Consider the following 72089-nt stretch of genomic DNA (forward strand, 5'->3'; position numbering starts at 1 on the left):
ATTTTTACGTGATTATTTGTGTATCTTTCTTATATTGCTCTTTCTGCTTATCATTTGCACAGGTAAAAATAAAAAATGAGTATCTTTTAACTTAAAACCTCATCACTACTTCACCGATATTAGTTAAGATACTTACTGAGTACATATGATTGGTTGTACTCATGCTACACTTCTGTACTTTGTGTGCAGATTTTGGAGTTGCGTAGCTGTGGAAGATGAAGCCTTGCACTGAAGATGTTCCATCGTTCTAGATTTAAGCTACCCCTTGTTCATGGTAGTTTAGGACTTAAACTCTATTTATGTAAATTTCAAACAAATATTGTACCTATTCTTCATTTCAGTTTGTAATCTAAATCATAGTGGCTCGTGACTTGCACTACCAGTCCTTGGGCGGTTGTATAGAATTCAGTCATTTTATTTCTTGTTATTAATAATATATCATTTGAGTTACCTTATTCTATGTTTGGCTTACCTACCAATAGGGTTAGGTGTCATCACGACTAAGAGATTTTTGGGTCGTGACAATGACTAATAAAATAAGGCCAAACCATTGATTATCTTTTGTCCACGTGGCATATATCAAGCACTCTATTGAAACTTAATGGAAAAAATAGTGGTGGAGGGGATCCAATCCCTTGAGTTTCACCCCTTTCTTTCTTCCTTGTTTTTCTTTCTGTAAATAAACAAATATAAATCTTTATCTTTCTTTTATGAAGAAAAGAAATAACAGAATGGCGTAATTAATGAGAAGAAACTGTTAGGGTTTGCCCTAATTTTCTTACCGTATTTAATTTCGTATTTTCTTGAAGGAAGAAAAAAGAGTTTCCCATAATTGATATTTACTTTTCCTTAAAAGAAAATATAGTTCTTTTCCATATTTAACAGATCACTTTCTTGGAGTAAAGGTTGTTGTAACGAATCGACCGGTCGTTTTGCGTATTTGAGTTCCGTTTTCCCATTTGATGCTTCTCACATATGTATTAGAGGTTTTATGACTTGCGGGGTTAATTAGTTTCGTTCCGGGAGGGTTTTAGGTTGATTTGGACCTTTTGGTTCTTGGCTTAGAAGCCTAAGTTAGAAGTGTTGATCAAAGTTTTACTATTGTGAAAATGACCCCGAAACGGTATTTTGATGGCTCCGATAGCTTCGTATCGTAATTTTGGATTTGGACGTATGCCTGAAATTGAATTCGGAGGTCTGTAGGTTGATTTGTGTTGTTTTATCGAAAGTTAGCAATTTATGATTTAGAAAATTTTTCAAGATTGACTATAGGTTGAATATTAGCTATCAGGTTCGGAATTTGGTTTTGCCACTTGGAATAGGCCAGTTATGCTATTTACAACTTGTCTGCAAAATGTGGTGTCAATCGGAGTTGGTTTGATAAGATTCAAACGCTTGGTTGTAATTCTAGAAGTTCTTGAACTTTTCTTTGAAATTCTTGCATTTTGATGTCCGATTCGTAGTTTCAGATGTTATTTTTGTATTTTAATCAAGCAAGCGAGCGAGTTCATATGATATTTTTAGACTTGTATTGATGTTTGGTTTAGAGCCCCGAGGGCTCGGGTGAGTTTCAGACGTGTTTTAGAATGGTTTTCAATTTAAACATGACTGTTGGTGTGCTGATACCATAGGTGTCGCAATTGTGAACACTAGCATTGCAATTGCGATCCTAGTAGGGGGTCTCAGGTGTCGCAATTACGATACTTGGATCGCAATTGCGAAGAATGTCAGGAATAAGGTAGGCTCGCATTTGCGACAAAAGTGTTGCATTTGCGATGAGGGCAGGCTTCGCAAATGCGAAGCCAATGTCGCATTTGTGACTTCCTCTTAGGTTGTCAGTGGCCTCGTTTGCACGATTCCCTTTGCGATTGTGAGGGTTCGGCATTGTCGCAATTGCTACATCTGTAACTGAACAAAAGAGGCAGAGAGTCAGGATATTTTTATCACTTTCTCTCATTTTAGAACCCTAGACTCGGTAGAAAGCGATTTGGAGAGGGAATTTTTATCTACAAACATTGGGTAAATAATTATAATCAATTTTCAACTATATTTCATGATTATATCTTAGATTTAACATCAAATTTATGAGAATCAAAGAGTAAAATTGGGAATTTTTCTCAAAGTTTTGAAAAATGAAGATTTGAGTTTTCAGAGTCGATTTGGACTTGGATTTGAAAACAAAACACATATATGGACTCGTGGGGTTATGGGTAGTCGAAAACTATCTTTGGACCTGAGTTTTGACCGGCCAGGCCCGGGGTTGATGTTTGTTAGCTTTATGGGAATTGTGTAAAGATCAAAGTTCTATCTATTGTATTTGGTTTCTCTTGTATTGTTTGATAATATTAAGTCGCTTTTGGTTAGATTTGAGCCGTGTGGTAGCGAATTTTAGGGGAAAATCTATATTAGAGGGTTGATTCGGCCGAGCTGAGGCATGTATCTTGCCTAATTTTGTGTAGGAGAACTACTCCTTAGGATTTAGGTTATTTGTGTTAATTGTACTTTGTGGAAGACGTGTGCACAATGTGACGAGTGTGTACACGGGCTATATGTGATATTTTGACTAGTTTAGACTTTTAGACTTCTTCCATGCCTTTACTTGAATTTGTTATAACATGCTACATCTTTTATTGTTAAATTTACTCTCACGTGTTCTAATTGATGTTGTTAGTATTTGTTATACCTTTTATTGTTGTAATTTCTCTCATATGCTTTAGTTGAAGTTACTACCTCTCTTATTGTCTTGTTAATCCTTATTTGTTAAATTACTCCTACTTGATGTTGTTATTTCGTGGAATATCTTTTTGATTGAGTTATTGATGTTGAAGTTATGGAAGTCATTATCACATTGAGGTTGAAGTTGTTAATTGATGAGCATTCCTCATTCATTTTGTTGTTATTGAGATTCTTGTACATATTGTAATTGAGCCATGGGCTATATATTGTGATGACATCGGTATTATTGATTTTGGCAAGTGTTGTGGAATATGGGCACATGTGGTGCGAGTTGAATATTGTGTTGTGATATTAATGCGCATGCGGTGATATAAGGACAGGGGTTGATACGCATGCGGTGAGATAATGTGGGAATTGATACGCGTGTTGCTGGTAAGGAAATTACTTAAAACCACACGGTGAGATAAGGGGGCTAAAATGCGTGTAGCTTTTTTGAGAAAATATTTTCAAAAATCGATGCAAGGCTCACACAGTGATATAAGGAAGGATTGTGATTGAAATTGTAATATATGATTATGAGGCGGTACCTTAGTTGTGATTCTTGTTGTACATTCCATGCTAAAGAGTCTTGTTGGTTGAACAGTTCTTGTTATTTTCTTCAATGTCTTAATTGTAATTGTCTGTGTTGACTACTTGTTGTTTCTTCATGTGTTCACTACTTGTTGCCTTTATCGCTTCAATTTCCGTTGTTAGTTTACATCATTGAACTGCTTGTCTGTCAATTATTTCCTCGTTTTTCATTATTAGACTATGCTATATTCTATCCAGTTTTCTTGTCCTAGTAGGTATCTTGACCTGGCCCCGTCACTACCCTACCGAGGTTAGGCTTGATACTTACTGGGTACCGTTGTGGTGTACTCATACTACGCTTCTGCATATTTTTGTGCAGATCCATGTACATCTGCCCGCGCCGGGCGCTAGTGATCATTTAGCTTTATCCGGGGACTTCAAGGTAAACATGCACGACGCTTGCAGGCCTCGAAGTCACCTTCTGCTTTAGTTGTATTACTGATTATTTCTTGTTACAAAACAATACTGTATTTCGAGAGTATTAGCGTACTCTTGTAGAGCTTATGACTCGATTCCACCAGGTTTTGGGGAGTTTTTGACAATTGTACCGTTTAGATTCTGTTTTGATAGTTTAACAGTTTTAATTTGATGTTTAAATTATTATTTCAATGTATGTTTGGTTTACCTAGTCTTAGAGATTAGGTGCCATCACGACATCCTAAGGTGAGAAATTGAGATCGTGACAGTTGTGAAACTCTATAAATTGATGATCCCTCCTTCATACACAAGAACACAATAGAGTCCACAATGTAGTCATTACGAGAGTTTTGTTAAAGGGGAGATTATTCTCTCAAAATTTTAATTTTATTCTATATTAGTTTTATCATATGTAGGTCAACTAACCAAACTCATATCAATATAATAAAGTCTTTTTTATAGTTTTTTTGTCGTCTGATTTATTGTCATTGAAGATTTATAATTGTTTGATTCTGCATGACGCCCTGGTTATTTCGATCCCAACAGATAATTGCGGGAAATAGAGATTAATGTGCTTAGTTTGCTGTCGCCCAGATATGGTTTGACGAAATGTAATATTCTTCAACTGTAAAAGGAATTATGAAAATTTGATGGAAGGCATGTGTGGCTGCTGAAATATGTGTTTGCTCATCATATTTGAAAAGAAGCAGATGATATTATTTTATTTTTAGGGAAAAAAGCTAATATTATCCCTGTACTTTCGTCTATTGTTCATGTTTTTTCTCCGTTTCGAATACGGTCCAAGACTAACCCCACCGTTAACAAAGTAAACACATTCACCCTTTACTCTAACAGACTTCCATGTGGCACCGATCCCAGCATTAAAAACCCCCACAAATACATATCCATCTTAGAATTATCCGCCCGGACAGTATTCATACCCGTTTAACCGAAACCCAAATTTAGTGCTCTTCTTTTTTAAAAGAACCCCATAGATGGAAAGGGAAAAATTAGGATTCATAAAAGAGGAACCCAACCAAATTCAACCCCTATACATGCTTTCTTCTTTCCTTCTCACTGCAACATAAATGCCTCAGGCTGGTAGTTCATCACAGATAAGGTGTCGATGTGGTCTCAAAGCCCACCATTTTACTTCAAGTACTCCAGCTAACCCCGGTAGAAAATTCTATAAATGCCCGAGGCCCAAGGTTTGCGAATTTTGTTGATTGTTAATTTCCCCCCCTATGTTTCTTATAATTTCGATCTCAAAGTTTAATTGGTTCAACTAACTAATGTCGTTTGGAATGGGGTTGACAGATAATTTCTTGTGATTTTTGGGAATGGGAAGATAAAATATTATGCGATAGTGCTATGACTGAAATAACAGGATTAACGTCGTCGTTGGATGTTGTTAATATTGAAAGGTACAAATTGAGAGAAGAAGTAATTTCCATGAAAGATATGAACCAATCTGAAGCTAATAATGTCGGAAAATTAGAAGAAAGAGTTTCACTTTTGAAGATGTTGATTATTGCTTCATGGGCACTATTTCTGGGATTCTTTGTCGCGTCTGTGATGAAGTAAAGTAGCAGTTATTGATTTAGTTTAGTAGGCTTTTGTTTGGTTTAGCTTAGTAGGCTTATGTTTGGTTAAGAATCTGCAGATATAAAATTGCAAGTAATGCATTTGAAGCTTTTTTGTGATGAAGTTATGCATGTAAGCTTAGTAATGTATGTAATGTATGCAAGATTTTCAGTGATGTATGTAAGCTTAGTAGGCTTTTGTTTGCTTACTTGCACTCTAGCAATAATGTTTACTGAAAGCTAGTTCCTAATTTCTCAAAATGTCATTCTATGAGATGCGTTTTTCTTACAAATCAGGAGGTGATGCTACTATTTTTCTCGTTCGTGTTTGGCCATATGAAACATCAAATTAGAGTTCTAATTACTCATAATTTCCTATTTCTTTTTCAATTCTCTACTAAACCTCCAAATTTTTAACAACATAATCAACAAGAATAATTGGATATGAGTTAATAACAAGCATAATGTCATAAATTTGACAACAACCATCTATCATAATACATTAAAGAAGACAAATTGGATGTCGTGTTATAAATGCCAAAAATTGTCACTGCCAAGTGATAACTTGACATCCACCGGTCACCAACCAAACAAGTAGTTACCAAAATAATTGTACTGTCATATCAGTAATCAAAACACTTCCAAAACAACTACAATAACTTTCACTATTCAACTAACTGTCCAAACAAGAGCCCAATTCACATTAGCGTTGTGTCTTGCCATCAAACTTTCTTGCCTTCAACTTTGCCATTCTTTCCACTTGATTGATTTCCAGTTATAGCCCTTTTACCATTCCATTTGAGCTTCTTTGGTGAGTATGGTAGAGATTATGGATGACTCAACCCACTTGAATCACCAACAAAGTTGATTAGCCTTGTTGCTCTTGGTACGGTTTGTTCTTGCCTCATAAGCAGTCTTGTTTTTGCCTCTGAAAAACTCTTTGGCCTTACAGCTGGGGCATCATCATCTGAATCAAAGTCAGGGAATTAAAAATCAGGGTTGGCAGTGGTAGTGGGAAGTTGCCTTTGCACGGAAGAAGTTGGCATAAATTGATAGTGACAGGCTTGACTTGGCTTGCTTGAATGGCCTGTGGTGCTGATTGTTGTACTTCATTTTCAGCTTGTATATCTACAACATGTGGAGATCTAGGCACTTCATCATTACTGTCTTCATCTATTAAACCTCTTTGCATCTTTGCCTTCTAGCCCTTCTTCCTTGCACCCATTGACTGCTTTCCCTTTGAATGCTATTTTATATGAGATTGTTAGAACAGAACAGAAAAATCAGAAATTAAATTAAAAGTAAAAATTGAAATCATGATCGTTTACCTTCGCACAACCCCTAGCATTGTGTCCAGGTAGACCACATGTGGTACATTTCATTACTCTTCCCTTCCTAGACTGACTCCATTCTCCTTGCCTATTGAGTGTTTCATCTTTTTCTCTTGTTCTTTAAACTTTGAGCCTGCCAACCATCTTCACCAACTTTGGGGGATCCATTGCATGACTTGATTCAACTTTCCAAAATTTCTCTCCCCTTACAGGTTGTATCTTGTGTGAATATGCTAGAAGATATGTTTTTTGGTGTACGACCAGTGTACTTCAGTCAAGGGATCAGTCTTCTTGTACTGTAATGCCTTGATTGCATGGTGACATGTGATTCCAGTTAGGTCCCATGTTCTGCAGGTGCATCTTTTGACAACTATATGAATACAGAATTTGTCACTTCCTTCACTCACTTCATAACCATTGTCACCATTGCCATGCACAGCACACTTGCTTGCAATCCTCAAGTACTAGTGATATAGTTGCATGGCTTTTGGACCGATTTCAGTAGTCCATGTCATAACTTCCTCTTCTCTTTCCCTCAGCAGGTTCATAACTTTTATTCTGATCTTCTCAAGTATCTTGATGATTGGTTTGTATCTGGCAACCAAGACCCATACATTGAAAGACTAAGTTAGGATATTATCCACTGAATAATTCTTGCATACTGTGTCAAAGAATGCCCTACACTATCTTACGTGCGGGTACTTCAACAAATCTTCAACAACCTCTTTTCCATCTTCATCAACCTCCTCCATATTCTTTAACTGATCCTTGAAGTCTTCTTCATATGTGCTCCATGCATCTCACCAAAGATATTTCTTGTTTTCTCCATGTCCCCATCTTTTGCACCAAATTGCTTCTATGTTCCTTATCCAGAATCTGTAGTTGGCTTCAGGAAGGACCATCTTGCCTGCATCAATCAAACCCTATAAATGAAAAGAAAAAGAAATGTAAGACATAATATAGAAATGCATTTTTAAAAGAACATAAAATGTCAAATAATGGATTCATTACATTCTGATATAAAAGTTATTCCTTCTCCCATTTTGAGGTCCAATGAATTCTGCAGCAAACTTAAGAACCAGTTCCATGTAACCTTGGTTTCCTTGTCAACAACATCCCAAGCTAGAGGATAAAAATGTTGCATAGAGTCTTGATGTCACGACCCTGAATTCCATCATCGGGGCCGTAATGGCGCCTAACATTTCACGTGTTAGGCAAGCCAATGTTAACTAATTACTTAACCAGTTTTAACAATTTAAATCAAAATATTAATAATAACAAACTGTGATAGTCTGAAAGAAATATGATAAATACCATGTAGTGTAAACTAAACATATCCCAAAAATCTTGAGTCACAAATACATGAGCATCTAGAGTACTACAAATAAAGTATGAACAAAAATATACAGTTGTTTGAGATAAGGTAAACATTAAAGACAAAATGGAAGGGGACTTTAGGGACAACGAACGCCATCAGCTCTACCTCAAGTGTCCTACTTATAGCCGGTTCAGCATGATCTCCTCTACACGCCGCTAGAACCAACTTCGGTAACTGCACAAGAAGTCCAGAAGTGTAGCATGAGTACAACCGACCCCTTGTACTCGAGCCTAACCTTGACGATGTAGTGACGAGGGTATGACAAGACACTCACAATAAACATGTATGAAACAATAATAACAGAAACATGAATAAAAATAAAATAGTAAAGTCAAATAAGCGGACCTGTAGGTCAACTAAATTGCTCACATGTGTATTACACACCTTGATTGAATTGTATTTGTTGTTGATGATGATAATGATATTTGAAATTGATAAGGTGAGCATGAAATACTGAATATGGCTAACGTGCCAAGAGTGATCTTATAATTATGGCCATTAGTGCCAATGAAATGAAAAGATGTGAAAGTAATACGAAATGCGATAATTGATATAAAAAGGCTGATGTCTCAAATAAGACAGCCTAGCTGGTCGGGTCGTGATCGGACACCATGCCGCACACATGGTGGTGATTGTGCTGGAAATTGTAATTGAAATGGTAATTGTGGTTGATGTCCCTAATGGATAGCCTAGCCGATCGGGTCGTGATCGGACTCCGTGTTAAAGACGATGGTATTGATATTGAGTGAAATTGTGGTTGATGTCTCTAATGAGATGGCCTAGCCGATCGGGTCGTGATCGGACTCCGTGCTAAGAGTATCCCATAGGCATGATTTCATAAACTATTTCTTATGCGAGTGACAATATCCTATAGGCATTATTTCTAGTAGTTGACAATTGGACTTGATTTTATAACACTTTATCCCTATAGGCATGTCATCTAAGCGGGGCAGTATAATGAAAATAACAGAAGCAGCTGATTAATTAATTAACCTTATAGTCATGGTATCTAGATGAGTATTATCAAAAGCGTGTATTATTGCATCTTATAGGCATGCTGCCTAATAGTTAAACAAGGTGTTTGATCCCTATAAACAAGTGTAGTAATTACTTCAGTAGTAGACATGGAAACAAGTGTAGTAATTACTTGAGCTAACATACTTTAAATAATGTACCAGTATTAGACAAGCTAAGTGAAGTGCGTGCGATTCCTATAGACATGATTTCTATTAGTGTGTAGAATCAAAGCACGTCAAAACAAATATCAAACAAGGCAATTAAACCCTATAGGTATATTTTCTACCCGTTCATGTGAGCATTAGAATACCCCAGCCCCCTTTTTCATTAATTTCCCCATCATTTAGTTTTACAAGTTATTACAGATCATATTGAATGATTACATGCCCAAATACAAATATAGAATAACCTAGTAACACATCTAGGCCTTTAAATAGACTTAGAACTTCATGTGGACTGCATGCCCAAACTCCAGGTGTAGTCAGTGTGCTTCAGACCCCAAATACCAAAGGCAGGCCCAACATACTAGGCCCAAACAATTTCAGTAATTAAGCTAATGGATATTTAGATTAGCCATACGGGTAATAGAACTATGCATGGAGTAATTTAAACACTTAGTTTTCACAACTGAAAGAACTACAGTTTCAACCAATAGATAGGGTCATGCGAAGTTGACAGGCATCAAAGACACATATGGGCAAGCAACAAGATTAACAGGGACAAGATAAGGTATCATAAACCACCAAACCACTGCAAATATTGTTTCCAAATAGGACCAACTCAAAGAACTGCATATGATAGCCAAGCAAAATCATGCACAAAAAGGGGGTGGAGTAAAATATTCCTATGAAGATTTTAATAGGAAAGCCTTGCCTAACAATCATACTGGTAACATAATTTGGGCAAACATACATAGTTGATCATGAGACTTAACAAGATGGACACTAACTGCATCACAAGGATTCTAAGAGCTCATAGTAGGCAAAGAATATGTCAACCTTAGGCTAACAAGACAAGCAGATATTAAGATTCATGGTAGACGAAAGTATCAACCCTAGGTCAACAGGATATGTAATTATCAATCCTAGTGTTAATTAATCATATACAGGAAAGGCTGAACCTTGAAGTTTATACTAGAAAAGACCTGGGCAACACTTAGAAACATAGAGTCGAGTAGATCACACAATGGAATTACAGAAAAATATGGCATACTGTTTTAGGGATTCAAGCAGTGATGACATTCAAAAATTACATGATTATAACAAGCTACACATGAATGACCTAAGGGAGATAGTGCATATGAACACATTCAGGGCAATGAATTAGTTCCTCGCAAGGGTCTGGAGTGGGAGATAGGATCACAGTAGATAGTAGACATAAGTAACAACAAATACGCAGAACAGTAAAACATGCTTAAGAAATCCAGAATCCAGGTTATTAGACTAGGTAAGTCACAGTGTTGAGGAAAGTTCAGAATCACAAACTAATCTTGAGGTAAATAGGGTTGTAAGCAGAGATAGCAGGGTAACACATTGGTTCACAAACAAAGATGAAATTACAAAGGCCATGGGACTAACCAGTTACTAATTAACAAACAAGTAGACAAGAAGAACAATTTCAGCAATATCTCAAACGTCCGTAGCAAGACGAGCAGCAAAACCCAAGAATCTCAGTGCGTCAAAGTTCTCAAGGGTTTCAAATGAACCCCGAGCAGTGCTCACACTGATAAAGGCCCGATAATCAAATTCCGATGGCCTTGGCTTTTAGCCGACCAAGATATTAAGCCTCAGAGTAGTATAAGACAAGTGAGAGTGAGAGAATAGTAGTTATTTCAGTGATTGTTCAAACTTCCAAGGGAACGGGGAAGAGGGGGGTTTATATAATAGCCAAAATCAAACATCCAAACAAAGAAACGCAATAAATCAAACACAAATAAGGAAAGAGGAGCATGCAGAATCGATTAAGAACCGAATTAGGAGAAAAATCAGGCAAAGCCTAATTTTGCCTGGAATCACAAATTGGCTGAAGAATCTTGTCAAATCGGAACCGTATGATCTTGCTATGGACGTACATAGACGAGGAACCGTCTGAATATTGACGAGTATGTTTGATTTCCCTTTATTCGGAAGATTGTTACTTACTAAAAATTGGGGAAGGCGGTTGCTAGGGGGTTTGAGGAGAGGGGAAGGTTTGAGAGATTCTGGGGGCGGCGGAATGGGGAAATGGTCTCTAAGGTTAGGGGTTTGGTGGATTTAAAAGGGGAGATCAACGGCCAAGATTAAAGAGGGGGGGGGGGGAGAGGGGGTCATAAAAATGGGTCTCGACCAGGTATAGAGAAGGGGTCGTTTGGTCTTGCTCTGTTGAAGGCTAAATAGAATGGGCCTGTTTTTGGTCCGAAAATCACTTAATACCGGGCCATAGTTTAAATACACGAAATTTGTCAAACAAGTAATTTATAAAACGTAATTAATAAATAATAAAATATTATTTATGTAGTAAAGTATTTTGAAGCTTAACATTATAAAAATATAAAAAGGCTAAAATAGAGTAATAAAATGTAATTATGTATAGAATATGGGCTATTATTTTAAAATTGCGTAAATAGCTAAAAATAAAAATATAATTATATGAAATGAAGTAAAAAATATTATAAACATATATGTGGATGATTAGGTCATCGCAAACTAATTTAAAAGGATAATTAAATAAATATTTGAATAATTAGAATGCAAGAAAATCAATTTTGAAGTTTAAACATTATAGAAAAATACTTATATAACCCCCATAAATTGGATAATAGTGCAAAATGATATTTTTTAAGTATATAGAATACTTTATAAAATATGAGGGCAAAATTAGGTATCAACACGAGGCTATGACAAGACACTCACTATAAACCTGTACGGATATAAGTAAAAAAGCAATAACGCTGTAAAGGAACAACTAACTAACATGTAAAATCCGAGATAAGGATGAAAACAGAGGCCCCAAAAATATCATCACTACTCCGTTTCCCAACACAATACAGTAATGGAAACCAACAACCAAGAATAACCACAATACATCTTCTTTGTTGAGGTGCGCAACCCGATCTTCATATATAATGCTAATATCATTTCAAACCGATTTCAATATAAGTATTGATGCGGCGTGCAACACGATCCAATGTCAACATATATACCGTTGCAACATGTAATTCGATCCGCATATATGGAATAATACTGTTGCGGCGTGCAACCCGATCCACATATGTTCAATGATACTACAATCAACTATGACATATCTCACAACGTAACATAAAAAATAAACTAAACGTATAATTCCTCTAAACAATCCAATATAACAAAGTAAAGTGAAGTAGAAACAAGTAAGGCGAATAAACAAGTAACGACATAAGACAAGTAAAATATTTATCTAATAACATGTAAAAGAATAGCGCAAGTAAAGGCGGACCATAAAGAAAGGCATGGATACATGGAACATGTAGCATATAGAGGCTGTGACAAGTAAAGATATGTGTTGAACAAGTAAAGATGTGTAGAAAGTAAAGCATTAAACAAGTAATAATTTGGAATAAAAAAAGGCATAATATAATTGAAAACGTGCAATTAAATACTCTACCCCGCATGCTTAAACCCAAGACAATGCATATACACTCGTTACCTTGCATATACGTCATCCCCACACATAATTCAAGTAGCAAATAGACCAAATATGTCCTAATTCCTTCAAGTCAAAGTTCTAAAGAAATATTTCCCGACAACCTATAGCTGAGCATTTGGTGCTCTTCGCGTTCGTGGAGCACCTGCCGCGTTTGCGAAGTACAAAGGCCAACTGGCCTTCACATTCGTGAAGTCCGCACCACGTTCGGTAAGGCATCACCCCAGTCAAGACTCCGCGTTCTCGTTCACGGGGTCACGTTCGCGATGAAGACCTCATCTGCCTTCCCCAAAGATCCCAAGTCTACGTGTTCGTGTGGGAGCTGCCGCGTTCGCAAAGGACATGCCCTCTAGCCTTTAAGTTCACGAGCTTTCCCCCGCGTTCGTGTAGAGTAATCTACCCCTGTCCCAAATTGCCCCTTCGCGATCGCGATATAGGCTTTGCGATCGCAAAGCACTGGGATACACCAAAAAACCAACTAACTCAACACCGCATATACCTTATTTGATGCTTTATATATGTGTATTAGTTGTTAGGTGACTTGCGAGAGCGGTTCTCTTAGTTTCAGGGAAATTCTGGATTGAATTAGGGCATTTAGTCTCTTGGTTGGAGGTTTAAGTTGTAAGAGTTGACCGGAATGACATTTTGATGGTCCTAATAAGTTTGTATAATGCTTTTGGACTCAGGCGTATGTTAGGATTTGGATTTGGAGGTTCCTAGATCGTTTTTGCTTAAATTGGCGAAAGCGGGAAAGTTGAAGATTTGGAAGGTTCATAGGTTTGATCGAGAGTTTACTTTGACAATATTGGATTCAGATTATCGTTCTGGGAGTTGGAATATGTCTGTGTTATTATTTGGTACGTTTGTGCCAAATTGAGGTCATTTAAAGATGACTTGATGTGGTTCGGCATGAGTTTTGGAAATTAGAAGTTCTGTAGTTCCTTAGGCTTGAATTGAGGTGTGATTCACGATTTTGATGTTGTTTTGTGTGATTTGAGGCCTCGAGTAGGTCCTTGTTATATTTTCAGATTGGTTGGTGTGGTTGGACACGGTCCCGGGGGCCACGGGTGTGTTTCAATTTGATTTTAGATCATTTTGGATTGAATTGCATTACTGCAGTTTTTTTGAGTTCTAGTGTTTCCGCATCTGCGGTTACATGGTCGCAGATGTAGAGCCGCATAAGCGGCCTTGGCTGCGCAGGTGTGAGTTTAGCTTGTCAATGGGGAGGTTCGCAGATACGGCGTTTGTCCACAGAAGTGGAAACGCATATGCGCTTGGAGTCTGCGCTTGGAGGACCGCAGATGCGGCTGATCGTCTTTTTAAGTGAACTCGCAGATGCGAGATTTTGACCGCAAATGTGGTACCGCAGATGCAGTATATTTGACCACAAATGCGGAATCACTGGGAAGACTATATGATTTCGAGGTTTTGGTCATTTTTCATCATTTGGAATTGTGGAGATCAGTTAGAGGCGAGTTTTGGAGAGGATTTCACTATAATTGAAGGGGTAAGTAAAGTTTATTTGATTTGTTTGATAGATATTGATTAATCATGGATTATTACACCTAGTTTATGTGAATTAAAGGTGGAATTTGGGAATTTTTTACTATGATTTTGGAGAGTGAAAATTGATGATTTGAGAGTTGATTTTAGGTTAGTTTTTGATGAAACACACATATTTGGACTCTTATTAGAATGAATGTTTGTAATTTTTTAGTTTTGTCAGGTTTTACGGTGCGGGCCCAGGGTTAACGTTTTGGGCTGACTTTGCATATTTGAATCAAGATCTTAGCTGTTGATACCCAATTTTGCCCTCATATTTTTTCAAAATAATATATACTTTCAAACTATCATTTTGCATCATTATTTAATTTACAAGAGTTATACAAGTACTTTCTGTAATTTTTAAGGTTTTGAAATTGATTTTCTTGTATTTAAATTATTTAAATATTTATTAATTACCCCTCTAAATTATTTTGTGATGACTTAATCATTCAAATTTATTATTTGTATCCACATATATGCTTCATAATATTTTACATTATTTTTATATAATTATATTTGTATTTTAGAGCTATTTTACACAATTTTGTAATAATAACCTATATTCTGTACATAATTGTATTATTTATTCTAAAATAACATTTCTTACATTTTTATAATGTCAATCTATCACTTTCAATCATTTTACTACATAAATAATATTTATTTATTTATTAATTATTTTTTATAAATTATTTTATATAATTTTCACATATTTAATTTCATAGCCCAATTCCAAGCCTATTTTCGGATCCAAATACCAGCTCAGACCTAAAAACAACCATGGCCCAATCCCCTGACCCAAAACCAAACGACCTCTTCATTTGACCCGGTCGCAACCTACTTCAAACGACCCGCCCCACCATTCTTTAGTCCAGATCGCTAATCTCTCAAGATCAACGGTCCACAATAACCCCACCATTTTAATTATATCCGCCCCAAACCCTAGCCCCATTCTTCAGAGATAGCCGCCCCTAAATACTCTCTACTCTCTTCTTCTCCTCTCAAACCCTAATAACCGCCTCCTCAATCTTCCCCGATTCCAGTCCTAATATGGAATCTTCTCATGATTTTCCTTCCATATATGCTCGATCTCTCCGTTATTTACATGGTATTGGTATCACATAATACTTGCCTATATTTGGCAAGTATATGGACCTAAATCAAGCACAATCATCTCCAGACCTTCGAGATTTAGACGATATTTCGTCTATATACACTCACTACCAGGCTATATGGGTCCGATTTACCAAGATCTGCAGCCGATTTTTGGTTCCAGTCAAATTAAGGTTTGCCTGATTTTTTTTCTTCTAATTTTTGTTTCTTAAACGATTCTGCATGCTCCCCTTTCCTTATTTATTCTTGATTTACTGTGTTTCCTTGTTTAGAGGTTTGATTTCGACTACTATATAAACCCCTCCCTAATTTCCCCTTTGGACGGACTCTAATCACTAAAAACTACTACTGTCCTCCTATTCTTTCTTGTCTTATACTATTTTATGGCTCAATCTTTTGGCCGGCTGAAAGCCATGGCCACCGGAATTTAATTCTCGAACCTTTATCAGTGTGAGCACTGCCCGGGTTTCATTTGAAACCCTTGGGAACTCTGACACATTGAGATTCTTGGGTTCTACTGTTCGTTTTTCTATTAACATTGAAGTGTTGCTGAAATTACTTCTCTTGTCTACTTGTTCTTCTATAACTGGTAATGTATCTATGACTCTGGCAATTTCATTTCTTTCTGTTTGTATTCCTTCTCTGCATATCTATGTCTCTAAGAATTTGTATGAATCAACATGCCATCATATGTTTGAAACTCTTCTTAAGGCTCTATGCCTTCTAGTAGTTCAACTTGCCTATTTGTTACCTTGATTCTTCCTTCTTAAGCATGCCTGCTAATGTATGTGCTCGAATGCTTATTACTGTTGCTTATTCTGAGTTTGGTTTCTTGCCTTGTCCTGTACTATTATGGATAACCAGCTCGTACCTAGAATGTGTTCTAATCCCTGTTGAGACATTCATGCTGAATCTGTTGTCTTTCTAGAGTTCTACTGTTAAGTTATGACTTGTTCCCATGCTATTTGTAACTCTATTGTATTTTTGACTTGCTCAATCTCGTGTTCCTCAGTATTAGTTGAGACCTTTTGAGTAAATATCATAACCAACATATTCTCCTATATGTGGCCAACTAGTATAAGGTTTGATGCTTGTCTGTCCTATTGATGTGAAGTTGACATGTTTTTTTGTTTACTATAAATTTTCTGGTATTGTAACTGATACTCAACATGTTAAAGTTTCTCACTCTCAACTAAGTGATTGCTCGATCATGAACCTTTTCTGTTATGTTTTCTTCATTAAGCTTTCATGTTAAAACTTTCATGTGAAGGCTATGCTCTACTTGTTCTTGTCTATGACTCTATTAGATTCTCATTTTTAAGTCTTGTGTCTAAAGTTTTTTTAGGCTAATTCTGAATCAATTTACTTTTGAAACTCTTTTTTCTGGAATAGTTCACTATCCTATGATGGTCAATCTTGTTACTTTAGCTTTGTTTATGAAAATACAAGCATGAATCTATAGTTAAGTGTGAAAAGTTGTTAGTCATTTCCATGAGTGGTTTCTCACCTGTATGGTTAAGTTTGGCATCCATTCGGCCAAGTAAGTTATTCGTTGGGCCTGATGTTGGGTTATATGTGTTGTTGGACCTGGGAAGATTCTACTGCCCTTGTGAGCCTGAGATTTGGATCTATTGGTTGACGAGGTTGCCGAAGGCCTAGAAATTCACCAAGTTATTTTGTAGCGTGCCTATGTTGTTTGATAGGGCTTGTATTTGTTTCAGTCTGTATTTCTGTCACCTTTGAGTTCGTATTATTCCATTTTGGTCCTGTAACTTGTAATAATGAATAATTGGGGTGCTAGTGAAATCGAGGGAAACAGGTATATTCTAATGCTTGCATAAAAGGGTAAAAGACATGCTTATAGGGTCTATTTGCTATTTCGTTCAGCATGCCTTATGTTATTTAGTTTAATGTGTTGTACACTAATAGAAAGCATGCCTATAGGAATCACGCACACACTTCACTTCACTTGCAGAAATATGCTGCACTTGCTTCTATGTTTACTATTCAGCGCTCTTAGATAATATGCCTATAGGATACAACAATGCAATACCTTTTCTTATCTAGATACTATGACTATAAGGTCTTAACCAATTAATCAACTGCTTCATGCTGCTTTTGTATTGCCTCACTTAGATAGCATGCCTATAGTGATAAAGTGTTATAAATTAAAGTCTAATTATCAATTGTTAGAAATCCTGCCTATAGGGTGTTTATTGACGCTACTAATCCTGTGTTTTCGAACGACCTCACTGCCTAATTATGCGACTATTAGAGATCATGTCTATAGGGTACTGTCACCTGCCTAAGACGCATACCTATAAAATCAGTGCTGCCAATTCAGAGTTCTGGGATTGTTTTGCATTACCTTATTACGCAAACCATTAGAAATCATGTTTATAGGACTTGTAACGCTCTAATTTTCCTATACATTAGTCCAAAAATTACAGCACTGCCTGTGTAATACTGGAATTATATAGAAATCATGCCTACAGGATTTAATGAATCTAATACGTCTTAATTCTATCTATTGCCTAACCAGAAATCTGTTTGCGTGCTTTCGTGCTTATGTGTGGAGATTAACTTGAGCCTTTTATTGCTATTGTATGCAATCCTATCTGTTTTGAATGTCACCCAGTTTTATCATTTTTTGAGCAACCTAAGTAAAGTCTAGAACCACCTGATAGTAGGTCCAAAGCCTCCTGGACCATAGGCATGGGATGGGTAGTGCACACATAGGGTACGACTTAGAATTGAATTAGAATGCCTTTAAGTAAACAACTTCAACATAGTAATTGGGTAGCTGGAGATGATAGTCTGTGCCCGCTGAATAATACGAGCAACCTCTACCTCCAGAGAGTTGCAGAGTATTATTTATGTTGCACGGGGTGATCCTTTAGGCTAAAAATCTTAGGACCCCCTCCTCTTTTATGTGCGTGTTATTCACACTTAGTCATTTAACATAGATCAATATAGTTTGTTCCTTTGCAGTTATTAAGACCTGTACCGATTCTCATATGTTTTAATAAGACTCTACAACTTCTGAATTTTCCTTCTATTTATTTGATCACCTAGCTTAATAATCCACATAGTCTAAAGTTTGGTCGGGACCCACAATTGTGGACCTCGAAGAGTTCCTAACACCTTCTCTTTGAGGTAATTTAAGCCCTTACCCGATCTTTGGTGGCGTTGAATAGTCAAATAGAGTTATTTGCAAATAGGTGCCCTAATGCACCTTAAAATCGTTAGGTGGCGACTCTTCTCTTTTATACCCATTTAAAAGAGTTGTCACATGTCGAAACCCACTTTCGCGAGAAAACGGGGCGTGACAGCATGGCGACTACTGGGGAAACATATGCTTTTACCATAATGAACTTGACTTATGTGGATTACTTTCTTTTATTAGTTTTAAACTGTTATTACATCAACATCCCTTTCCTTATTCACCAAGTGAGATGCATCAAGGACGAAGATGGTAGAGTATTAATGGAAGATGCCCAGATTAAGAGGAGACGGCAGACTTACTTTCATAAACTTCTGAATGAAGAAGGGGATCAGGATATTGTGCTAGGCGAATTGGAGCATTCCGAGAGTCATCGTGACTTTGGGTACTGCAGGCGTATCGAGGTTGATGAGGTCGTGGGAGCTATGAGTAAGATGCGTAGGAGAAGAGCGACCGGGCCAGACGAGATTTCGGTGGAATTTTGGAAGTATGTGGGGAGAGCAGGTTTGGAGTGGTTGACTAGGTTGTTTAATGTTATTTTTAAGGCAAAGAGGATGCCGTATGAGTGGAGGTGGAGTACGGTGGTCCCATTGTATAAGAACAAAGGTGATATCCAGAGTTGTAATAATTATAGGGGTATCAAATTACTGAGTCATACCATGAAAGTGTGGGAGAGGGTGGTTGAAGTAAGGGTGAGGATAACAGTGTCTGTATCCGACAACCAGTTCAGGTTCATGCCGGGTCGTTCGACTACAGAAGCTATACACCTTATTAGGAGGTTGGTGGAACTGTACATAGAGAGGAAGAAGGATCTGCACATGGTCTTTATTGACCTAGAGAAAGAGTATGACAAGGTTCCTAGAGAAGTTCTCTAGAGATGCCTGAAGGCAAAAGGTGTGTTGGTTCCCTACATTATGGCGATTAAGGACATGTATGATGAGGCTAAGACTCGGGTTAGGACAGTAGGAGGCGACTCTGAGCATTTTTCGATTGTAATGGGGTTACACCAAGGTTCTGCGCTCAGTCCATTCTTATTCGCCCTGGTGATCGATGCGTTAACACACCATATTCAAGGGGAGGTGCCATGGTGCATGCTATTCACCGATGACATAGTTTTGATAGATGAGTCACGAGCCGGTGTTAACGAGAGGATAGAGGTTTGGAGACATGATCTTGAGTCTAAGGGTTTCAAGCTGAGCAGGACGAAGGCGGAATACCTGGAGTGTAAATTCAGCGCTGAGCCAGGGGAAGTGGGCATGGATGTGAGGCTTGAATCACAGGTCATCCCGAGTAGAGGCAACTTCAAGTACCTTGGTTCGGTTATCCAGGGGGAAGGGGAGATCGGCGAGGATGTCACACACCGTATTAGGGTAGGATAGATGAAGTGGAGGTTTGCATCTGGAGTCCTGTGTGATAAGAGAGTGCCACCAATACTCAAAGGTAAGTTCTATAAAGCGGTGGTTAGACCGGCCATGTTGTATGGGGCTGAGTGTTGGCCCGTTAAGAACTCAAATATCCAGAATATGAAATTAGCAGAAATGAGGATGTTGAGGTGGATGTGCGGGCACACTAGGATAGATAAGATTAGGAATGATGTTATTCGGGAGAAGGTGCATGTGGCTCCCATTGATGACAAGAGGCGGGAAGCGAGGCTTAGATGGTTCAGACATGTTCAAAGGAGAAGCCCAGATGCTCTGGTACAGAGGTGTGAGCGGCTGGTTGTGGAGGGCATGAGAAGAGGTAGAGGGCAGCCTAAGAAGTATTGGGGAGAGGTGATCAGACAGGATATGGAGAGGCTCCAGATTTTCGAGGACATGACACTTGATAAGAAGATGTGGAGGTCGAGTATTAGAGTTGTCGGTTAGGATGTAATTGAGTCTTGACTTACTTCATACCATTGTGGGACTAGCCAGGTAGGGTTTTTGTCTAAGATAGCTAGTGACAATGTTGTGTTTTACTACTTCGCTTTTCAGTGCATGTCCTATTTACTAACTATCGCTTTTGCTTTGCATCTTTCTTCTGCATTTTATGGTGTTCCTATTTTTTCTATGATTGTTGTGGTGATACTAATATTGTCTTCTTTTGTCCTTTTGTTTTCTTGAGCCGAGGGTCTTTCGGAAACAGCCTCTCTACTCCTTTGGGGTAGGGGTAAGGTCTGCGTACACACTACCCTCCCTAGACCTCATTAGTGGGATTTTACTGGGTTGTTGTTGTTGTTGTTGTTGTTGTTTTAAACTGCTATTAAATGCACATCCCTTTCCTTATTCACCTTTATTTGCTTTAAACTGCTATGACATGCACATCCCTTCCCTTATTTGTTTTAAATTGATATGACATGTATGACCTCTCTCCATCCCCTTCATCTTGTCTAAGACTACAACATTATGACTCTCCCATCCCTATTTCCCTGCCTGCTTCATTACGTTCTTGCACATTTTCATGAGCTAAACCGACTTCTTTCTTTTGTCTTTCTTTTCTTTTCTCTTCTTTTTATGTTCACTTATGCTATTTTATTTACTGCTTTTACGTACCTTTATCATGAAAATACTTGGCAATGTAACATTATTTTTGCATAAAGTATGCTCCGCATCATACTCAACTCGTGCTAGTTATCAACATAGCGACGCTTTATGAGTATCCGCGCTTTCCTGAAATCACCCCTTTAAATCGAAAAGGGTTATTTGCGGTAGACTAGTCGATTAACGGTGCAGTCGACGGTCCCGTGCCTTTCCCTCTCAAGTTGTCCACTTAGGAGTACCAGTCTAGACCCTTCTAGAAACCCTACTCCAATTTGAAATGTACATGCATCATGCTAAACCTAATACGGGTTGAAGTGTTATTAACGTAACAACCCGTTAGATAAACCTTGTCCAAAGTCTGACGGGATTTCCACAATCCCAATGGACACTATCATATTATTTGCATTACTTGGAGAAAAGGTGCCAACATATTGATCATTATTGCATAAGTAGTCAAATATGGAGGGGGAAAGAGATAACCTTTGTTTGTTTGTAGAAAATGAAGCACTAAATCCCCAGGTTCGGTATGGTCCAAAACATCCCACCTTTGCTACTTGACTGGCGGAAAGACCTTGCACTTTGTGACAAAAATCATATGAGAAGAATACTTGGTGACTTTCCATCTTTGATGAACATTTGACCAAATAGGGAGCTGATCGAGGCCGCCACCATGTTTTGGGACAAGAAAAGAGCTGTTTTTTGATTCAGCAATATAGAAATGTGTTACATTTCGCGTTTTCGTACGTTAAAGTTTCGTCGTAAGTTAATCGACGTACGCTCGGGAATGAGATTATTTTTGAGGTTATAAGTATTTATGCTATTTATAGCAGGTGATAAGTAAGTACCGTGAAGGTTAGAGGGTAAACAAATCCAAGAAAATGAGTTTCGTTGAAGGTTGTCAATTTGGGATAAAATACGGTCCAAGCTATAATACCTCGTATTTATGGACTAGGTCCATACAAGGTACCATATGACCATGATAGTAAGTTATATAAAGTATGTTAAAAATAATTAGTATTTTAAGTAAATTAGGATATTACCTAATTATGTTGGTAAGGAGTTAATTATTGATTATAGAGAGAAATTAGTAAATTAATTAGAAATACATAAATCTTTGGTGAAACCATCACTCCACGTGTCAGCAAGGGGATTATAATTGCTAAGACCAAATGGTGACTATTGGTTCATGTGACTAGGTGGCATATTTAGGAGATTTTTGGGCAAAAGTAATCCACAAAAGTGGGGCCCACAACCCCCAATTTTAAGAGATCTTCCTACATCATTAAGTGATATGTGTATGTTTGCTAAGTAATGGATGAAGTATCAAAAAGGAATTCATATGAAACTGTATAATACTATAGCAGCGTGAGATTGCAATTCTAAGGGAGTCCGTACTCCTTTACGGTACAATCTTTCTCAAGAATATCATATGGATTTTTCCCTACTTCGATATCGTCGTTACGTGTTTTGTCGCTATTGACGTGTGTTATAGGGATTCTCAAGAGAATCGGCTCAGGTATGTTAAGGCTATCCCTTCTTTATTTTTGGCATGATCCATATGATACAAACGAAACGAGCAAAAGCACAACTTTCATAAATGACACTATTCACAGAAGTACTAGGGGTGTCTATGTTCTTGATTCCCCATGTGTCCTGTTATTATATCATCTTTTCATGGGTCTCAGATAATACATAAGTTGATGAAGTTTATTTCATGATAGTAACCGAAGGCAGATTGATCTAATGACATTCTGAGAAATCTTATCGACTTACTTTCGTATACATTACATTCATTTATACATGTATATTGACCCATGACCAGATGGCATTATATACACATATATTATATGTATATGGGACGTGTGGAAAGGTTACAACGTTATATACGCACCACCACCTGATCAGTTGGTATACGTTGATAATTTTGCTCACTGAGGCCAAGATGATATGATGGGATGCCCTCAAAGGCTTGATGACGTTACGTATACATATACCTAGGCATGATATGACATTTATATGCACATGGATGACATTATAGATGTTTCAGGATTCATAGAGCTATTTAGACTTACAGGTGGATTCCTTTACTCCATGGTTCTTTTATGTCTTATATGTACTGATTTTCATGCCTTACATACTCGAAACATTATTCATACTGACGCCCCTATTTCCTGGGGCCTCCGTTTTATGCACGCAGGTGCAGGTAGATAGGCTGATGGTCTCCCTTTTTAGGATCCTTGATCAGTGAGAGTTGGTGTGCTCCACTTGATCCGGAGCTATTATTGATTTTGGTACGCTATTTTTGTATGTAGATATGGGTACGACGGGACCCAGTCCCGTCCTTCATACAGTTGTACACTGTATTAGAGGTCTGTAGATTGGATAATATGTGGCCTTGTCGGCTTCTACTTTTGGATATATAGTTGTTTATAGTAGCCTTATCGGCTTTCCCTACCGTATTCCGCATGTATATGTATATATGTCTTTTGGACATATTTTCCTCACGTATGTTATTCACATGATTCAGCAGTTTATTGACAGATGTTATTCATGACCTACCCTTAATTCATGTTTATATATTAGACGCATGCTTAGGGATATTCGACAGGTAGGACTCGGGCACTCGTCATGGCCCATTAGTTTGGGTCGTGACAAAATGACTCCCCTCCTAGAAGAAATAAGAGGTTTCGCCAAGTTGCCATGGGATAGTCTGAGATTACTGGTACCAGAAAATCGCATTCCCCGTAGTTTCCTAAAAATATTGGGTTTTAAGAAGAATGATGGACTGCTCTGTTTGAAGAAATCATACATCCCTTTTGAGTTTCTTTACGAGCGTTATGGGCATAGCAAGTCGTATCGTCTTAACCGTGATGAACTAGCCATTACTTCCTTAGGATGGGTACACCGCCGGGTTTATGTGTTCGTTGTTTGCTTCTTGGGGTTGTTGATATTTTCGATGAAAGGAGGAAGGATTCATACTCGCTTAGCCATGGTCGCCAGGACCTTAAAGGATGGCATCGAGGGACAAACTTACACTATCATCCCCATGACCTTAGCTTAGATGTACCGCGCTCTAGATCGGTGCAAGCATGAATTCAAACACTTTGAGGGTCGTAATCTATTGCTACAAGTTTGGTTGTTGGAACACTTTCAGAGAGGAGAGTACCGTCAAGAGCTTCTGCGAAGGTCATTGAATGACTACATAGCCAATCATTACCCAAAGAAAATGACATTTATTCGAGACAGGTTTGCAAAGCCTGGAAATGTTGTAGGTTGGGTGCGTTTCTTCAGCAATCTGACTGACGAGCAGGTACATTGGATGTTCGAATGGTTTCCTAGTAGTGAGTTCATCATCAGATCAAGGGGGACTACTCATTTGGTGCTAATCGGGCAGCGAGGCATCTACCCTTACACTCCTATAAGGGTCACGAGACAAGCTGGAAGAAAACAAGTCATACCTCGAGTTTCCAACATGGTCCAATACAAGGTAGATTTTAAGGGAGATGTCATTCCGTTCAAGTTCGAGGTGCAACACATGTGGAACCAAAAGATCATTGTGGAAGGAGAAACTATTGAGCCAAACAGGTATCACGCTGGTCATATGTACCACTATCTATCATGCTTGGAAGACAACGTAGCAGGGGACGTTAAGCCTGGAGTCAATATGAAGGATAGGATCATAGATGAAGTGGCTGAGGCACAGGTTAAGTACAAAAGACTACGCAAAAGGGTGTTCGAGTCCGAAGCTAAATATATGGAGCAGCACAAAGTGAACATGGAGGCGATAAGGGAATGGAAGGAGATTGCCACCAGGTCAACATTACGATTGGAATACTTGGAACAAGGATAGATGGAGCTAGAATGGAATATGAGAAAGAGACTCTCGGATTGTTAAGGCATGAACGACGATGAAGGAGGGAATCTAGCAAAAGCTTAGTTACTGTTGGATATGCGCGGCCTGAGAAACCTATTGATGGGGTCAAAAGAGCCAAGCACAGAGAAGGTCCTTCAGGGACCCAGTAGATTAGGAGATAATGTTCTTTACTGCTTTCTAATTTAGATTGGATTCTGATGTAATAAGGCTTGATGCCATTAGTGACTTTATTATTATTGTCGATTTAGTGAAAGTTTGTTTTGGCCTATTTTCGCATTAATGAAATGAAGCAAAGTTGGCATCAATTTTCTCTAAGTCTATGTGTCGCTTAGGCCTACCTCAGGTACAATGAGGTCCCTAAAACTAGGATGCGAATTATTGCATGACTTTGCGAAACATGTTTAAATACTGTAAACATTCTTTTATTTCACCTTACTAACTTGGTTCCCTTTTGTTTTTCTTTTTTTTCATTGATTATTCCCATTCCCAAAGGTTGGTTCGTGCATACTGGCATCATCAACATACCACACTAGATCCAGAGGTCCTCCACCTCCTCCTCCACCTAGCGACCCGAAAGTCAAAAGCAAGGGCAAAGGGAAAATGGATGATTTAGGTGGTATTCGGAAAGATAATACCACTATAGCAGAAAATGTTGAAACTTTAGATGGTAGAAGCACTTCGGGGAAGAATGGGTTGGTCGTGGTCTTACGTTTAGAGCAGAAAATCCTGGAATTATAGGGCGAGCTTGAACAAGTTTGAAATATGGCAAACCTCTTTCTTACTCTCAACGTTCCCGACATCAACTAGCAAAACCCTACTATCCAGAACAAAACACCACCACAAAATGCACAAAATCAAAATCCACCACCCATAGTTCCGAACCCTCCCTCACAACACCAGTATCATAATCCCACACCTCCCCAGAACCTTAACCTGCCACCAGTGCCAACCCCTCAACAACAACACCATCATTCAACTCAATACCCGCAAACCGCTACTTATCACACCCCCCAAAATGCACCACAACCACTCCTGATCCCCAAAACTCATCCAATGACCACCCATATACCCAAGTTCTGGGTGCTCATTAAAGCAACCCGATATATGTGGAAAGCTTACCCCATACCTCGCAGCAAACCCTATACACACCCGAATCAACTAAGAAGTACTTGCTCATTAGAAACATGGTAGAGGAAATCAAGAAGCTCACAGGGAGAGCCCAGAGGGTTGAAGGAGGGAAAGGCGTTGAAGGTCTAAACTATGAGGACCTCTGCATTTAGCCAGATGTGGAGCTGCCAGAGGGATACAAACCTCCCAAGTTTGAAATGTTTGATGGTACTGGTGATCCGAAGGTGTATCTGAGAACATATTGTGACAAGCTTGTACGAGTGGGTAAGAATGAACAAATCTGCATGAAACTGTTCATGCGAAGCCTTACAAGGGATGCTTTGTCTTGGTACATCAGTCAAAACCCAAAGAAGTGGGTTAATTGGGTGAGTATGGCATCAGATTTCATGGATAGATTCAGGTTCAACACAGAAAACGCACGAGAAATTTTCTACATTCAAAACCTCAAGAAGAAGCCGACAGAAACCTTCCGCGAGTATGCTACTTGTTGGAGATCAGAGGCCGCAAAGGTAAGGCCAGCACTTGAAGAAGAACAAATGAATAAGTTTTTTGTTAGATCCCAAGATCCGCAGTATTATGAAAGGTTGATGGTCATCGAAAATCATAAGTTCTCCTACATCATCAAGTTAGGTGAAAGAATAGAAGAAGGAATCAAGAGCGGGATGGTAACTAATTTCGAGGCGCTATAGGCCACGAATAAAGCTCTGCAATCAGGAGATATTTCAAAGAAGAAAGAAGTGGGTGCGGTGATGGTAGCCCATGGCCCTAAGTCTCCCCTCACATACCAGACACCTCCATCCACATATCAACTCTCACTCCCAAAATAACAATACCCTACCACCGCATACCATACCTACAACACTAAACCTACATATTACCATTCACCTCTACCCGCCCGCCAAAACTACCCAAAGGCACATCCAAATTTCAACCGCAGACCTCCTAGATAATACACCCCAATTATTGAACCCATGGACCAACTGTATGATAGACTGAAGGCCGCTGGTTATGTCACACTTATTCCTGCCGTTGTTGTGGAAAATCCTTCACAATAGATCAAGACAAACAAAACATGTGCTTATCATTCAGGCATGAAGGGTTATACCATTGAGGAATGCCGCACGTTGAAAGACAGGATTCAGACACTGATCGACACTAAGGTTATATAAGCAAAGGAGGTTGCACCAAATGTTCGCAACAACCCTCTCCCGGATCACAGAGGTGAGGGAGTGAATGTTATATAAACTGATGAAGAGTGGGATCAGAAAGGGTCCATTGGACTCATTCGAGAGGGAGACTCTCCTAAAACATCTCTAGTCACCCTCACGCCAGTTGTGATAAAAACACATGTGCCATTTGAAGTTGAGATAGCTACCCCCTTCACTATAATGGTAGCTCCCACACCATCTTACGAGTCTGATGCCATCCCGTGGGATTATGTCGCAGAAGCAAGGAGAAAGGGAAAAGCCAAAATGAAAGAAATAGGTGCCGCGCAAGGTATGACTAGGAATGGCATAGTTTACACACCTGAGAATCTGGGAGGAACAAGCAAGGAAGTTGCACCTAAGCTGCCTGTTGTTTAGACTGGCACTGACGATCTCTGGAGGAACATACAAGTAAGGGAGTACTCTGTTGTTGACCACCTGAACAAGACTCCTACTCAGATATCCATCTTATCACTGTTGCAAAACTCAGACGCGCACAAGAATGCTTTGATGAAGGTGTTAAGTGAAGCTTATGTACCCGCTGACATCACTAGTGGAGAGATGGATAACATGGTCGGACAGGTTCTGGAGAGTCACAAAATCACTTTCCACGAAGATGAGTTACCACCAGAAGGACTGAGCCACAACAGGGCGTTGCACATCATAGTGCAATTCAAGGATAAATTCATAGCCAGGGTCTTGATAGATGGAGGTTCGAATCTGAACATATGCCCACTGACCACTCTACAGAGATTGGGTAAAGGCCTGCATGAGATACGAATGGGAAGCATGAATGTGAAGGTGTTCGATAGATCTCAGAGAGCCACTATCGGAGAGATCAACCTCGATCTACAAATGGGTCCAACTTGTTTTGATGTTGAGTTCCAAGTGCTAGATATATCTGCTACTTACAATCTATTGTTGGGACAACCATGGATATATGCAGCCGGGGCAGTGGCTTCAACTCTGCACCAGGCTGTGAAGTTTTAGTGGAATCATCAGGAGGTGATCATTCATGGAGATGGAACCAACCCCATCTACACCAATCAAACCGTTCCAGTCATCGAAAATAAGAGGAAGTTGGGCAGAGAAACATATTACCGCATTGAACGGGTGAACGCAATTGAAAAGGACTGATGGTGGAGCAAGAATATAGAAAGCGTATTTCTGTGGATAGAATATGAACTAGGTAAGGGTCTTGGCAAAAAGTTTCAGGGGATCACCAAATCCGTACAACCACAATACCATGGCATGACCTTTGGACTCAGATATGAATATACATGGCAAGAATATCAGGATTGGACATCGCCATGGCGTGCCCCTTATTATCCACTGGAACAACCCGTACCATCACTGCACAAGACATTCTATCAGGCTGACATGATGTGTGAATATGAGGAAGATGAGGTTTAGGCCGGCATGAGGAAGCTCTTTCTAGATGAAGAAGACATGGACTGAAGTGCAATCGTTGAGGAGGAGGAGGAGGAAGACCTTACCATTCAGACAATGGAAGAGGGAGATGTTCTCAAAAACTAGACTGCTGCACCGTCCCGGGCTCGCCCAGGTTCCTGGGTAGCCTGGCAAATTATCATGAATTACTTTCAAAGAGTTTTGAGCATTTAAGACATTTTTAGTATTTTGTTTTGAAATAATTACTCGAGCCATCGAGTCGTATTTGTTGACATTTTAAAGTTTTAATCATTACTGCTTTTCATATTTATTATTATCTCTCTACATTCTTTTCAACATAATTATTAAATATCCCGATGAACCTACAACTGTGACATGTAGTGAGATAATGCAACATAAGGACCGTGATTCGGAAGATCTGGAAGATGATATAATACCTGAGGAAATTGTCAAAGAAGTAGAGAATTTTGAAAACAAACCAAAGTCTAATTTGGAGGAAACTGTGGCCGTTAACTTAGGGGATTCCGAAACAGTCAAGGAAACTCATATAAGCATTCATCTATCACCATCAAAGAAAGAAAAGTATATCAGATTCCTAAAGAAGTATGAGGACATCTTTGCATGGTCCTACAACGATATGACTGGTTTAAGCACATCCATAGTAGCTCACAAGCTACCCATAAATCCCATGTGTCCACCGGTGAAGTAGATGCTCAGAAAGTTCAAGCCAGATATGAGTTTGAAGATAAAAGAGGAGGTCACCAAGCACATCAAAGCCAAGGTTCTCCGAGTGCTCGAATACCTGACGTGGTTAGCATACATTGTACTAGTTCCAAAGAAACATTGAAAGTTAGGGTATGTGTCGATTACCGAGATCTAAACAAAGCAAGTCCTAAGGATGATTTCCCGCTGACCAACATACACATAATGATTGAAAACTGCGCCAAGCATGAACTCCAATCCTTTGTGGATTGTTTCAGAGAATACCACCAGATTTGGATGGACGAAGAGGATACAGAAAAGACCGCCTTTATCATATCATGGGGAATATATTGCTATAAAATGATGCCCTTTAGTTTGAAGAATGTTGGGGCCACCTACACGAAGGCCATGACAACTATCTTCCACGACATGATACACATATAAATAAAGGTGTAAGTGGATGATGTTATCATCAAATCTAAAAGGAGTTCTAATCACATAGTAGACCTGAAGAAATGTTTCGATCGGCTTCAAAAATACAACTTGAAATTGAACCCTGCAAAGTGTGCCTTCAGAGTTCCTGCTGGAAAATTGTTAGGTTTCATCGTCAGCCGCCGAGGTATTGAGCTAGACCCGTCAAAAATCAAAGCTATCCAAGACCTAGTACCTCCAAAGAATAAGAAAGATGTGGTGAGTTTTCTAGGGCGCCTCAATTACATCAGCTGCTTTATAGCACAATCAACCGTGATATGTGAGCCAATCGTCAGAATGCTGAGGAAAGATGCTGCAACAAGTAGGACTGAAGAATGCTAGAAATCCTTCGACAAAATCAAGGAGTATTTATCTAAACCGCCCGTGTTGGTCCCACCAGAACCAGGAAGACCTCTGCTGCTTTATCTGTCTGTGTTGGATGGGGCTTTTGGTTGCATTCTAGGACAACGTGATAAAATAGGAAGGAAGGAGCAGGCGATATATTATCTGAGCAATAAGTTCACGCCTTACGAAGCCTGATATTCTTTATTGGAATGAACTTGCTGTGCTTTGACATGGATTGCCCAGAAGTTGAGACATTTTTTTTGTGCGTACACTACATATATCATATCAAGGATGGATCCGCTAAAATACATTTTTCAGAAACCCATGCATACAGGTAAATTAGCAAAGTGGCAGATATTGCTGAGTGAGTTTGACATTGTCTATGTAACTTAGAAGGCAGTCAAAGGGCAAGCATTAGCGGATCACTTGGCAGAAAATCCCGTAGACGGAGAATACGAACCATTGAAAATGTATTTTCCCGACGAGGAGGTATCGTTTGTAGGAGAAGATATTATTGAGGCATACGATGGTTAAAGGATGTTCTTCGATGGAGCAGCAAACTTCAAAAGAATGGATATCAGAGCTGTCTTAGTATCAGAAATCGGTCAACACTATCCGGTATCCGCAAAACTCAGGTTTCCGTGCACCAACAATTCGGCAGAATATGAGGCCTTCATCCTGGGACTCAGGTTGGCCATTGACATGAACGTTCAGGAGTTATTGGTAATCGGAGATTCAGATCTGTTGGTACGCCAAGTTCTAGGAGAATGGGCTGTGGAGAACACCAAAATATTGCCATATTTGCACTATGTACAAGAGCTGATCAAGAGGTTTACAAAGATAGAGTTCAAACATGTTCCAAGGATTCTGAATGAGTTTGCAGATGCATTAGCCCCTTTGTCTTCCATGATACAACATCCAGACAAGAATTTCATTCATCCTATTTCAATAGAAATTCGTAAGCAGCCCCATCTTACTGTGTTCATGTTGAAGAAGAGTTCGGCAAAAATACCTGGTTCCACGACATCAAGGAATACATGGAAAAGGGAGAATATCCAAAGAGTGCTACCCATACTTAAAAGCGCATGCTTCGAAGATTGTCCAACCATTTCTTTCAAAGTGGAGGAATTCTGTGTAGAAGGACTCCTGATTTGGGATTGTTGTGATGCGTCCATGCCAAGGAGGAGTCTAGATTGCTCGAGGAAATACATGCCGGAACTTGCAGACCCCACATGAATGGTTTTGTTCTGGCCAAGAAGATATTAAGAGCAGGGTATTTTTAGATGACTATGGAAACAGACTGCATCAAATATCTTCAAAAGTGTCACCAATGCCAGATACATGTTGATATGATAAGAGTACCGCCCAACGAACTCAATGCAATGAGTTTGCCCTGGCCCTTTTCAGCTCGGGGTATGGATGTCGTCGGACCGATCGAACCCACTGCTTTAAACGGATATAGGTTCATTCTGGTGGCTATCGACTACTTCAAAAAATGGGTTGAAGCCGCATCATATAAGGTTGTAACTAAGAAAGTTGTAGCAGATTGATGAAATCCATGTGTGAAACATTCAAGATCAAGTATCGGAACTCTACAACATACAGACCGCAAATGAACAGAGCCATAGAAGCCGCCAACAAGAACATCAAGAAGATATTGAGGAAAATAGTAGATAATTACAAACAATGTCACGAGAAGCTACCATTTGCTTTAATCGTGTATCGCACCACAGTTTGTACATCAACCGGGGAGATTCCCTATCTACTAGTTTACGGTACTGAAGCCGTTATTCCCGCCAAAGTTGAAATCACTTCCTTAAGGATCATATAGGAAGCCAAGCTTAGCAACGCAGAATGGGTATGGAGCCGGCACGAACATATAGCTCTCATTGATGGGAAAAGAATGAATGCAGTGTGCCACGGTCAGCTCTACCAGAATAGAATGGCAAGAGGTTTCAACAAAAAGGTTAGGTTAAGGCAATTCACACCGGGGCAATTGGTACTCAAACGGATCTCCCCACATCAGGATGAAGCAAAGGGGAAACTCTCACCCAACTGGCAAGGCTTTTACATGGTTCACCGAGTATTAACAGGAGGATCACTTATACTTGTAGAAATGGACGGAGAGATCTGGCCAAAGCACATCAATTCGGACACAGTCAAGAGATACCATGTTTAAGATTATGTTTGCACTTTCTATTTGATGTAACTGAACTATGCTTGACCTGATTCCCGTTTAAGAGAAGATACGTAGGCGGCTCTGTGGGTTCGGTCACATCATAATAAAATCTTTATTCCCTCTATGGTCAAACACTGGGGCAAGAATTCGAGTTTGCCCGATCTCATCATGATTGGAATCGCCAAGGAATGTATTTCCAGAAGTACGCATTTAAACTGGGGCAGAATTTTGAGGAGGATCCTCAAAATTTCGAGTTAAGGAAGTTGCAATGTCTCAAAAGCGTGTCATATTCATCAATTCAACAAATTATCTACTCTCATGCATTATGACATATTTCAAAACAACTATATTTTATACAAGCAGTTTATCACAAATGTATGTTTTTCGAAAATTTAATTTTTATAGCAGCCACACGTTACCCGAGGTGACTCAAACAGGGCCTCCAGACAAGAGCAAAGGCAAATCAAGGAATCGAGAGTACGAACCAACCTTCCCCCCCGCAAAACTTACGATTTTTCTTTGGACGCAGGCGCAATGAACATAACAGGAATGACCACAAATACATACACACAGATCACTATCTTCATAGCGACAACAGTCGCCAAACGCAAACACGTTAAGCTAAGAAATGCTTTTATCCTCTCGCATTTAGTCATTGTTTTTCTTGCATAGGTCCAAGCACTGTCCTTATTATTGCATAGGGCTAACACTGCCCTCACGTTGCATGAGGCTAAGCATTTCCTCCACACGACACAAGGCTAAGCGTTGTCTCCATTATTGCATAAGGCTAAGCTTTGCCTTTCCTGCACATGAGACTAAACACTATCTCCATAATTTTCATAGGGCTAAGCACTGCCCTCATTATATCATAAGGCTAAGCATTGCCTTTCCTGCACATGAGACTAAACACTGTCTCCGTAATTTGCATGAGGTTAAGCATTGCCTCCATTATTGCATAAGGCTAAGCATTGCCTTTCCTTTGCATAAGACTAAACACTGTCTCCATTCCTTGCATGAGGCTAAGCATTGCCTCCATTATCGCATGAGGCTAAGCATTGCCTCTATTATCACATAAGGATAAGCATTGCCTTTCCTTTGCATGAGACTAAACATTGTCTCCATTCCTTGCATGAGGCTAAGCACTGCCTCATTTATTGCATAAGGCTAAGCATTGCCTTTTCTTGCTAGAGACTAAGCATTGTCTCCATTCTTTGCATGACACTAAACACTATCTCCACCCTACATAGAGCTAAACACTGCCCTCACTTTGGATGAGACTAAGCACTGTCTCCATTCCTTGCACGAAGCTAAGCATTGCCTTTCCTTGCATGAGACTAAGCATTGTCTCCGCTCTTTGCATCGGGCTAAGCACTGCCCTCATCTCATACAAGACTAAACCTTGTCACGTTTCGTTCTCGCATATGACTGAGTATCACCTGCTTCTTTTATCAAGCAATCCATATTACCACATACTTGCATCTCGTGGGCTGAAACATCGCCACATTGTCCGAAGGCATCATAGTCCAAAGGCACCATCCTCATAGCCTGATGACACCATGCTATGGTTCGAGGATCTCTCCAAATTGCATATCATAATTCAAAGGCGTCATAGTCCGGAGGCACCATCCTCGTGGACCGAGGACACCATTACATGGCCTGCGAATCCCTTATCATACACTTCATGGCCCAGAACATCATAGTCTAAGGACATCATCCTCATCGTCCAAAGACAACTCTCATGGTCCAAAGGGAATTTGCATCATGGTTAAATTTTCGCAATCACCCGTATATATTCGCATGAATCGTGTTTTAAGTTTTTGTAAGTAACTCGGGAGGAAGCCGTTCTACAAACAGGAGCAATTCTTGCTCCAGTTTCTGTTCACAACATTCACATCCTTCAATCACCTCAAACGTAACCGATGATCAACAATTGATTACCTTTTGTTCTATAACCGTTCAAATATCTGCCTCGTACATTTGTAACATTCATTTCGTATTTATAGCTCTGCCTAAAATTATCTGTTACTTATGACACTATCCTACCCAAAAGAACTCTTTTGAAACATACGACCACTCATATAACAATTCCATCGGTTTCATTCGTCGTTGGATCCATAACTACACACGGCTTGATTCCCGAAACACCAGAGATATGTAGTCAACTCAAGAACTAGGGTTCGGCCCCCAGTTTTTCAAAACACTTCATTCCCCACTCACTTCGGACAAAATTGGTCATCATTTTCTTTATCCGACAACTCTTTCATCATTCCCGAGTAAAAAGGGGCAGCTGTTGATACCCAATTTTGCCCCCATATTGTTTCAAATAATATATACTTTCAAAATATCATTTTGCATCATTACTTAATTTACATGAGTTATATAAGTACTTTCTGTAATTTGTTTATAATATTTAAGGCTTTGAAATTGATTTTCTTGCATTTAAATTGTTCAAATATTTATTAATTACCCCTCTATATTATTTTGTGATGACTTAATAATCTAAATTTATTATTTGTATACACATATATACTTCATAATATTTTACTTTGTTTTTATATAATTATATTTGTATTTTAGAGATATTTTACTTAATTTTGCAATAATAGCCTATATTATGTACACACTTGCATTATTTATACTAAAATAACATTTCTTACATTTTTATAATGTTAATCTATCACTTTCAATCATTTTACTGCATAAATAATAATTTTTATTTATTAATCACTTTTTATAAATTATTTTAAATAATTTTCGCATATTTAATTTTATAGCCTAATTCCAAGCCCATTTTCGGATCCAAATACCAGCCCAGACCTAAAAAGAACCATGGCCCAATCCCCTGGACCAAAACCAAACAACCTCTTTATTTGACCCGGTCGCAACCCACTTGAAACAGCCCGCCCCACCATTCTTTAGTCTAGACCGTTGATCTCTCAAGATCAACGGTCCATAATAATCCCACCCTTTTATTTATATCATCCCCAAACCCTAGCCCCATTCTTCAGAGATAGCCACCCATAAATCCTCTCTACTCTCTTCTTCTCCTCTCAAACCCTAATAGCCGCCTCCTCAATCTTCCCCGATTCCAGTCCTAATATAGAATCTCCTCATGATTTTCCTTCCATATATGCTCGATCTCTCCGTTATTTACATGGTATTGGTATCATGTAATACTTACCTATATTTGGCAAGTATACAGACCTAAATCAAGCACAATCATCTCCAGACCTTCGATATTTAGAGAATATTTCATCTATATACACTTAGTACCAGGCTATATGGGTCTGATTTACCAAGATCTTCAGCCGATTTTTGGTTCCAGTCAATTAGGGTTTGCCTGATTCTTTTTTCTAATTTTTGTTTCTTAAACGATTCTGCATGCTCCCATTTCCTTATTTATGTTTGATTTATTGTGTTTCCTTGTTTAGAGGTTTGATATCGACTACTATATAAATCACTCCCCAATTTCCCCTTTGGACAGATTCTAATCGCTAAAAACTACTACTGTCCTCCTATTCTTTCTTGTCTTATACTATTCTGAGTCTCAATATTTTGGCCGGCTGAAAGACAAGGCCACCAGAATTCAATTCTTGAACCTTTCTCAGTGTGAGCACTGCCCGGGGTTCACTCGAAACACTTGGGGAACTCTGACGCACTGAGATTCCTGGGTTCTACTGTTCGTTTTGCTATTAACATTGAAGTGCTGCTGAAATTACTCCTCTTGTCTATGACTCTTCAACATTCGTTTTGCTTCTGTAACTGGTAATGTATCTATGACTCTGGAAATTTTATTTCTTTCTGTTTGTATTCCTGCTCTGCATATCTATGTCTCTAAGAATTTTTATGACTCAACATGCCATCATATGTTTGAAGCTCTTCTTGAGGCTCTATGCCTTGTAGTAGTTCAACTTGCCTATTCGTTACCTTGATCTGCCTTCTTAAGCATGACTGCTAATGTATGTGCTCACATGCTTATTACTGTTGCTTATTCTGAGTTTGGTTTCTTGCCTTGTCCTGTACTATTATGAATAACCAACTCCTACCTAGAATGTGTTCTAATCCTTGTTGAGATATTCATGCCCAATCTGTTGTCTTTCTGGAGTTCTACTATTAAGCTATGATATGTTCCCATGCTATTTGTAACTCTATTGTGTTTTTGACTTGCTCAATCCTGTATTCCTCAGTATTAGTTGATTCCTTTTGAGTAAATATCATAACCAACATTTTCTCCTTTATGTGGCCAACTAGTATAAGGTTTGATGCTTGTCTGTCCTATTGATGTGAAGTTGACATGTTTTTTTTGTTTACTATAAGTTTTCTAGTATTGTAACTGATACTCAGCATGTTGAAGTTTCTCGCACTCAACTAAGTGATTGCTCGATCATGAACCTTTTCGGTTATGTTGTCTTCACTAAGCTTTCATGTTAAGTCTACTTGTTCTTCTTGTTCTTGTCTACGACTCTATTAGATTCTCAAGTTTAAGTCTTATGTCTAAAGTTCTTTTAGGCTAATTCTGAATCAGTTTACTTTTGAAACTCTTTTTTTTGGAATATTTCACTATCCTATAATGGTCAATCCTGTTACTTTAGCTTTGTTTCTGAAAATACAAGCATGAATCTGCCTTGTTAACTTGTCTGTATTTCATGTATTCTTGTCTACATGTTTTGGCTAGAACTGTTGTTAGATACAGCTTTAGGAGTTAAGTGTGAAAAGTTGTTAGTCAATTCCATGAGTGGTTTGTCACTTGTATGGTTAAGTTTGTCATCCATTCGGCCAAGTAAGTTATTTGTTGGGCCTGATGTTGGATTATATGTGTTGTTGGACCTGGTAAGATTTTACTGCCCTTGTGAGCCTGAGATTTGGATCTGTTGGTTGACGAGGTTGCTGAAGGCACAGAAATTCACTGGGTTATTTTGTAGCGGGCCTATACTATTTGATAGGGCCTGTATTTGTTTCAATCTGTATTTCTATCACCTTCGAGTTCGTATTTATTCCATTTTGGTCCTGTAACTTGTAATAACGAATAATTGGGGTGCTAGTGAAATCAAAGGAAACACGTATATTTTAATGCTTGCATAAAAGGGTAAAAGACATGCTTATAGGGACTATGTGGTCTATTTGCTATTTCGTTCAGCATGCCTTATATGTTATTTAGTTTAATGTGTTGTACCCTAATAGAAAGCATGCCTATAGGAATCACGCACACACTTCACTTCACTTGCCAAAATATGCTACACTTGATTCCAAGTTTACTATTCAGCGCTCTTAGATAATATGCCTATAGGATACAATAATGCAATACCTTTTCTTATCTAGATACTATGACTAAAGGGTCTTAACTAATTAATCAACTACTTCATGCTGCTTTTGTACCGCCTCACTTAGATAGCATGCCTATAGGGATAAAATGTTATAAATTCAAGTCTAATTGTCAATTGTTAGAAATCCCGCCTATAGGGTATTTATTGACGCTACTAATCCTGTGTTTTCGAACGATCTCATTGCCTAATTATGCGACTATTAGAGATCATGTCTATAGGGTACTGTCACCTGCCTACGACGCATACCTATAAAATAAGTGCTGGCAATTCAGAGTTACCTTATTACGCAAACCATTAGAAATCATGTTTATAGGACTTGTAATGCTCTAATTTTCCTATACGTGAGTCCAGAAATTACAACACTGCCTGTATAATACTGGAATTATATAGAAATAATGCCTACATGACTTAATAATTCTAATACGTCATAATTTTGTCTACTGCCTAACCAAAAATCTATTTGTGTGCTTTCGTGCTTATGTGTGGAGGTTAAATTGAGCCTTTTATTGCTATTGTATGCAGTTTTATCTGTTTTGAATGTCGCCCAGTTTTATCATTTTTTGAGCAACCTAAGTAAAGTCTAGAACCACCTGATAGTAGGACCAAAGCCTCCTGGACCATAGGCATGGGACAGGTAGTGCACGCATAGGGTACGACTTAGAATTGAATTAAAACGCCTTTAAGTAAATTTCAACATAGTAATCGGGTAGCTGGAGATGATAGTCTGTGCTCGATGAATAATACAAGAAATCTCTACCTCCAGAGAGTTGCAAAGTATTATTTATGTTGCACGGGGTGATCCTTTAGGGTAAAAAACTTAGTACCCCCCTCCTCTTTTATGTGCGTGTTATTCACACTTAGTCATTTAACATAGATCAATATAGTTTGTACCTTTGCAGTTATTAAGACCTGTACCGATTCTCATATGTTTTAATAGGACTTTACAACTTCTGAATTTCCCTTCTATTTATTTGATCACCTAGCTTAATTACATAATCCACATAGTCTAACACCTTCTCTTTGAGGTAATTTAAGCCCTTACTCGATCTTTGGTGGCGTTGACTAGTCAAATAGAGTTATTTACAAATAGGTGCCCTAACGCACCTTAAAATCATTAGGTGGCGACTCTTCTCTTTTATACCCATTTAAAAGAGTTGTCACATGTCGAAACCCGCTTTCGCGAGAAAACGGGGTGCGATATTAGCTTTATTGTGTGGGGTTGTTTCCTATGGCTTTTATTGATGATACTAAGTTACTTTGACTAGATTCGAGTCTCTCCGAAGTCGATTTGTGTGGGAAGGGCTTTTTGTAGTATTGATTCACGCGCTTTGAGATAAGTAACATATCTAAACTTGGTTTGAGGTTAAATATCCTTGTGGACTGTGAAACTTGAGATGTGTTGGGGGTGAAGCACGTGCTAGGTGATAGGAGTGCGTGTGTACACAGGGGTACTCATGATCTAGGTAGACTTTAGGCTACCATGAGACTTGTTTTTTATCGTGCTTCCTTAAATTTGTGCTTCCTCTAAGTGTATGATTATTTGAGCTATGATTCATGTTAGAAATCAAGTCTAGGCTATGTGATTATTTGTTTGAGACATGATAGGGCTATTCTTGTTTTTGAGCTATTTTGCCTTAATTGTAGACATACTCTCATTGTCGATGCTATATCTGTGTATGACTGGGAGTTGAATTTGATGATATCTTGTTTGGATTTTAGTTTCGGGAGTTAGAATAGGTCAGTTGCGTCATTTGGGACTTGTATGCAAAATTTGAGATCATTCCGAGTTGATTGATATGGTTCGGTATGGGTTTTGGAAGTTGAAAGTTCATTAGTTCCTTAGGCTTGAATCGAGGTGCGATTCGTGGTTTTATGTTGTTTTATGTGACTTGAGGCCTCGAATAGGTCCGTGTTATATTTTGGAATTGGTTGGTGTGATTGGACGGGGTCCCGGGGCCTCGGGTGTATTTCGGGGTGCTTTCAGACCATTGTCCTTTGTTTTATATCAGTTGTCTTCTGGTTTTCTGGTGTTCATCACGGTTGTGGAAGGAGTGCGGCGACCGCGAAGGGTATTTTGTGGAAGGTGAGCTTTGCTCTTCGCATTCACGATGGAGAGGTTACGTTCGTGGAGCTTGAGGAGGAGTGGCCTTCGCGTTCGCATACAAGACGTTGTGTTCGCGTAAAGGGAAAAGATGGTCGGGCGTGTCAGGTTTTTTGCTTTTGCGATTGTTGGGGGGGGGGGTCCGCGTTTGCGTAGGCTTGGTAGCTAGTGAATTGTGATTGCGAGCCTTGGGCCGCGTTTGCGTAGGGTCTTTTATGGAATTGGAAATTATTTTCTTTGCGATTGCGATGAGGGTTCTTCAATCACGATTCATATGCCCATGAAGACCTTAAAATATCATTTTCGGGACTTTGAGTCATTTTATCACATTTTGTGATTGGGAGCTTGGATTTTGGCGATTTTGGATGGATTTTCAGGATTTGCATTGGGGTAAATGTTTTTGACTCAGATTTGATTATTATTCATGATTCCAACCTTTATTATAGAATTCTAATTATGTATATAAGTGAAGAAATTGGGGTTTTTAGTATAAATATTTCTAATAAAATTTGAGGATTTGAACCCCGATTTGGAGTCGAAATTGGATAAAACTAGTATGGTTGGACTCGTATTCGAATGGGTGTTCGAAATTTGTGACTTATGTCGGATTCCAAGAAGCGAGCCCACGCTGACTTTTTGGGTTGACTTTTTGATTCTGTTCCAGATCAAAGCTTTATTGTTTGGGGTTGTTTCCTACGACATTATTTGATAATATTAAGTTATTTGTGACTAGATTCAAGCCGTTCAGAGGTCGATTTGCGCGTGAAAGGCTTTTTGCAGTATTGACTCACAGGTTTTAAGGATACTCGAGATGTTTTGGGGGTGACGCATATGCTAGGTGACGGGCGTGTGTGCATGCAATGGGGTATTCATGATCCGAGTAGATTTCAGGCTACTATGAGACTAGTTTGCTTTCATGCCTCATTATATCCATGTTTTCTCTACTTGCATGATTATTTGAGCTATGATTTAATGTAGAAATCATGTTTAAACTATGTGCTTAATTGTTTGAGACATGATAGAGCTATTCTTGTTCTCTAAGCTTTTTGCCTTGATTGTAGCCATATTCCCAATCATAATTCTTCATCCGTATGTTGTATCTCAGTTTTTGTACCTTATTTGTATGTCCTATCACATGTTGTTGATGCATTCTATATGTGAAACTATTTGGGCTAAGTTTTATGAGATGTGATCCAACATCTCATTAAATTGATGTTGTGACTTGAGCAATTGATGACTGATGTGGGCCATGGAGCCATATTGTGATTTTATATTGGATAGGGTTGCACGCCCACAACGGATTAATATTTGGATACGATTGCACGCCAGCAACAGATTGATATTTGGATCGGATTGTATGTCGCAATGGTTATATTGATTGTTGATTAGCGTTTGGACAAGGATCTACCCATCTGTAGTCTGATATTACAATGGGCGCATGCACAATGTTATATATGTGCTTTGGTGAGGGCATTTGTGCCAGACACCCGTACAATGCTAAGTGTAGTTGTGTGTGTGATGGTGAGGGGCATTTATGCAAGGAACCGTGAGTGTGAGTGTACTTGATGGTTTCACCGTGATGTTATTAACTTGACGTGTAGGCATAGAGATGTATTTTTCTCATGCTAGCTGGTAAATAAAATATCTTATCTGTTGTTGAAAGTTTAGAAAAATCAGAGTTCCTTGATAATCTCATATTTTAGTGATTTCGGTGAAAGATTGGGCTTTGACTGTTATACTTGTAAAGCATGTCTAAATTTCATATTTGTGAACGAGCTAAACATGATATCTTTTGAGTTATTTACTTTTACTGTCATCGTTATATTATGTGTTGTTATTGATAATTGGCGTCGGACGCTGACTTTCTTCAAAGCTCGTCACTGCTTTCAGCCCGAGGTTAGGTTTGTTACTTATTGAGTACATGAGGTTGGTTGTACTCATAATACACTCTACACTTCATGTGCAAATCGAGGTACTTCTGGGCATGGTGATTGCTAGAGTTCGCACCGGTTCCAGCATGTGGAGACTATGAGATAGATGCTATGTCGTTAGCAGACCTTCAACTTCTCTTTAGATTATTTTGTTATCACTGTTCTATCATTCAGATAGTTTTGTGTTGAGGATTGATTCTGTATTTTGAGATTTTGTAGTGCTCGTGTACTACCAGATCATGGGATGATTGTGGTTGCGTTATTGTTGCTATTTTCAGATATTTTTTCATTATTCCGCTTATGAGATTATTAAGTTCTGTTATCTGAGTTTATTGTTATTGTGAAATTGTCCGCTTGCCTAGCAAGCACTGTTAGGCGACGTCACGACTCGATGGGAGATTGGGTCGTGACAATTCTCCTTGAAGCGGCTAACACTTTACACTTATATAGGTGATTCCTAAACATATCATCTCGTAGATACACTATTTGACAATCCCCGTATAAAACTTAGAAACCATTAAAAAGACTTAATTATTTATCCTTGGTACTAAACATTATCTCATCACGAGAATGGACTGATATTTTTTTTGAAAATGTTATACTGTCGTTAATGACTTTGTTTGATCTCCTTGAACCTAGATCATGGGATCTCCAGTCTTCTAGGTATAGTTACCTCCACAATGAGTTGTCCTCGGCCATAGTCTCATCTCCCTCGATGATCTTTCAACTACGTCTCTAGTTAGGCCTTTTGTAAGTAGATCCGCCATATTATCCCTTGATCTCACATAGTGAATCATGATAATCTTCCTAGAGAGTAGTTGCCTAAAAGTTTTATGTCTTCGGCATATATGACGACATTTTTTATTATACATAATGCTCCCTGCCCTTCCAGTTGTCACTTGATTGTCAAATTGTATGCATATTGGTGCCAAGGGTTTGGGTCATAATAAAATATTGTCCAAGAAATTTCGGATCCATTTAATTTCTTCGTGTCTTTATCTATGGCTATGAACTCAGCCTCCATTGTAAAGCTGTCACGACCCAAAATCTTCTAGTTGTGATGGCACCTAACCTAACCCTCTAGGTAAGCCAAATAATATTTACACAATTCCAATGAAGATAAATATTAACTCATTAAGTGAAATAACCGAACTTATATACATTAACCCAAGGATGGGTAGTACAAATCATGAGCTTCTAAGACTTAGAATATACAAGCTGGTACGAAATAAATACATTATGTGTTCGAAGTATACATAATTGTTTTTTTGCAAGTCTAAAGCTCCCAAGGACAAGTGGAAGCTATATCCAGAAAGCAGGTACTCCTTCAAAGACAGCTCCCTCCATAGACAGCAACATCAACTCCAAGATCTACACACAAGGTGCAGAAGTGTAGTATGAGTACAACCGACCATATGTACTCAATAAGTAACAAACCTAACCTCAGATTGAAAGAAGTGAAAAGCTCAGAAGATAGTCGGAGTCCAACATCAATAATCGATAATAACATGAGATATGATAATGCCAGAAACAGTATACAACTCAGAATAATATTATGCTCAGCTCGATCACAGTTTCTAATTCACAATATCAGATAAGAATTTTCGTTTACCAATAAGCATGAGGAAAGTACTTCTACATGCCTACATGTCAATATATATATATATATATATATATATATATATATATATATATATATATATGTCAATTCATCGATTATAATATGCCTTCTACCATGGGGAATATACATCTTTATGTCTATATGTCAAATACATATGTCAAATCATCAAATATCATATTACTGTTTAGCATGAGGAATATACATCTCTATGCCTATGTCAAATATACATGTCAAATCACCAAAGATCATATTATCGTCTAGCATAAGAAATATACATCTCTATGCATACATGTCAATATGCATGTCAAGCCATCAATTATCACATACCTTCTAGCATGAGATATATACATCTCTATGCCTATATGTCAAATCATCAATATCATCACAGTGAAACCACCAAGAATAACCACACTTTGTACACTCACGGTGCCTGGCCCAAGGCCCTCGCCATCACGCATAACAACACTTAGCACTGTACGGGTACTTGGCATAAATGCCCATCACTAAACATTGTTCCTGCGCCCACTTCTGGTATGTCAGACTCTAGAGGGACGGATCTTGCCCAAGCGCTAATCATAAGCCAATATGGCCTGGTGCATGCGTAGACTCAAAATCCGTAACACTTTGCCCAATGTGGGGCCTGGCGTTTGCATCACCTTAATTTCAATATAACTATTTCGGCGTGAAAGCCGATCCAACATAACTCACAACATGGCTCTACGGCCCATATCAATCATCAATCCGCTCAAGTCTCCATATGTCAACATATCACAAAAACATAATCCAATCATATGACACGGAATACCACAATGTGCCTCAAATACAACTCAAACTCGTGTCACGTACAAAGACACGAATAACATGTGAGATAACATATCAAAAATGCACAGAGGCAGAGATATAACGTGCCGATATAACCTTTATGAGTGAAATAATATGATTACTATTGCACCCTATTTTGTACTAGTTAAAACAAGATTCAACTTGTGATTTCTCTTTTGTTGATAAAAAAGAGTCGCTACCTAATATTTAAAGGTATACTAGGGAACCTATTTAATTACTAAGTCATATTATTTATTGGTCTGCTAACCAGTGAGATTATGGGTAAGGGTTCTTGTTCTTCTAAGGGGAAGGTGTTAGGCACCCCTTAAAATCTATATGAAGTAGCTCCATAAGACTTAGACTAATTTTAAGGGATCAGTTATTTATACGATGCCTTAAATAGTATTAAAGAGTACGACTTGCTATATATCTAAGTAAGAGTATAAAAAGGGATGCGAGACTTAAAAGGGGTGTGAATTTGTAAGAAGTCTTGAAAAACTATGTTGGTGGATGCGATTGAAAGAGTTTTGAAATATGTATGTAAATGGTTTACATTTATAAAGCATGTGAAAAGAGGTTAAGTTGTAAAAAACACTTGGTTTAGAGAATGATTGTATATGTAATTATAAGAGATGTTTGTAAGAAGGTGAGCCTAATATATACCTTGGTTTTAAAAACTTGAAAAAAAACGGTCTTTTGAAAATCCATTTGGGGCGATAGTACTGCACCTTTTATGAAAATTCTAATATGCCTCTGTGATGATAAAGCTTGCGATTCAGATCTGATTTCCTTTTGAAAATGGGGCTTCTGTTATTACTAATTGATGGGCTTCAAAATTTTTTTTTTAAAAATGGATGGCGAGCGAGAACATAGTGATGATATGAGAAAATTGCGATTAGCGAAATAGGGATTAATTACTTAGCTAATTCTTTTAGTCCTATGTTCCTTAGGGCTTGCCTAAATTTTATACGACATTAAAGCATGAAATAAATTATGTGATCTAATATATGAGTGTTATATACATAACAACAAAGGTGTGATAAAGCAACAAAGCAGTAGATAAAAGGTAACGAAGCAGTAAACTAGATTAACGAAGCAATAGACAATAATAAATGGAATTTGAGGGAAAGAGGACGGGACTGTGCTAATTGGGCCTCAAGAAGGCAGGCCCAACAGTAAAGAGATGTGGCTACAACTGATTTTGGACTCTCCAAAAAAATGCAACAAGGCTGGGATTGGGGCTAAGTCCCTTAGGAACTCAGCAGGCCCAAATGGACGTACATGTCCAAAATAAAAGAGAAAATCATTAGATACATGCTCCATATTTTCAGCATATTCAACCATGCATGAAATATATAAACAAACGACTAGAACAAGAATATATTAAAATATCAATATTTTAACACTACAAGAAATTATACTAATGTGGTGGTTATACATGAAAAATAATTTACTTTGAAATTTTTTTGTTGTCATTAAACACTAAACCCCTAAAGAACCAAAAGTGTCAGTGAATTAAGGGCTAAGAAGGGAGTTCCGCTCAAGGTCGATGTCTCCTTTGAATCCCCCGATACTTCAAAGTTCCCAAAAAATTCAAGGCCCAGAGTAATGCTTGTGTCGGGGAGAGAAACCCAACCTAGAGTCAAACTCCGCTCCCAAATACCCCTAACCACTAACGACTTACTTTTTCTTATGGGTTTAAGTGCCAATGAGTTCCTTTCAATGTAAACTAAATGCTATGATAGCCCCTACCACAAAAGTATACTTTCCTTTCTGACATAGTAACACAAGGGTACACAAATAATTCTACATTTCCTAACACTAGATGGACAATATACATGTTAGGTAAATCTGAAGGTCAGACTTTGAGCATATATAAGAGAGAAATAGAATCATTACAACATACTGTTAAAGGTCTAAACATTAGGGAAAAAACACATTCAAAGGGAAGGTAAAGAATACAAAGTTCATATATGCAGCAACACAAGAAATAGAGACACTCCTGCCCTGACAGACTAATTATGAATTGATTAGCTTGCTAGTAGCACATGCATGAATTAGTAACACTACTTGGAACTTTAAAAGGTGTTAATAAAGGTTCAGAAAAATAGTTACAACTAAAACCTTTTACAGAATTTACCAGAGATATCAGAAACATGATTAAAACTCTCAATATGACTACATGTACTCAGATTTGAACATGGAATCCCTAAGGGCTCAACATGATCATATTCCTAACAGTATTATACTTAAACAAGCCATTATGTTCAGACACTATCAACAAGGAACTTCTCATAAGATGTAGAGACCAGGTTCAGTTCAAATTGGCAATGAGGAGAGGAGCGAGTACAGTTTAAAACAAGAGCATGGAATCATGAAGCCAAACATGGGACATACAACATTTAAAATTAACTATGCACATATACTTTAGTGATCTCACAAAGGCAGGGTAAGTTTTACCTATTATAGAATCAAATCAGCAATGCCAGGAAGGAGGAGAGTTATAGGCAAGGGAAGAATTATACTACCTAGGTTTAACTCAAGTGTATAGGCTAAAGTTAGAATCTGAACATGAAGTAGTCATACTCAGCTTAAAATTATCATTTTGGCTACAACAGGAATGACTGGGCCCTTCTTTATGGAAGATACCTTAATGACAACTTAATGTAAGCTTTACAAAGTCAGTAGTAGCATAAAAAAGATTAAAGACAAGAAAGTACTACATCAAACAAGATTTAACTTAAACATGTAACTGAAGGCTTTATCTAAACATGAGGCAATGTGTTTAACTTAGCAACAATTACGGGTCAACTATAAAAAAACATAATTTATGACTTACTTTTTATGAAAAAGGATGACTTAATCTTAGTAGAATATATATACAGTAGAGCTATTGATATTCATGAAAAGGAAAGATTAGCTCAAAAGGAATGTTTCATACAGATGCATCTAATAATTGGATATAATCACGAGAATGTCATAGTGATAACCCAAAAGTTGCCCTAAGAATTAGCAGATATAGGTATATAGAAAGAAAGCATCTGAACACTTAGTTTTTTCATGCTTTAGTAAATGGTGTATGATATGAATTTATGAACTTTCGGGTTCATCTTAGTTAGGATTATCAAATAATAAACTCGAACGTAAGACAAACAGAATGCATGGAAACAATATGTAGAGGTAGAGATCACAACAGAATCATCACTGAAAAACTATGAAGTTTAGATAAACATGAGTGGTCATTCAAGGCACATTAAGGGAAATTAAGCATGTAGCCTATTTAGACTCAGAAACGAAAACCATTTGAGATCACATAACTACTTGATCAACATTGATTAAAGGTTCAGAAGCATGACAAGTAATCACAAGTAGACAACGTCTTATCATAAAAAAAAAATAACATTTCTATACTGGTTATAAGCATCATAACTGACTATAGTTCACAGAAGATAACAAGCATATTCATGATATGCTAACAAGATGAGCAGAATAGAAAAGTTAGAGGTATACTGACTTTTTCAAGGGTAGTAAACCAAATAAGGATTTCTCTTAGTTGCTTATGACCTCAAATCTTCAAGCTCAAAGCAGCGAAAGTACACAGAAATGCTCATAGATGATTGTTCTTTCGTCGAGTTGGTGATTCTAGGTTGTGGTAGATAATGTTAGGTTGTTTGTTGGTGAGAACATTAAATGCCAAATTTATAGTGCCACTAAGGCTCTAGGGTTTCAATCGGATTCAAAATTATGAGTGGAAAGTGATGAAAGATTGATGATGATAGAAAAATCGAGTGAAATCAGAAAGAAAACATAGGGGAAAATAGGGTCGAGTTTACATGAGCACAAGGAGATTGATCATTGAAGCTTTGGACCAGCGGTTAAAACCCTAATGTCCAGAGGTCACCGATTTTTCCTCTAGACATTGAATACTCATGATGAACTCTGAGATCGACTCCATGCATATGAAATAGGGAATAGATGGCTGGATTCGCGGATTTCAGAAGGCAAATGGTGGTTTCAGACTTCGATCTTTGACTCATGAGAGAAAATCAGATGGTTTCCTTTTCGAGCTTAGGGTTTTGGATTAGGGGTCTTGAGTTTGTGATCTAAAAAGGAAATTATCAGCGAGATTCGTGGTGTAGCAAGGACAAAAGGGATGATTTTAAGTGGTTTTAGGTGACCTTGCACAAATTTGTGCAAGGTTCTGAGATTGATGGTTGATGGAGATGAGAGAAAAGAGAGAGGAAAAGGAAATTAGGGCGGCTGTGTCAAAGAGAAAATGGTTAGGGTTTTGGGTGGAATAGGATTCGTCTCTAGGTTAACGATGAGAGACAGAACATGGGCCGTTGGATCTGATGATCAACGGCCATGATAATTTGGATCATTTAGGGTTTTTAGGGGGAATTTTGGTGTCCATTAGATCTTGGGATTATGGATGGTGGGGATGAGATCTCTGGGGAGAGTATTTAAAATTAAGAGAAAATCAGAGAATAAATGTGAATCGTTGATCAGATGGACCAACAGGTCATATGTGAGTGTGTTTTTTTGTGAGTAGTGAAGGAGAGTGATGTGGTACGCGATGATTGGTGCAAAAGAAATGGCACGGATTGCCACAGTGGAAAGAGAGGAGTGTTTGTACTGGGTATATCAGTTTGGGCTTGATAGTTGGGCTAAAAATAATTTAAGGAATGGCCACTTTGCCTTTGATTTGAGAACTGCAATTGTAGCCTTTGTCTTTTAATTCCCTTTTGAAATTATTTTAAATAAACGTAACAATTTTCAATAAAATATGGTAAAATTATAATTATTATATTTACTACTAATTATTATAATTAATTATTTATAAAATACTTTATTTTTTAAATTGTAGCACTAATTTCGAAATACCAACATAATAACCTAATTTACTAGAAATTAAAGAGTAATTCATTAAATTACTTATAGAACTTATGTATATATAAAAGAGTTATTTTAATAATCTTAAAATAGTAAATATGTTTGAAATTAAATAATACTAGAAAACACTATAAAATATTTATTGTAAATTAATAAATAAATTAATTTTAAAAGGGAGGGTCAAAATTGTCCGTCAACAACTGCCCCTCTTTGACTGGAGACAATGAAAGAGTTTTCGGGCAAAGAAATTGAACCAAAGCTAATTTTGTCTTGACTTTAGGCATGTATTGCAGGAGTGGCATGGAGATTATGAGTTGCAGGATTGTGTTAAGGAAGATTTTGGGAAGAATCTTGGACATATTGGGGCCGAATTCTGGCTTTGAATTTCCCCCCAGTGTCGTATTATGACGATACGATGAGACAAAGGATTGAATTTTGCGGTTTGATTTGAGCTTCAGTGGTCGTCTTGAACTTGGATCCTTGGCCCGCTAATGGGTTTGCTGTCCCCATAATGTTTTAGTATGGTCTGCTGCTAAGAACATTCCACACTGCGGTGTTTGTTCCTGTAAAACGAATGAAATACATGCATACCAATATATTATAATGCCGAATATATCAAGATGCGATGTAAATGATGCAGGAATGATGATGCCTGACTACCGGCGAGCCGTTATTTGGGATCGGGTTGATGGGATACTTGATTTTGACTCCTTTTGTTAGCCGAGCTATGTACCGTTATACAACTGTCGGAGCATTTGAAAATTGTCTCCACTTGTTGGGAGATCTTAATTTGTAGAGTGCTATCCGCTTGTTGGTAGAGCTTTCCACTGAGAAATGTCTCCAGTTGTTGGGAGATCTTGCTTTCATAGAGTGCGTCTCCGCTTGTTGGGAGAGCTTTGCACTGAGAAATGTAAAGTAATCTCCGCTTGGGAGTGATTGACTAAACCGTAGTCATGCCTAAAGCTGCATGAGCAAAATGTTAAGCATTCAAGTAATAGCAAAGGAAATAAAAGCATGCCTAAGAGATACTCTTGGCTGTGAAGATACGTTGCGGCCATAGATTGGCAGAATATTGGTGACGAGGTTTGCGACAGTCTATTCTGCCATCCGTTGCGACAGAGCGGCGATGCGAGCTGCTTTGTTGGCGAAGTTTGCAGTTTTCCATATACAAGGCTCCGATTGGTGAAGCCGACCTTCGATTTGTACAGGGCGCTCCGATTGATTGAGCTGATAGTTTGCTACATACATGACTTTAGTTGGTGAAGTCAACAACTCGTTTGTACAGGGTGCTCCGATTGATCGAGCTAACAGTTTGCTATATAAAGGACTTCAATTGGTGAAGCCGACGGTCCATTTTGTACATAATGCTCTGATTAGTTGAGCATGCAATTTGCTATGTACATGCCTTTCCGTATCAGCTGTCTGATTCTGAGGTACCTGCAAAGGATTCAAAGATTAGCCTTAGCTGTACTAGAAAAATCTAAGTAAAGAAGAAAAGAGGTAATCTTAGGCAAGTGTTAGGTCTGTTATTTGCCCCTGTGTGGTATTAGTGCTTCCTCACTCCCTTTTGACCCTGCACTCAAAGAGAAATTCTTAGTGGGGAGGGGGGGGGGGAGTTGGTTCGTCTCGACTATAGTGTTGGTTTGCCCCGACCTTTGACATAATTGCGCCGCAAAGTTTGGTACATAGAACAAATTACTGTATATATACTTTGTTTTTAGAAAACATTTTGAAAATACTTTGTTTTCAAGGAAAATGCCATCGTTCCGAATTATGCCATGTTACGCAATTTTCTCCACACGTGAGCATATCCTCTTGAAAACTTTGTCCTACTAATGTCGACCTCCTGTGATGCTTCTGACAGCGCGACTGGTTGCCGTCGTGACTGCATCCTAATTCGAACTAATGCGTTACAAGGCTTTCCTAAGGTTATGACCGAACCCTTTTAGGTTGCCTACGTATCCAAAATGGAATCAGGTCTGAACGTAGTTCGTAGATTATGATAAAATATGATGAAGATGACTGACCCTGACTCAGGAAACCTATATATCCATGTGGAATTAGGTCAAAACATAGTTCGATTATAAAAGATGTAAAATGATGGGATTAAGAATGAAATTGGCCGAGTCTGACTCAGACAGCCTATGTATCAAAATGGAATAAGGCTAGAACATAGTTCACTTACAAAAGACAACTGAATTCGATGAGGATTGCCTACGTATTCCTTTATGAGGAAATCAAGTTGGTGTAGTTCTTGAGAAACATACAAAAAGTGATATTTGATTTTTCTATTACAAGGGAAAAGGGGAGTGAAACCAAACCGTAAGTGGGTTGCCTACATATCCCTCCGTGGGAAGTCAGGTTGGACGTTGTTCTGTTACATCAAAAACCTTAGTCTATTTGTCTTCAAGCATAATATCTCTTGATTGCATCTGAGTTGATAGGCTTCGGTTGACTCTTCCATCCATTTCTGCCAAGCTTAGAGCTCCACCCAACAGTGCTCGGTGGACCACGTAAGGACCTTGCCAGTTTGGTGTGAACTTTCCTTTGGCTTCTTCTTAGTGGGCAAAGGTTTTCTTCAAGACCAATTGCCCCGGTGCGAACTGGCGAGGCTTCACCCTCTTGATAAATGCACTGGCTATCCTGTTCTGATATAGTTGACCATGACATACTACATCCATTCTTTTTCATCAATGAGCATGAGTTGATCCTGTCTAACCCGTATCCACTCTGCGTCATCTAATTTTGCCTCCTGAATGACCCTTAAAGACGGTATTTCAACCTCTGCGGGTATCACGACTTAAGTGCCATAAACCAATATGTACAGCATTGCCCAGTGGATATTCTCATGGTAGTCCGATAACCCAGTAAGGCAAAAGGCAGTTCCTTATGCCATTGTCTGTGATTATCCACTATCTTCCGTAGAATTATCTTGCTATTCATTTTGGCTGCCTCGATTGCCCCATTCATTTTTGGTCTGTAGGCTGTGGAATTACGGTGGATGATTTTGAACTTCTCGCATATTTCACTCATGAGGTCGCTTTTGAGGTTAGCAGCATTGTCAGTGATGATAGACTCCAATATCCCAAATATACAGACAATGTTGTTTCGGACAAAATCTGCCACTAGTTTCTTTGTGATGGACTTATAAGTAGATGCCTCGACCCATTTGGTGAAATAGTCGATAGCTACCGAGATGAAATGATGTCCATTTGATGCTGGGAGCTATATAGGTCCAATCACGTCCATGCCCCAAGCAGTGAACGGCCAGGGTGAACCCATTACGTTTAACTCATTCGGCCGAACCCGTCGTGAATCTGGAAGTGTTGACACTTTTGTACGTAGCAGATACTATTGCTTTCCATAGTCATCCAAAAGTATCCACCTATCAAGATCTTCTTGGCTAATGTGAACCCTTTTATGTAGGGCTCGCACGTTCCTGCATGTATCTCCTCTACTAGTCTGGTTGCCTCGGCAGCATCTACACTTCTTAACAAACCTATGTCTTGGGTCCTCCTATACAGGACTTCCCCGTTGAGGAAAAAGTTGTTTGTCAGCCTCCCAAGGGCTTGCTTTCGACCATTAGTAGCCTTCTCCGGGTATTCTCTAGTTGCAAGGAATTTCTTGATGTCGTGATACCATGGTTTACCATCTGGTTTGTCATCTACATGAAAGAAATAGGCATGTTAATCCCTGATCTCTACCTCGATAGCATCGATGTAGTTCTTGTATGGATGTTTAATCATAGATAATAGGGTTGCATGCTTGAACTAAATCTTTATGAACCTCTTGCATAGTTCCTTCACACAGTGTAGGTATGGAAGTATCTTGACATTCTTGGTGGCCCATTCCCCTTGGACTTGGTGTATCAACGGATCGGAATCTCCTATGACCAAAAGTTCTTTGACATTCATGTTGACTACCATTCTGATTCCAAGGATGCATGCTTCGTATTCAGCCATATTATTGATACAAGGGAATCTTATCTTTGCCGATGCTGGATAGTGCTGTCAAGATTTAGAAATCAGGATTTCCCCAATTCCGACACCTTTGAAGTTTGTTGCTCCATCTAAAAACATTCTCCAACCAGGGTATGATTCTACAATATCTTCTCTAGTAAATAATACTTCTTCATCGAGAAAATATGTAGCAAGTGGCTCGTAATCCCCATCTACCAGATTCTTTGCGAGGTGGTCGGCTTAAACTTGTCCTTTGATAGCCTTTTGAGTTATGTACACAATGTAATATTTGCTAAGGAGAATTTTCCATTTAGCTAGCTTTACGGTAGGCATCTATTTTTGGAAGATGTACTTGATCGGGTCGAGCCGAGATATCAGATGTGTAGTGTATGCCGACATGTAATTCCTTAGTTTTTGGGCAAAAGTCAGAGCGCAACAAGTGCATTTTATCAGAGTATACTTGCCCTCGCGTGGCATGAACTTCTTACTTAAGTGATAGACGACCTGCTCCTTTCTCCCAGTTTCATCATGTTGTCCCAATACACAGCCGAAGGCGTTATCCAAGAATGACAAATAGATTAACAATGGCTTCCCTGGCTCGGGGGCAACCAACACTGGTGTATTTGAGAGATATTCCTTGATTATGTTGAAGGCTTTCTAGCACTCTTCGTCCATCGTGTGGTAGCATCCTTCTTTAGCAAGTTGAAAATGGGTTCACAGATTACCGTGGACTAACCTATGAAGCGACTAATGTAATTCAATCTACCCAGGAAACTCATTACATCTTTCTTGTTCTTTGGTGGTGGCAATTCCTGAATGGACTTGATTTTGGATGGGTCCAGTTCTATTCCCTTCCTGCTTACAATGAAGCCCAACAGATTTCCAGCGGGGACTCTAAATGCGCACTTTGCTGGGTTCAACTTCAAACTATACATTCGTAGGCAATCAAAAAATTTCCTCAAATCATCCAAGTGCTCTAAACTCTTTCGAGATTTTATGATGACATCATCCACACACTTCAATTTCCTTATGAATCATGTTGTGAAAAAGGGTCATCATGGCCCTCATGTAGGTGGCGCCGACGTTCTTGAGACCGAACGTCATGACTCTATAGTTGTAGACTCCCCAAGGTGTAGTGAAAGCCATCTTTTGTGTATCTTACTCGCGCATGAAGATTTGGTGATACCGAGTGAAACAATCCATGAACGACTGCAATTCATGCTTCGCACAGTTGTCGATGAGGGTGTGGATATTTGGTAGAGGGAAATCATCCTTTGGACTAGCTTTGTTGAGATCTCGGTAATCCACGCATATTCTGATCTTTCCATTTTTCTTGGGTACTAGAATGATATTTTCCAACCATCTTGGATAATTGGTGACCCTCACCACATTTGCTTCTATTTGCTTGGTCACTTCTTCCTTTATCCTTATACTTAAATCAGGTTTAAATTTTCTGAGTTTCTACTTGACCGGTGGTTTGGTAGGATCGGTGGGTAGTCAATGCGAGACAATATCAGTACTTAATCCTAGCATGTCATCATAAGACCATGCGAACACATCGATATACTATCGGAGGAGCTCTATCACTTTTTCCTTCTGGTAAGTTTCTAGATAAATGTTGATTTTGGTTTCTTTTACGTCTTCTTCACCTCCAAGATGACCACATCCGTTTCTTCGAGGTCCGGCTTTTTCTGGTTCTCCAACTGCTCGATCTCCTGCGAGAGATTGTGGGGAATCATGATCTCGTCATACTCCTCATAATCTGGGTTATTGCGCACAACGATTTCGTTACATGTCATAATCGCAGAACGAGGTTTCTTAGCAGTTTGATTACTTAAAAGAAAAGCTAAGTATAATTAAAGCGATAAATAAAGTTGTAATATTTGAGAAATTGATTCTTTTTATTTCATCAAAAGAAGAACGTCTTAAGCGTTCAAAAGAGGCAAATGACACAAAGGTACAAACACGGTGTATGCCTCAATTGACCGTGCGCTTTTCAAAAATAAAACTTTTATAGTTCCATACTACCAAGACTCCCTGCGAACCAAAGATGGACTGGCGGCCCAATTTTGCAGTTCTTCCCTTAGTTCATCATCTCTGATAGTAGGTGTCTTGATGTCAGTCCCTTCACAGCATTCTTCAATCATATTCACGAACAACTTTCCCATCCCGTCGATGATATCATCTTCGGGTACTGAATTCTATCCTGAACTTGCAACATGCTATGGCACAAAAACCTTTTTCCCGGAGCTAACGATACGAGCTTTCCCTTCCGGAGGTTGATATCTTATGCTAACCCTTCCTTTCTGGCCATTATGTTCAATTGTTTCTGTGATTCCGTCCGACCTGGCCCCTAGCCCTGTTCCTGGCCTGTATCCATATTTCATCATCTCCCTCATAGCTATCTTGGATCTATAGAGCGACTACATTCCCATTTGTTCAGTCTTTTCCATTTCGGTAGTCTGCATGATTTCCACCGCATGGAAAGCAACTCCGTCTAGCCCTTCAATGAGTGGAACAACATACTCCAAATAAGCGGAGTGACCCCACTCGCCATGAACCAGGATCTCCTTACATCCCCACTCAAATTTCATGCAATGGTGCAAAGTGGATGGGACAGCCCCTGCCATATATATCTAGGGCCTTCCCAACAACAAGTTGTAGGAGGAGTAGATATCCATTACTTGAAACAATATGGGAAATTCGACAGGACCAATCTGCAAGGCCAAATAATTTTCTCCAATAACATCCTTTTGCGAACCATAAAAGGCCCTCACCCTCACGTGGCTTTCCTTGACTTCCCTCTAATGAATTCCCAACTACTTACGGGTGGAGAGCAAACAAATGTTGACACCTTACCCTCTATCGACCAACTCTCGGGACACCACTTTGTCCCCACATTTGACAGTGATGTGAAGAGCCTTGTTGTGACTTGCGCCTTCGATAGGAAGTTCATCTCTTCTGAAAGTGATCATGTTTGCTTTGACCATTTTCCCAATTATCGCAGCCAACGCTTCACTGGTGGTGTTACTTGGTACACTTACCCCACTTAGTACTTTCAATAGGGCATCCTTATGACTGTTGGAGCTCATTAGCAAATCCATGATTGATATTTATGCTGGAGTTTTCTTCAGTTGCTCCTCCACAAAATACTCTTTGTTTGACATTCTCTTCCAAAACTCGACGGCTTCTGGGTCTGTTATGTTCCTTCATGGAATTTGTTTTCTTCCCAAGTTTCCTCGATTAACATATTTTGGAGCGTAGCATCTCCCGAACCTAGTCATACCATGGTCTATGACAGAGTCTGTCATTTCGGCCTTTCCCTTTTGCTGATATGTTCGTGGGACGGTTTTGTATTCCCAACTTTATTCGTCTCCTGCAACAACGACTTACTGTCATTGATAGGTCTGCACAGCCACTGTAGGTCTTAATTGTACTGTATCATTGGAGCCCTTTGAGGAGGGATCCTGGCTGCTTCTGCATTCCCTATAGTGATAATCGTTCCCTTTAGGTCATACTCTTCGTCCAATGTGATCATGTTAATTCCCTAGATTTGGTGATTTGGTAGCGGATTGTGATTCACATTGAGCACACACCGAGATTTGTCCAGCAAATTGCGTACAGGAGTCTCCGCTCTTGATCAATGTTTCATTTTCATTTTTCAACTTAAAAAAATCTTCAGTATCATGCCCAGGTACATTGGAATGGTACACACATCTTTTAGTTGCATCAAAATACTTGGAGGGGTATTCAGGAACCCTTCCTTTGACTAGGTGTATCAATACTGCTCTTCTCAATCTCTCGAACAATTGGGATTGAGGCTCATAAATCAAGGTATAATTTCTAGGACTCCTCTCTTCAAAGTTGGGACGAGGGCGTGATGCATAAGCATATCGGTTTTGGTGAGTGGTGGTTTGGACATGAGCATATGGTCGTTGTGGGTTTTTTGTTGTTATTGGCTCGAGGGTGGTAATATGGCTGGGTGTTATAGACTGGAGGGTAAGTGGTTGGTGGTGAATAATTGTTTTGGGAATAGGAAGTGCTTCTGTGATTTGGGTTGGGTTGATAGTAAGTGACGACTGCTGAGACCTCCTCTTTTTTCTTTTTTCCGCTACTGATCTACCCTGATTGGATGGCCTTGCTGGCCGCATGCAGTGCTTCCATGGATTGTACTTTACCAGATTTTATACCCTTTTCTAACAAATTCCCATCTTTCCTAATTCGGGGAATTTTTGTCACATCATTCCCATCATCTTTTTGAAGTATATCCCTTCCTGGGCTCTGATGAAATACTTGGTTAATTCATTGTCGTCCAGCGGAGGTTACGCCCTGGCGGAATCTAACTTCCACCGACGTGCATATTCTTGAAATGACTCAGATGGCTTTTTCTGCAGGTTCACCAGTGTGAACCGATCGTGAGTCATCTCTGTATTGAATCGAAAGCGATTCATGAAGTCCTCCACAATATTTTGCCAAGTTCTCCAATTTTGCGGATCCTGTCGAGTATACCAGGTGAGTGATTCTCTCGTCAAACTTATAAATAACTTCATCCTTAGCTTCTCATTCCTCCCCACTCCGACTAACTTGTCACAATATGCCCTGAAATGTGCGTGTGGATCACCCGTCCCATCGAAGATATCAAACTTTGGGTGTTTATACACTGCTGGCATATCCACATCCGGATAAATATACAGATCCTTGTAGTCTAAATTTTCACTTCCTCGGGCAACTTGGAGGATCTTCATTTTCCTTCTCAAAATTTGCAACAGCTTTCAGACTACCTCTTCTTCCTATGGCCTGACTTCCCTCACCATCTCGGTGTATTGGTCAATCTCATAAGGCACCCTGACCGTGATATGTGTTGTAAAGGTAGGTTCAGAAATGGCATATACAGGGGGAACGTACCGCTCATGGGCGGCGACATGTGCCACATGTATGTTCTGGTTGGTAGTAAAAGTGACCCCGTCATGAGGAGGGGTATGAGTTGCATTGGTGGTGACGGGCGGGTTTTGTCTGAACACACTGTGGTACGTAGGGAGTGTGGATAGGGGGATTTGGTGGATTTGCAGGGGTCACTAGAGGTATAACTTGAGTGGTAGGAGCTGAAGTTGGGGTGTTATTGTTTTGGCATGATGTGGAAGGAAAGTGGTCGGGGAGTGAATTCAAAGAAGAGAATCGAGGTGGTTGAGGAAGTGTTGTCACGACCAGGTGCGCTAGTTCCCTTATATGTTGTACCTCCTCCCTTAGAGATTCTATTTCCTCTGCTATCCTGGCCACGTGTTCATCATTCCTGGTGTTGTCCTTTTTCCCCGATCGCCCCGGGCTGTCGGCTATGACCAAAGCATGTTTCGTTGGGTTTTCTGCGGCTGACATCTTTCTCTTGACCTTAGATTGTATGGTGGTTTCGCCAGTTTCGATCGACACAAACCAACTTTCTTTTATTTTCGGCAATAATAATAAGGTAAAAGAAAAATAAAAATAAGAGAAAAAAGGAACAAGAGTTAGTTTCTTCATTTATACAAGCAGGAAATCACATAGAGCAATAATTCGTGCATTAAGGCTAACGCGTTTATTAGAATTTGCAGGGACTTGTCATTGCCGGAGGTAGGCCTAAATCACAGATATTTGACAAACATTTAGACTTGACACCTTTAGATCCGAAGCAATTTGTTTTAATTGATAATTTGGACTGATACAAGTGGGAACAAAGATTACATCACTGTTTCATAGAACTGCATGGGCTTGGACAATTCGCCCTTTTGGAAAGTAAAAGAGAGAACTGGGGATAAGGGTACAAAGTGGGAAATAGGAGGGAATCAACCAACTATAATAACCATTCCCCGAGTCGTTTCCCATATCTTCCTCTCCTTCTGGCTCCTCTTCCGGATCCTCCTCCGCCGGGTCTTACTCAAACTCCTCATCGTCATCGTTGAACTCTGACTCCTCCTGCGGATCTTTTTCTAGCTATGTGCTAGACTTTATTAGGATGCACTCCACTACTTGACCATCGTCTTCAGTAGGTGGCAACATGTGGTCAATGGATCTTGGGACTACTTCACGATGCATTAAAGTGGTCACAAGGTAATGTGGCAGGATCTCATGGTAAATTTGCAAAGCAGCCACCGCATCCTCTAACCAGGCTATACCCTCTCTGCTTGACCGGGCCAGCTCTCCTTCTTCGTTGATCCAGATGTAATACTCAGGAGTACACCACGAGTTTTGACCCATAGGCATTGTGACCAGGTCACTCCACTCTTCTTGGAGCCTTCTTATCCTGAGGATTGGATTTTTCCCATTGTACTCATCCTCGTATAGCGCTATCCTTGTCAACAGAGGCACATCTTGGATCATCCCGAACTGTCTGAGGACCCGCAGGGGTGAGTATGGTTGAATACCTTCATGTAAGATCAACTCAATGAGGTATTTTTGAGTAGTCCTCAAGATTGCCCTTCCACCTAACCAGGATAGCTTCCAGTTGATCCATTCCTCGCTCAGGTTTGTCAGCACTTCCCTCCACTCTTCTTGCCCATGTGGGGAGACCCAATATCTCATTCTTTCATTGTGGATGCGGATCATATTGCTGACGCCCACAAAGTAGTCGATGGTGTCTTCCCGCTGGAAGAAATGTTCAGTTGCCCAGATCTGAAGCAGTAAGTTACAACCTTTAAAGAAATCATGCCCTTGTGCACATGCGGACAAAGCCCTCAACAACTTCGGAACCAAAATAGCTTGAAAATTTTCGTGGAAGGTCTTCAGAACAACATGTAATAGGTTGATGTTGATCCGATCCCTTCGTTGCGGGAAGACCAATAGTTCCAATAGTGCCATTGATAAAGTGATAGGCCTGAGACTTTCGCACGTTGCTTGGTCACATTGAAACTCTTCTGAATACCATTCGTAGCTTTCATGATTCCCAAATATGTTGAACAGCTGGTCGAGGCTCGAATATCCATCCTCGATACTTCTGAGACTCCTACTGTTGGCCAAGCCTAAGGCATCCAAGAACCGGTAACCGGGCATAGTAACTGGCAATATTGGCTTCCTTCCGTTGAACGGCAGCTCCGTGAAACTTGTGACTTATGCTCGTATGTTCAGCAATGCGGGTAATGCCCCCAGGCGCGTCCGAACCTCATCTTCGTGTTCCCGATGATTATTCTTCCACCACGGCTTCAATTTATGTGGTGCTCCCATTACACTGCAAGTCTCACGGATGTTTCAGTTGATTTCCATTTTTCTAAGGTGGGTAAAATATGTTTGGTAAGTGTTTTCTTCGGATCTTTAAGTGTCTTGTCAGGTTTCTTTGTCTTTCCACATAAGTCATGTGGTTGGTTGCATGACCCGTTGACATTAGGGTGGCTTTCATAATTGTGTGTCGATGGCAAGGACCGACTCACCTACGTTTTATGCAGCATGACCTATTTTACTAAAGTAGAGTGTTTCCTACTTTCAAGTTGGACTGAAGGCTGCGAGAAGTTATGTTAGTTGACATGACAAAGCCATTCTCTAAAGCTAGAGAGTTTTAAAAAGAAGGTTCGGAGGTGTGTGAAAGACAACCCTCGCGTGCCATTGTGTGTGATAGTGTACGACCAAGACTCGATAGGAAGAAATGTGATGACAGTGTATATAAAGAAGTAACAAGCAGGGTGTAGTAACAATAAGCATAAAGAGAAAATAAAGCAGGTAAGCATGCAATTACAATTTTATCTACAATTAAAGCAATGTACAAATAAATCTAGATACCAAATTAGTCTAAGTATACTATGGTCAGAACCTAAGTGTATTCCCTAGCAGAGTCGCCATATTTAAAGATATACTAGGGTACCTATTTAATTACTAAGTCGTATTCTTTATTGGTCTGCTAACCTATGAGATTATGGGTAAGCGTTCTTCTTCTTCTAAGGGGAACGTGTTAGGCACCCCTTAAAATCTACCTGAGGTAGCTCCATAGGACTTTGACTAATTTTAAGGGATCAATTATTTATACTATGCCTTAATTACTATTAAAGAGTACAACTTGTTATATATCTAAGTGAGAGTATGAAAAGTGATGTGAGACATAAAAGGGGTTTGAATTTGTAAGAATTCTTGAAAAATTATGTTGGTGGATGCGATTGAATGAGTTTTGAAATATGTATGTAAATGGTTTAAATTTATAAAGCATGTGAAAAGAGGTTAAGTTGAAAAAAATACTTGGTTTAGAGAATGATTGTATATGTAATTCTAAGAGATGTTTGTAAGAAGGTGAGCCCATGATATACCTTGGTTTTTAATACTTGAAGAAAAGCGGTCTTTTAAAAATTCATTTGGGGCGATAGTACTGCACCTTTTATGAAAATTCTGATTTGCCTCTCTAATGATAAAGCTTGCGCTTCAGATCTGATTTCTTTTTCAAAATGGGGTTGCTAGTTTTACTAAGTTCTAGGCTTCAAAATCTTTTAAAAAAAAGGAAGGTGAGCGAGAACATAGTGATGATATGAACAAATTGCGATTAGTGAATTTGTCCGCGCTTCGTGCGGTAGAAAAAACTATTATTGAATTAACAAATAATTTTTCAGAATACTCAATTATTAAATATGTTAAAATTAAAGTTTATATATTTTTGGATTGGAATTCCTAATCCATATCGTAAAACTTAGTTGTAAATATAACTCTAACTTTCTACTTTTGTGTAATCAATATATAGGTACACTAATATTTTTTTATTTTTCTTAAAATAAGGTAAAGTAAGAACGTAATTTGAAGAAAATGTTTGCTTTAAACTACATCTTTTGGAATTTTTTTTGTCTTTAGTTTTTCTTTCCTTTTACCTTTATTTTACCTTTTTTGTTTTTTTCTTCTTTCCGCACTTTCGTTTTTCTGCTCTAACTTTCTGGTCACCTTTTCTAACTATCTAAATATTTAACTCTAAAAATAATACCTCAAAATCGTTAAATTATATAAGTAAAATTACATAATTCTCAAAAATTATCTGCTCATTTCATTTAAAAGTTCCTCCTATAAATTCAACATATGATATTCACATGAAATTGGACTCAAATCTTATGTTTCAGTCTCCATGCGAAGGCAGTGTATGCAAAAACTCTAATGAATTTAATAAATTTCAGATAAGATATTGATATTATATTGGAGTTTCTATAGGCTTAAACAGGGGAGATGCTTATCCATGGGTATTGTCTGGTGCTTCATATTTCATATTCATCACTTATATCTCCATGAATACTGTATCATAAAATTCAAATTCAAATGAAAAGAATTACGTAATTAATTAGGAAGAACAATCTTGTGTTATTGTTACCGTAACGGTTATGGCTAACTTGACATTCACCCTGCATAATTTTGTTAGAATCATAGCACATTATTGCGGTCATCGTCATTCTCATTTCTATTTCACAACAAAAGAAGATAACTAAGGCACTAAAAATTCAAAACGTTAACCATAACAATCATAACCGTTTCCACCTTAATCATCAGAATGATTGGAATTTATCTTTCACTGGGCATAATCCATAAACCACCATATTACGAACCAGAATCAATAATTTCTAGTACTATGTATTTTAGCAGCCACGATAATTAGCACCAGTCCACCAAATGAATGAGTCGGTATTAATTTTTTTAAAGTATAGCCTACCTAAATAGATTTTTACTCCAGCTCTTCTGACAAGTACCGAAGTATTATTCTTCATACTGAGAAAAGTTCTAACTCAAAATCACGTAAAAGGCCCACATTTTTTCACACAAAGGAAAAAAAAAGCAAGAAAAACGCAGAAATAAAATCAAGAATTTTAAATAAATATCTCATGGACAAAACATTTAGTCACCGTGATTTTCAAGTTTCATAGCAAGAGAAAAGAAAGAAAAAGACCTTGTACAGCACTAAAGAAGTAAAGTAAAGAAAAACAAAGAGGGGGAAATTAAAAGGACCTGCAATTCTCTAAGTAAAGTATGGTGATCTTGTACGTACAAACATTGATACAAGAACATGTCATAAAGGGTTAAATTTGATGGTATTCTTCTTTCAATTTCCAGAAGAGACATACTAAATTTAAATTTAACATTCAAATATGTTATACAAAAGACACATTAACATTATCATGGCAGGCCCAACACTAAAGAGATACGGCTACAACTGATTTTGGACTCTCCAGAAAAATGCAACAAGGATGGGATTGGTCCTGAGCCCCTTAGGAACTCGGCAGACCCAAATGGAAGTACATGCCCAAAACAAAAGAGAAAATCACTAGATACATGCTCCATATTTTTAGCATATTCAACCATGGATGAAATATATAAACAGACGAGTGGAACAAGAATATATTAAAATATCAATATTCTAACACAATAGGAAATTATACTAATGTGGTGGTTATACATGGAAAATATTTACATTGAAAACCTTTCGTTGTCATTAAACACTAAAACCCTAAAGTACCAAAAGTGTCAATGAATTAAGGGCTAAGAAGGGAATCCCTCTCAAGGTCGATGCCCTCTTTGAATCCCCCGACAATTCAAAGATCTCAAGAGACTCAAGGCCTAGGGTAATGCTTGTGGCGGGCAGAGCAGCCCAACCTAGAGTTAAACTTCGCACCCAAATACCCCTAACCACTAACGACTTATTTTTCCCGATGGGTTTAAGTGCCAATGAGGCCCTTTCAATGTAAACTAAATGCTATAATACTCCTACCACATAATTATACTTTCCTTTCTAACAGAGTAACATAGTGGTACATAAGCAATTCTACATTTTCAAACACCATATGGACTATCTACATGTTAGGTAAATCTGAAGGTCAAACTTCGAGCATATATAGGAGAGAAATAGAAACATTATATCATACTATTAAAGGTCTAAATATTAGGGGAAAAACACATTCAAAGGGAAGGTAAAGAATAAAAATTTCATATATGAAGCAACACAAGAAATAGAGACACTCCTGCCCTAGGAGACTAATTATGAATTGATTAGCTTGCTAATAGCACATGCATGAATTAGTAACACTACTTGGAACTTTAAAAGGTATTAATAAAGGTTCAGAAAAATAGTTACAACTAACACCTTTTACAAAAGTTACCAGAGATATCAGAAACAGGATCAAAACTCTCAATATGACAATAGGTATTCAGATTTGAACATGAAATCCCTAAGGGCTCAACAGGATGATATTCCTAACAGTATTAATCTTAAACAAGCCATTATGTTTAGAGAGTATCAACAAGGAACTTCTCATAAGATGCAGAGACCAGGTTCAGTTCCAATTCGCAATGAGGAGAGGACTAAGTACAGTTTAAAACAAGAGCATGGAATCATGAAGCCAAACAGGGGGCAATACAACATTTAAAATTAACTATGCATAGATACTTTAATGATCTTACAAAGTCAGGGTAAGTTTTACCTATTATCGAATCAAATCAGCAATGTCAGGAAGGGAGAGAGTTATAGACAAGGGAAAAATTATACTAAATAGGTTTAACTCTAGTGTATAGGCTAAAGTTAGCATCTGAACATGAAGTAGTCATACTTAGCTTGTAATTATCATTTTGGCTACAAAACGAATGACTGGGTCCTTTTTTATGGAAGATACCTTAATGACAACTGAATGTAAGCCTTACAAAGTCAGCAGTAGCATAAAAGAAATTAAAGACAAGAAAGTACTACATCAAACAAGCTTTGACTTAAATATGTAACTGAAGGCTTTATCTAAACATGAGGCAGTGTGTTTAACTTAGCAACAATCACCAGTCAACTATAACAAACATGATTTATGACTTACTTTTTATGAAAAGGGATGACTTAATCTTAGTAGAATATATATACACTAGAGGTATTGATATTCATGAAAAGGAAAGTTCGGCTCAACAAGACGGTTTCATGCAGATGCATCCAATAATTCGATATAATTATGAGAATTTCATTGTGATAACTCAGAAGTTGCCCTAAGAATTAGCAGATATAGGTATAGAGAAAGAAAGCATCAGAATACTTAGTTTTTTCATGCTTTAGTAAATTGTGGATGATATGAACTTATGAAGTTTCGGGTTCATCTCAGTTAGGATTATCAAATAATAAACTCGAACGTAAGACAAACACAATGCAGGAATACAATATGTAGAGGTAGAGATGACAACAGAATCATCACTGAAAAACTATGAAGTTTAGATAACATGAGCAGTCATTCAAGGTACATTAAGGGAAATTAAGCATGTAGACTATTCCGACTCAGAAATGAAAACCATTTGAGGTACGTAATAACTTGATCAGCATTGATTAAAAGTTCAGAAGGATGACGAGTAATCACACGTAGACAACGTCTTATCATAAACTTAAAATAATATTTCTATATCGGTTATAAGCATCATAAACAACTATAGTTCATAGAAGGTAACAAGCATATTCATGATATGCAGACAAGATGAGCAAAAGAGAAAAATTAGAGGTATACTGACTTTTTCGAGGGAAGCAAACCAAACAAGGATTTCTCCTAGTTGCTTAAGACCCCAAAGATTCAAGCTCGAAGCAGCGAATGTACTCAGAAATGAGAAAAAGGGAAAACAGTTAGAAACCCTAGGTTTTGGAATCTCAAAATTGCTCTTAGATGATAGTTCTTTCATCTACTTGGTGATTCTAGGTTGTGGTAGATGATGTTAGGTTGTCCGTTGGTGACAACATTAAAGGCCTTATTTATAGTGCCATTAAAGCTCTAGGGTTTCAATCGGATTCAAAATTTTGAGTGGATAGTGATGAAAGATTGATAATGATAGAAAAATCGAGTGAAATCAGAAAGAAAACAGAGGGGAAACTCATACATGCTCCGGTTTGACAGAAGACGAAGGAAATTCAGAGATTTGAAGTTATATCTTCGAGTTTAGGGTTCAGATTTGGGCGTTTTGAATTTTGAGTGATGAGATAGGGAATAGCCGGCTGGATTCGCAAATTTCAGAAGGCAAAGGGTAGTTTCAGACTTCAATATTTGCTCATGAGAGAAAATCAGATGGTTTCCTTTTCGAGATTAGGGTTTCGGATTAGGGGTCTTGAGTTTATGATCAAAAGAGGAAATTATCAGCGAGATTCTTGGTGTCGTAGGGACAAAAAGGATGATTTTCAGTGGTTTTAGATGACCTTGCACAAATTTGTGCAAGGTTCTGAGATTGATGGTTGATGGAGATGAGAGAAAAGAGAGAGGACGGGAAAATGAGGGCGACTCCTTCAAAGAGGAAATGATTAGGGTTCTGGAGGGAATAAGGTCCGTCTCTAGGTTAAAGATGAGAGACAGAACCTGGGACGTTTGATTTGATGATCAATGGCCCTGATAATTTTGATCATTTAGGATTTTTAGGTGGAATTTTGGTGTCCATTAGATCATGAGATTTTGGATGGTGGAGATGAGATCTCTGGGGCGGGTGTTTATAATTAAGAGAAAATCAGAGATTAAATGTGAACCGATGGACCAACCGCTCAGATGTGAGTGTGCTTGTTCTGTGAGTGGTGAGGGAGGGTGGCGTGGCGTGCGGTGATTGGTGCAAAAGAAATGGCACGGATTGCCACAGTGGAAAGAGAGGAGTGTTTGGACTGGGTATATCCGTTTGGGCTTGATAGTTGTGCCAAAAATAATTTAAGGAACGACCACTTTGCTTGTGATTTGAGAATCGCAATTGTAGCCTTTGTCGTTTAATTCCCTTTTGAAATTAGTTTAAATAAACTTAATAATTTTCAATAAAATATGGTAAAATTATAATTATTATATATACAACTAATTATTATAATTAATTATTTATAAAAATACTTTGTTTTCTAAATTGTAGCACTAATTTTGAAATACCAACATAATAACCTAATTTACTAGAAATTAAAGAGTAAATCATTAAATTAATTATAGAACTTATGTATATATAGATGAGTTACTTTAATAATCTTAAAATAGTAAATATGTTTGTAATTACATAATATTAATACTATGTGATTAATTTTAAAACTAATAATTACCCTTAGTGATAATTACCCTCAAATCCAAGTTTAGATATGTTACTTACCTCTAACAAGCCAAATCAAATACCGAGCAAGCCATACAATACTCTAGAAATGCCATCCCACGCGAATCGGCCTCCGAATGGCTCGAAACTAGCCAAAAGCAACTCAAAATTATCAATTAATGACAAAGAAAACAAACCCAAGTGATAAAGGTCGAATATGTAAGAAAATACTCAAAGTCAACCAAAAGGTTAACCCGGTCTTGAACCTCGGAACCCGGCAAAACTCAAATTCTGACAACCCATCCGAATACGAGTCCAACCATAGTAATTTCCCTCAATTTCGACTCCGAATCGTTGTTCAAAACTCAATAATTCACTTTAGGAAAGTTTAGACAAAAACCCGCAATTTCTCTTTTAGATTGATAATCAAAATGCCAAAATCAAAAATGGAATCATGTAATATAATTGAAACCAAGTACAAAATACTTAACCCTAATCCATGTGGTGGAAATCCTTTCCAAAATCGCCCAAATCCGAGTTGCCCAACTCAAAATGTGATAAAATGCGCTCAAGGTCTAAAATAGAGTACTTATATGCTATGCCCAATAGTAGACTATGCAATCATGGTTGCACCCTCGCGATTGCAATGCACAAAAACACACAGCCACAATTTCCTTTACGCGTTCGCGGCATTCCCTCGTGAACGCGATGAACACCTCTGCCAGACCTTCGCGAACGCGGTCCAACATGCGAACACAAAGGAGAACCCATCAAGACTTCACAGCCCAGCTCAACACTATGCGAACACTAAGAAGACCAGCCCCTAAAATTACATGATCACGTCTTCATCCTCGCGATCGTGAAGAACAAATGAAGCACCAAGAAACAACAGAATCCTGCAGTGCCAAAATATTTTGAAACCCATTTGAAACTCACCTGAGCTCCTCGGGAACCCGTCTGAACGTGGCAACAAGTCCCAAAACATAACACAGACCCACTTAAGGCCTCAAATTACACATAATAACATCAAAACCATGAATCATCAATCAAGATCAATCTCTTAAGTTCCTAAACTTCAAGCTTCAAACCAACGTCTGATTCAAGCCTAACCAACCCGGTATGAACCCAAATTTTTTATACAAGTTCCAAATGACATAATGAACCCATTACAACTCCCAAAACAAGAATCTATACCCGATATCACCAAATTCAACTTCCCGTCAAACATTTGAACATTCCAAACTTTTAAATTGTCAGCTTTCGCCAATTATGGCCAAAACCTTCATGAAGCCTCGAAATGCAAATCCGGGAATACGCCCAAGTCAAAAATCACCATCCGAACCTAACGGAATCTACAAAACTCTGATCCGAGGTAAAATACATCAAAGTTAAACTTGGTCAACACTTTCAACTTAAAGCTTCCTAGTTGAGAATAATTCTTCCAAATCAATCCGAATCACCTGAAAACCAAAACCAACGATACACACAAGTCATAATACATCATACAAAGCTACTCATTCCCTCGAACCACCGAACGGAATGTAAATGCTTAGAACGACTATTTAGGTCATTACAAAAGCGAGCAATGCAAGGTGTTTGGACGATTTTCAAGACATCGCTCCTCCTCCGATAGTGAATACTTATCCACTCGTGGACTTAGAATCAGTTGAACCGGTAATCCAGTTTGCATCACAATATCACATAATAATCTTGGGATACTTACTATAGTGGAAAGCAAATGTAACGACCCAAATCGATGGGCCGCGACGGGCACCCGGTACCTTACTCAACCGAGTACCAACATAACGTATATTTCGTATCATACTATCATAGGTAAGTGAGCCGGAGAGGCTGTCATGAGATAAGTAGAATAAAACATTTGAAATCACTCAAAATATAGGCCGACAAGGCCATACAAGTATCCGTATGCATGACATCTGTCTACAAGCCTCTAAGAGTAGATCAATACCATAATGGTCGGGACAGGGCCCCCTTATACTAATCAATACACATAAAAATCATACTGACCAAATAAGCAACTCCAGAGCAAATGGAGCGCACCAACACCTTCCGCTAAGCTGATAGCCTACTTGGAGGACTCTCGACCTGTCAATCGGGACCTGCGGGCATGGAACGCAGCATCCCCAGGCAAAAGGGGCATCAGTACAAATAATGTACCTAGTATGTAAGGAATGAAAATCAGTATATAATAGACATAAGAGAAGCATGGAGTAAAAGACTTAACATGTAAGTCGGAATAGCTCTGTGAATCATTTCATATTTATAATGTCATGCGTATGCTTATAAATGTCATACCATACATAGGTATATGCGTTCGTAACATCATCAAGCCTCTCAGGGCGTCCCATCATGTTATCTCGGCCACTGTGGGCAATGTCAACAACGTATACCAGCTGATCAGGTAGTGGTGCATATATAACGACATAACCTTTTTCCCATATCCCATATAAATATATATATATATATATATATATATATATATATATATATATATATATATATATATATATATATATATATATATATATATATGCGCATATAACGCCATCTGGTCATGGGTAAATGTACAAGTATAAATGAATGTAATGCATGAAAAGTACGTCAATGAAATCTCTTGGAACGTCATAAGACCATTATGCCTCTGATTAATATCATGAAATAAACTTCATTAACTTATGTATTTTCTGATACCCATGAACAAATGATACAATAATAAGACACATGGGGAATCAAGAACGTAGGCATCTCTAGTACTTCTATGAATAGAGTCATTTATGAAAGTTGTGCATTTGCTCATTTCGTTTGTATTGTATGGATCATGCCAAAAAGAAAAAAGGGATAGCCTTAACATACCTGAACCGATTTTCTTGACAATCTCTCTAACACAGGTCAATGGCGACAACGCGTAACTGCGGATCGAAGTAGGGAAAACTCCGTATGATATTCTTCAGAAAGATTGCACCGTACTCCCTTAGAATCACAAAATCCCGTTGCTATTATGCTAAGAAGTCTCGTATGAATTCTTGTTGAAGTAACTCACGTTACTATCATATATGTTCTTTGATGAATTCTTGCTGAAGATCGTTACTTAGAGATGGGATGTAAGCATCTCTGTTCTATATATTAAAGAAGCCTTTTGTGAATTTGAGAGTCTTTTATGGCTTAGCCAAGACTCCCTCTAAAGGTGCCACCTAACAATGTAAGTAAGAGTCACTAATTAGCTTTTGAATCCCATTTCTCTTGCTGCCACTTTGGCACTTTAACCTTATCCAATAATATTCATTAATTATCCATCAATCTCTTGGTTAACTTGTTAATCTCCCAGTGACCAATAATTAACCAATTACCCACATAATTAAGAATTATCCCAAATTTCTTAAAATACTACTCACTTTTAACATACCTCATACACCTTACTATCATAGTCACTTGGTACCTTGTATGGCACTAGTCCATAAATACGGGGTATTGTAGGTTGGACCGTATTTTATCTCAAAATATCAAACTTCGACGAAATTTATTTTCTTCGATTTGCTTACCCTCCCACCTTCACAAATTTTCTCATCACTTGTTTGAAATAGCATATTGCTTATAAACTCAAAATATTCTTATCACCGAACTTACGTAGATTAACTTACGAAGAAACTTTAACGTACGAAATGCGGGATGTAACATCTCATTTTCGAGCTTTCATCAATTTACTTATGGCATACTTTCACGTACGAAAACATGGGGTGTAACATCATTCCCCCCTTTGGAACATTCGTCCTCGAATGTTGACTGATGCACTTATCATTTTCATAACCTATGTCTTCTGAATACTTTAGTACTCTCCTTGCCATCTAGGCTACTGTTCTGTGAATAAATACAAAGGCCAAGGCATTCCCCCCTTTAGGCCTCTTTCTCACCACGACCTATGATCGGAATCTTCCCAATCTCATAACTGTTGTTACCTTCTGTCATGCAGCCTGCACGACTTTTTCTTGCATATGCGCCTATGCCACTCTTCTCTCCAACTTTTACCCAATCTCTAGGACTCACTTTGTGAACATATGCACAATTATGACAAGTTGTCCCTCTAGGAACCTACATGTGTACTGAAGTTCTTCGCTCGGTACTTTGTTGAACTTACGAATATTGCTATATCTTATTTCATAGACACGGTTGTCCATTCGTATGACTTTACTGCATCTTGGTAGGCCATACTATACCATAACTCTTACTTTGATTTATCGTTACTGAGGTCTGCTACCAAACTCCAAGTTACTTTCATTGCTTATCCTATATGTATAAATCCAAGTCCTTTAATGCTTCCTCATTACTGTTAATCTTATGAATGATGGCCTAATCTCATCTCATACTTTATAATTTTTATCCATCCATTGTTGATTCACCTCAATATTGATCTATAATCGACCACTGATAACTTGACCTTCTATGTAATACTGCCGCTAGGGCTCACGTCTCGTCAGGGAACATCTGAAATGATTAGACTGATCCACCTGGGGTGATACCAATCTTTCATAACCGTATTTCGTAGCATCCCAATGTGATTCACCTTATGTGAGTATTTAAACTTGTACAATTCATGACATCCCTTTCTTTTTTTTTTTTTCAAATCATTATTCAATCGAAGGCCCAAGCGTCATCCCTTACCTATCACAATTACACCCTCATTCTACTACCAGGGCAACATTCCATCTTCTCTAAATGCTACTAGTCTTAGACTCCTTTGAAGTCATTCAGGCTATACTGAGCTTTCTATAACTTAGAGAAACCATTAGCTCTCTTGTTTTCATGGGCTTAATCTCGAGGACTTATCCATTCTCGCCACCTTCTCACTCGCCCTTTCTTATCCTTACTCCTGTCTTCCTAAAACCTTGTCATTTTACCATACTTTAGCTTGCGACCTACACATATCTATTTGTACAACTTGCAACCTTCCTTCAACTTGCTTGCACCATAGATTTCCTTATGTTATTCTGGAACATCAAGCGAGACATCACATTGTCTCTAACTCTTCTTTACTCTCTTAATTAGACT

General features: G+C 38.5%; 1 protein-coding gene and 1 long non-coding RNA gene across 2 annotated transcripts; both read left to right on the forward strand.

Annotated features, from left to right (window-relative positions):
* The first annotated feature begins 4519 nt into the window (after positions 1-4519).
* LOC104107933 (uncharacterized) lies at positions 4520-5515 on the forward strand. The gene is made up of 2 exons (XR_011407855.1): positions 4520-4931; positions 5041-5515. It is a non-coding gene; the product is annotated as an uncharacterized lncRNA (long non-coding RNA).
* A 22354-nt stretch (positions 5516-27869) lies between these two features.
* Positions 27870-28289, forward strand: LOC138892568 (uncharacterized). The gene has a single exon (XM_070176304.1). The coding sequence runs from the start codon at positions 27870-27872 to the stop codon at positions 28287-28289; it is 420 nt and encodes a 139-aa protein (XP_070032405.1).
* The last annotated feature ends 43800 nt before the right edge of the window (positions 28290-72089 follow it).

This window comes from Nicotiana tomentosiformis, chromosome 5 (genome assembly GCF_000390325.3).
Source record: "Nicotiana tomentosiformis chromosome 5, ASM39032v3, whole genome shotgun sequence".
In the NCBI taxonomy this organism is placed as follows: domain Eukaryota; kingdom Viridiplantae; phylum Streptophyta; class Magnoliopsida; order Solanales; family Solanaceae; genus Nicotiana; species Nicotiana tomentosiformis.

What these genes read in the sequence shown, in the direction of transcription:
- LOC138892568 (XM_070176304.1), top strand. Translation starts at nt 27,870, where the DNA reads ATGGTCGGACAGGTTCTGGAGAGTCACAAAATCACTTTCCACGAAGAT.